General features: G+C 39.6%; 1 protein-coding gene across 1 annotated transcript; it reads left to right on the forward strand.

Annotated features, from left to right (window-relative positions):
* Positions 1-20,523: 20,523 nt before the first annotated feature.
* Positions 20,524-34,625, forward strand: si:ch211-106e7.2 (serine-rich adhesin for platelets). Its single transcript, XM_039761834.1, has 4 exons — positions 20,524-20,631; positions 26,482-32,483; positions 32,607-32,660; positions 34,367-34,625. The coding sequence occupies exons 2-4, from the start codon at positions 26,549-26,551 to the stop codon at positions 34,528-34,530; spliced, it is 6,153 nt and encodes a 2,050-aa protein (XP_039617768.1). The 5' UTR covers positions 20,524-20,631; positions 26,482-26,548; the 3' UTR covers positions 34,531-34,625.
* The last annotated feature ends 37,464 nt before the right edge of the window (positions 34,626-72,089 follow it).

A 72,089-nucleotide genomic window follows, 5' to 3' on the forward strand; every position in this document is an offset into this window, starting at 1 on the left:
GTCACTTGTAGGATCCCTTGAAGCAAGTGCTCTAAATTCCCTTATGTGAAGGTAGAAGTAACCATGCAACAAGAAGTGCTTCAAAGTCAGAATTATTTACTTGTGCAGATGGGAAGCTCTCAAATATAAAACCAAGGCAGCTTCAAAGGATGTGGTTTATGCAGTGGTTTTTATATGTTGGATTTGTTACATGTATCGCATGATTGGCTAATAGTTAGATCATCAGTCACTAAGAAGAACTAACCTAAAAGGTTTACAATGAATCATCCATCACACCTTCTCATTTCTTCCTGTTCAGCTCTAGCAGATTGCTCTGTCTTGTGTTAATGGCTCGTCCATCTAAACCCCCATTTGGAAATCCCCCTCAGGCAGTGAGAGTTTTGTTAGTTATCATGCTAGGTACAGCAACAAATATATCTTTAATTTAAATACGTAAAGTGAAACCTCTGAATTCATGGTTTATTTTGGAGGGATACTCAAACTTGATATTAATTACTGAATGCTTTATCTTGGTTTGACATGGGACCAGCTGCTTTGAGGTTACTGCTATAAAAATTGTCACAAGATCTCAAGTTAGTATATAACATTTAGCTCAACAAACATGCTCTGGACATGGTAGTGAAAATTACACATACCCAAACATAACAAACCATCTTCTTCACATATTCGTACCTCCTCCAGTCTCCTCTGCTACAGTGTTTTATTATAAGGTTAACTAATGTATATACTCCAGTGCATATCCACTATGGTTTAATAAAATGGGGAGGACATCTAACTTTTTTTTTTAAAGCAAGTGTTTTCCACATGTAATTATTTCTCTGGAATTTAATGGGAGTTAGCTCATTCATACATAAAACAGACCAGTTAATCCACCAGAACAAAAGCATTCACAGTGATTGTCACAAGTATGGGGGTGGGTATCTTGGATGGGGGTGTAAAAGGTCTAAATCCATTAAAAAACACTTTTTTGTCCTGCATGTCTATGTATTTAAGAAGTGAATCAAACTGCCACAGTATTAACATTAAATGTCAACAACAGCAGGGCTTCAAAAGAGGTCCTTATTTTTTAGTGTATTCCCTCATAGTACAGACTACTAATTTAACCAGCACCATTGTCCAGCCACCTAACAAAATTATGTCACACAAACAACATTTTAAAATAATGGTTCTTTTCATAGCACATTTCAAAGTAACATTTGTGACATATAATATGTTATAACTGTTGTTTTTGTCTAAAAGTTACTTTTATTCTGTTATTCCTGTTTTCCGCACAATTTATTTAGATTTAGTCATTCACAGCTATGTTTCCTAGACTGATAGTGTTCACACAGTGATGTCTTTTCTAAAGGTAAGGAGATGGCAGTTCTGACAGCTGTGTAAAAACTCTGAAATCAGCCATGCCACAGTTGTTTTGTGAGAAAAAAAAGAAGGTGAAAATACCAGTAATCAAGTGTTGCATTCATTTCACCAACCATTTTTTTGTAATGTGCAATTAACACAGACCGCATTCAAGGCATAAATGGTACTATGAATGGGCAACTCAAAAACAGCAAGGCTATAATGGAGTACTGAAAATCCAAATTTGCATGCTGCTGTATTTTTAATATTACCAGATGCATTATTAAGGAAACAAATATTATTTAATTTTCATTGATATGAAAGTAAAATAAGCCACAATATTAATTAATAAAATGAGGTCTTTAATTACATAAATGGATTCAGAACTCTTACTGAATTTCTGAATGTTATTGTTCACAGCATATAAAGGTGTTGAGATCCACCCAAATCAGTTGAAATCCTCCTGCTCTTAGCGGACTTGTGGCATAAGTCATACATGGCTATAGAACTTTACTAACAGCAAAAATCTCAGTACGTGAAACAATGAACAAAGGTAGGATAGGAAACAGATGGACTATTTATAACTCCACCAATCTTTCTAGTGTTGTTAATCAGAGAAATGAATAATTAGTCCTTATCTGTCATTTTCAATTCCAAACCCAGGAATGTGTGGCCACAGTTGCAAACCAGATGTAAAGTAGCCTGCAGATAATACATCTATTGTATAATAAAACACTTTAAGGTCTCTGTGTGTGTGTGTGTGTGTGTGTGTGTGTGTGTGTGTGTGTGTGTGTTCAGTCCCTCCAAGAAATCTGATTAGTCAATTTGGCTTTGATAATGTAATCAAAAGCGGAGACAAATGAGGAGCAAAAAAGGCGTAGGGGCATGCTGAGAGAGTTGTCTTCAAAGATGAAAGGTATCAAACTGGACCGGAGGCAAGAAAGCCGCCCCAAAAGTAAGAATCTGAGAGTCTGAGAAGCAGGCTTTATGGGAGCACGTTCGACAGGGAGAGTGCCGGGCAAGAAGGTACGTGTATGGCAAAAGGTGGCAGATATTTTTAAATTATTCTATTAGCTGTCTTAGACTAGTTTATCATTGGTTAATATTTTCTATAGAAGGGAGCACATACTGTGGTGGAAACAGTTAATTTAACTGGAACTAAACATGTTCTGTCCCTTATTTGTTAGCTTACCAAGTAAAGTTTTGTTTGACATAGGTAGGATTTAAAGCTGACATGGAAAATATTAAAAGGAGGCATATTCACATATAGGCATATACATCAGGTACTGTATAATAAAATCATAACCTTAGCCTTTACTCGCTCTTGTTTGTGAAGAGCTTTTGACCCATATACTACTGTTAATCCCTTCATAACACTAATGCTGTTAACTGTTACCTGACAATAGTTGAAGAAAAAGCCTTACTTCACTTTTTTTCTTCAAGTCACCCTTTATATTTCCTTAGCTAAACTAATGTATGCTATTGCTTAATTGTTCTTAGTTACAAGTACATCAGTTCGATTTGGTTACTGTATTATTATGGAAGTTTGCCTGTTTTGTTATCTTGGTTCACTTATACCACGTAGTTTTAGCAGTGTGTCCAGTATGTGTGTGTGTGCTTGGTATTGCTACTTTCCGAAATAACGCCCCATGTCTTTTCAGGCTTTAGCCACACCTAGACAGATGTTTGAGACTTAAGTAGTTTTGTTTGAGTACTCTTCAAAATGTTGCTTTCAGACCTGACCATTACTCAACACCTGTTCAGGTGCCAACTTACCACACTGCTTCCCATTAAAGATGTATTTTCTTAGTTGTTAACCCATGTGAGGTGTCAGCAGTCATCCACAAAATGTGCTCTTAGCATATACCTTGACCTAACCACACATATGTACTCGCTTTTGCAAGAAGGCAAAATTAATCACACACGGTATTCAATTCATCCATCCATCCATCCATTGTCTAACCCGCTGAATCCGAATACAGGGTCACGGGGGTCTGCTGGAGCCAATCCCAGCCAACACAGGGCACAAGGCAGGAACCAATCCTGGGCAGGGTGCCAACCCACCGCAGGACACACACAAACACACCAAGCACACACTAGGGCCAATTTAGAATCACCAATCCACCTAAGCTGCATGTCTTTGGATTGTGGGAGGAAACCGGAGCGCCCGGAGGAAACCCACGCAGACACGGGAGAACATGCAAACTCCACGCAGGGAGGACCCGGGAAGCGAACCCGGGTCTCCTAACTGCGAGGCAGCAGCGCTACCACTGCGCCACCGTGCCGCCCCGTATTCAATTCAGTTCAGTTCAATTTTTTGTTTGTATAGCACCCTCTAGCCTTAATAACCCTGGGAGGAACAACAACTTGGAGGTATTCAAGAAAGACTCCCTTACTGACTTTTACGATAGGAAATGTTCAGTCTGTCCAGAACAAAGTGGATAAATTTCAGCATTTGTGCACATTCAATCTAATTACGAAGATGTGTGTGTTACAGTACATACATAAACCCAGTTATAGTACATACATAAACCCAGCTAAATTAAAACGATTTAGGTAACCACTTGATGATTGATAGATTTGCTGTATCAGTTCGTTTGCATAGAGACTCTGTCATCATAAATAATTCAAACAGCCGCGGTGTCTACTGGTATAAATAAGCAATGATGTAAGTTAGTGAGGAAAAGTGCACAATGGATGTGCAACTTCTGTATGTCTTGCTGCACTCTATGTATTTGCAGAAGTGGGTGAAGAATCCCAACAGTATCTCCATTGCGATATACTGTAGAGGCTTAAATAACTGTTTGCTTCCTGACTCTCTAAATTTTATTTTGGTTAATTATAACATAAAATAAAATACAGAAGGAGGTGAAACGTGAAATTACACCGGCAAACCTGAAGTGTAAGAACAGGTTTGAGAATGAACTGAGGACTCCCAGCCTGGGTTCATTGTAGAATGGCATGGAGATGATGCATGGCATTTATGCTTTTTTGGCAGCAGTTAAAACAGACTATCTCTTGGAATTTTATGTAAGATTAGACGCAGGATGGTGCTTCAGAAATTATACCAAAAGACCAGACTCAGGACTGTAACTAGGAGTTGGCCCTTCTTTGATAAAACTGATGTGAGATCTTTCAACAAACTATAACATCAAAAAGAGCTTGGGTCCTGACAGAGTTCACATTAAATTCTCACCAGACATTGGTATTCACTCAAGAAGTCGACAAATAAAGAGTTCATTACTTTAAAGGCCATGTGTAATAAAGTGGAATGACCTAGGGAAAAAGTGTTGAAGACACTAATTTAATGCTTAGTGGAGAAGCCTTTGTTTGTAATGACAGCTTCATGACACTTCATGTATGAAGAAACCAATCGCATACAGTGCTCAGGTGTGATTTTGACCCCTTCTTCTAAAGTGGTTGTCTTTAAATATGAATATGTGAAGAGCCTCAATGGAAATACATTTACTGAAAAAACTGTTGTTGCATTCAATGCTTATTTCTCCTGTTGTATGTAGGGCATGCTGTCAGGACACATTTCCATTTTCAAATGGCACTGTATATCCTTATACACGTTTCTCTCTTTTGTGTAACAGAATATATCTCATTTACATCTGCTGCATTTTGTTGATCTAACAGTAGTAGCTAAATCGGACTTGTATGTTGTAAGCACAACATCTGACAGCTTCAAAGCATCTAGCTCTGTCTGAAGTGGGTGCCATGGCCATGCTCAACCACATTACAGGAGATGTGAACTTTATAGCTTCCGGACAGGGGCCGTCCAGGAATATGAATTCTGCTTGTGCAAGATGACAGCAGTTTTGAGCGAGAATGAAATCAGAAGATGGCCCAGAAATGCCAGAATTCGCGCAGGTCTTTTTTTTACCTGGGACTACTATCATTAAATAAACTAAGCTTGGGACATTTAGCATGAGTTGTAGTCAAAGAAAAGAGTAGTAAATCATAATCAGGAATCACTTTTATTCGTCTGCAGTGGGCTGTTGCCCACTCAGGGATTTATTCCTGCCTTGCGCCCTGTGTTGGCTCCAGCAGACCCCGTGACCCTGTCTTAGGATATAGCGGGTTAGAGAATGACTGAGTGAGTGATCTTTATTCGCCAGTACTTAATATACAAAATTTTGACTTGGTAGATTTGGAGCTGCTTAGAACATAACACATCATATAAAAAGTATATTTAAAAATAATGAAAAAAGAAGAAAAAACTTTATAGAAAGTTGCAGAATACTGCAGTTAAAGAGGAGATGTACAAATAATGATGTACAAGTGAAAGTGTGAACACACAAACACATACATCTATTGTACACATACCTTCATACAGTATATAACAGAACACATGAATATGCAAAGAAGACCAACTAAATTACTGGTTTGAGAGGGCTATGCCTCTGGGAAAGAAGCTGCTTAGGTGTCTGTTAGTTTTAGTTTTAATTCATCTGAAGCATTTACCAGAGGGGAGTACAAGTGATGAGCTGGGTGAGAGGAGTCTGTTGTACATGGTTAGTGACGCGAGATGTATACAGGTTTGCAACGGATGGAAGAGCACAGCCAAATTATTTTTTCAGCAGACCTTACAACACGTTGTAATTTGTTTTTGGAGTGTGCTGTTGCTGAACCAAACCCAACAAAAATGGAGAATGTGATAACATTTTCAGTTATGGCTGTATAAAATAGTGCTAGGATTGGCCGGGAAATATTTATGGCGTAAAAAGTTGAACTGCTGCTGAGCCTTCTTAGTGATGAAAGTGGTGTTAATGACCCAGCTAAGAGTGTTTGTGATAGTTGTGCCCAAAAATGTGAAAGGATTCCTTTCTGCAGAATCATTAATTTCTAGTGGGAGAGGTTCTAACTGCTGTTTGCAAAAGTCAATGACTATTTCCACTGTCTTGGTGGCAGTTAGGACCAGGTTATTTGGTAACACATCAAAACACAAGACAAGACATGTCCTTTATGTAAACTTTCATTACCATTAGTAATTAGTCCTATAATGGTAGTGTCATCAGTGAACTTAAATGAGTTTTACTGAAGGATCAGTGGACCTGCAGTCATTGGTGTACATGGAATAAAGTAGGGGTGCAAAGTACACAGCCGTGAGGGGTACCTGCGCTAATATGGAGACAGTCTGAGTGGTGGGAGCCCACATGAACGCATTGTTTCCAGTTTGTCAGAAATCCATTTACAGATAGAAGGATTCAGTTCAGTCTGTAGAAGTTTAGTTAACAGCAGTTCTTGACAATGGTGTTAAATGCTGAACTAAAGTCTACAAATAGTTTTCTGCGATAAGTTCCTTTACAGTCCAGATGGCCCATGTTAATGGCATCGTCCCCAGATCTATTTGCTCGATATGCAAACTGAAGAGGATCAAGATCAGTAGCAGTAACAGAATGCAGATGGGTTAGAACAAGCTGTTCAGATATTTTCATTAGAAATGATGTAAGAGTAATAGCCCTCTAATCTTTGAGGCAGCTTATTTTATCACTTTTGGGAACAGGAACAACAGAAGATTTAAAGCAATCTGGTACAGTACACTGTGCAAAAGACTGGTTAAAGATGTCTGTGAAGAGAGGAGCAAGCTGCCTAGCACAGTGCTTGATAGTTGCAGATGAGACTGGCTGATGTTTTTCAGTTCTGTGTTGCAAACAGCTTCCAGACATTGTGTTCCTTGAAGTAAAAAGAAGAAGAGGGTGTGGAGGATGGCCAGCCGTTTATCCCGGCCAATACCCCCAAGCCGCCAGGTGGAGCCCTCCTAGCAGCATGGAGGTCCCCAGAAGACCCGCAGGGCATCATGGACAATGGAGTTTTTATGCACAGCCCTGCTGGATGCCATGGGGGCCACAAGAGGGAGCTGCAGGGAGGAACGAAAATTTCTTCATGCCCTATGACCCGGAAGTTCGTCATAGGAAGAGCGATGGGCTTCCGAGTTGAAGAAAAGAACTTTTACCTGACCCGGAAGTGATTAAGAATCACATGGACTGGGGATTAGGAACACTTCCAGGTCAGGAGATATAAAAGGACTGTGGGAGCTCCCAGACGGCGAGCTGAGCTGGGTGGAAGGTGGCAACGCGTCTGGGAGTTGGAGGATTGTATTATTGTGTTTATTGGTGATTGTTTATGAGTATTGTGGAGGAGAGGGTGCTTTGTGCACTGTGGCATTTAAATAAAGTCGATTTGAGGACTTTTACCTGGTGTCTGGAGTCGTGGACAGGGGTTCAAGGGAGCGAGAGCGTCCCCTATCTACCACAAGGGGTAAGGCCTTTGTGAAGAAGTGGGTGGTGTCAAATGGAGGAACAGATGAGACTGTAGAGACCGTGTTTGTTCAAATCTGCCATAAAACTATAAGGTTTCTTCATACAGAGGAGCTATTGTTTGCTGAACACTGAAGCTCCAATTTATTTCTGTGTTTCCATTTAGTATATCTGATTGCATTGTTTAGCCAATTCCTGGCCTGTGTATAGGTGTCCTTATCATCATTTTTATGAGCTCTTCCTGTAAACTTTGAGAACTGTTGAAGAAAATTCTGTAGGTAAACAGAATGACTTACAGTTAATAACAAATAGTTCCAGATTGCCAGAGCAGTGCTTTGATTATATGGAAACATCACTACCCAAATTGTTATTAACATAGAATCAGACTCCACTGCCTTTTGACTTGTTAATAACGATCAGCATCCCTATTTGCTCTGTAAGGCAGAAACCCTGCCAGTTCTAATGTGGAGTTGGGAACTGATGCCTTTACTGTATGTAAATGTCCTTGATCGGTTGAGGATGAATGAAGTCCGATCCCAAAAGATAGAGTTGCGCTCGTGCGTAAGTAATCCTCATTTTGTTACTAAAGGCAGAGTTAACAGACAAAACAACAGACACATAAACAGCAACCAAACAACTGTGGCTGCCATGATTTGCGCCAGAAAGGGTACACGTAACCAGAGACAAGAAACACAAGACATAAATCGTAATCAGAGGGAAGAAAAAATAGTCATAGACCGTAAATTCAAAAATAATACTATAAAATGACACAGTTTATTTTCTTTTCTGAATTAGATCTTGGATGATTAGAAACATGTGGCACCAAATTTTAAAACATCACTGACTTTCAATCACTGGGATCCGTTTCCCAACAGTGGAGCATTACATCCTAAGTGTTATGCCATAGTGAAAGGAGGCAGAATATTAGATTGAAACATTCAGAAGATGAAACGCAGTCACAAAAACGAGCCAAAAGTCAATATTACCCTTTAACAAATACCTAACAGTAACCACAATTGTAGTCAAGAAATTGGAGCAAAAAGGTTCTTTAACAAGAAGAGGAAAGTAAGCAGCACACACTGGCAAGAGATTTTGTTTGTATCTACAAAATTTGCATAAGGAGGAAGTGCACAACACAACTTTTACACCATCACGCTTCATGCACCATTGGCTATCTTTGTATATCAACTTCCAGACAACCATAAACAGAAACCAGAGTAACAGTAGAAAATCATGGGAAATGTCTTGAACAATTCAAAAATGATACCAATTTCTAAACTAGCAACCAGTCTCCAGCATGGCTACCTTAAGATCCCTTAAGCATCCAGAATGAAAACATCACTGTGCTGGAAGAGAACATGAATCATGCTTAACAATGTTAAAAAATAAGGAAAAAATAAACATGAATATAACCAGAGCATTCTATGGTCTCACTTTTCTTTTTTTCACAATGCCCTGGCTATATACCAAACTTAAAATCCTACTGACTTTGCCATTTGTATCATTAGAAAAATAAAGATTTTCACAATCCTGATCTTGGAATTTAGCTTAAAATTTTTGGAGCAGGCTTTATGTGTCAAAAGGGCTTTCCTCTAAGCTAATAACCAACTACACTCCCCTTTCAACCATAACACTTGATAGTTTTTTTTCTTGTTGTATTTAGAAAACCCTTTGATTTATTAGGAAACAAATGCATCTTATTAAGAAGTCCCATTCAAATTATAAAATTTAATACAGATTTGAAGCATGAATAATAAAGAAAGTCATGTACACTATTTTTAATCCCTTCTCATTCTGAACCTTCCTTGTGTATAACATGGTTCTGGAAAGCCTCAACCAAAACTGGGAGTGTCTTTGATTTATAGTTGAAGTGTTCCTGAGTTAACCCTATTTTGAACTTTCAGACTATTTCTGTACTACACCTGAACAGAGTGTCTCAAATCTGTACTTATTCCCCTTGTATGTTTATACTCACTAGCTTATCGTAAATAAGCTGCTGCTCCAATAAATAAATATATGCTCTCATCTCTTATATTGATTACCCGAGGCAGCAAGATAGAGCCCCAAAATAAGCAGGAGAGCAAGCTTAAACATTTATGCATGCATTTGTGTGCAGGGTGAACATGCTGTTCTAGACATTTGGCTCATACTTTGAACCTATTAAGACAGGAGGAACACAGTACAATAAATTAATACTATTTAACTTGCTTTAAGATGCACTACAAATACAGTTGCACTGTACCAATTGCCTTTCACTTTTTCAGTGGATGTTGTTTGACAACTGCAGTTCCATCTTTTGGTGGCAGAGTAGATGGTCTGTGAGGCATCCTGAGAGTTCTGACTGTGTTCAAAATTGTTATGCGCATGTTTTTCCTAAGCAGTCAGTTCTATTAAGGATTTCTTATTTATAGTACAATTATATTATAATATGGGTGTTATTATAAAGCAAAATGTCTGATAATAACATCTGATTTAAATATTTTTAAAAGAACACCAAATACTGTACATTCTCCAAACCATTATGCCAAAATGCAGTTTGAAAACATTTAATAGATCATAACGAACCAAACTCTGTTTGATTTGATACATGAACAGATCATTATTCAGCAAATAAAACACAATGTAAAACAAAAAACAAGTAGTTCCCCCCTTTGCTAGGACTTCTGCAACACTCTCATCTGCTGAACTTGGAGGTCTATGTATGGTTTCTACCTATATTTCATTTGATGATGCCATTATTACCTCCCAGTGCTGTTGCTTTGAGGTATGTTTATTCCCATCCTCGTTGACCTTTCCTTTTAAGGATGTTGTGCAGGTTCTTAATAGGGTTGAGGTCAGAGGATAATGGTGGTCACACCATGACTATTTTTCTCCCTTCGTACCCATAGCAACCAAGGAGTCAGTGGTGTTATGCGCAGCATGCAATGGTTCATGGTCCTGAATGTATCCCAGAAGGCATGATTATTTTTATACCATGACAGGAAATGGTCTGTTAGGAACTTCATGTTTTGTGGAGGTCATTTTGATACCCCCAGGTGCCCTAAAGGGAACTACCATGTCACTTCTCAATATTCCAGCCCAAATCATCACTCTCTGCCACCTCCTTGCTGAATTCCTAGTCTTGTTGAAACAGAGTGGCCAATTACCAACCATCCAGAACTCCATACAGTTTAGCATTGCATTCATCTGTGAATAAAACTGTTTGCAAGTTAGTCTTCATGTATTTCTTAACCCACTCCAAACAGTTCTCTTTGTGAGCTTTGGTTAGGGGTGGCCAAAATACAGCTTTATGAACAACTGTAAGCATCTGGAGGATCCTCCATTGAGTGGTTCTTGGGACTCAAAAGTGTTTTGTTTGTAGCTGTTTCATAGTTTAATGTGGTTGCTGAAGTTTGCAAAATGTCAATTGTTTTCATGCCTTTTGCAAGACTTTGCACTATTTCACACTTTTCATTTTCAGAAAGATCTTCCTCCCCATATTGCATGATAACTGTGACTTGGTTAATAATGTGGGAAAACCTCTTTAAGCCTGTCTTTCTTCAATGAAGATTACCTGGCAAACTAAATAACAAATCTTTTCAGAGCTTGATACCAGTTATCTAAAAAGATATGATAACTCAAAACAAGCAAACACTTTTATTGACAAATTAAAAATTAAATGTGTATTTTACAGAAATCCTATTGATATGTCACTTGCATAATAATTGGTAACACTGTATATGCTTACTTTCCACTAATACTCATTATTAATTACTTCCAATTTAGTGCATTCAGTGAGCTATTTACATGTATGGATTAGGCTCTCTAAGGCCCCAGTATAGCATGATTTTTCATTATCTGCAAACAGTGCATCAGCTTTAATCATAGAAGTTCCCTGTCTAAAAGAACTGTCTTGGCTTCAGCTAGAAAAATGTATGTACATATGTTAAAAATAATTCAGCTCACAAATCATAGTATCAAATAGTTACTTTTCAATTATAGCTGCAGGATTATAAGATTAAAATTCTATAACTTAAGGTTCTTACTGTGCCTAAAGCAGAAGTAAAGCAAAAATAGTATGACAAATTATACCAATACAACCTGAATGGATAGCAACTCTTATTGCTATGGTGTCTAGCCACATTGCCAGGTGGCTTCTTCATCTTGGTTACATTTTGAGCTGATCAGACTCTGATAATAAGTCAGTCATAAATAGGTGAATATGACTGTCGAGCTTTGTTGGGCTGAATGGCCATTCTCATCTAGAGTGTTCTGCTGTTCTAAAGGTGTGATTTCTAAATAAAATGGATGAAATAAGAGAGAGACAGAGACATTTAGCTTCTATATAGCTCTAAATTTATGCCAGTATTGTGCTTCTTTGCTGCACCTCTTGTGCCAGTAGGGCATCGCAGTTCAGTCCTCAGTAGGTACAACTTGCATCCCTGAAATGTCTTTCAATTCGACATTTCACGGCAGTACTGAGCTAAGGCTAACATTTTTTTTTCTTTCTCATTGCAGACCCCTGTCCTTTGAATAATGTGCATGTAGAGGCCACTAGTTCTTGGTTTATACCGTGTTAGGATGTGCTGAGTACAACAGAGATAACATGGTCTAACTTTGTCTCAGGTACATAAAAGGTTGCAATAAAAGTGATTTCTTCTCTCCAGTCAAAGTTTTAACTACTTGCTGTACCACTGCAGAGTTTCTCTTAATAATATATGTAAAATATGAAAGAAAATCACACTAAGCAATTCTTCAAAGTCCATCTTCATATCAAGCAGGATGGGATTCCAGTTGATGAAATGGTCCATCTACACTCACCATCACTTATAGTGTGCTATTTTAGAGTTATCAACATAACCTTGCCTGGATGGAGCATGAGACAGATTTGCAGAAAAAATATGTTTTAAACAGCAGACCAGATAGCAAAAAAAATTCCCTCAAAATTCCTTCTAGGATAGTATTGTGCATTGTGGGTTCAAGACCACAAGTTAAGTCTGACACCATTTGTTTCTGTTCTATTATTAATTGGCATATATTTTGCTTCCCAGCTGCCTGTTGAAGACAAACTGGAGGAGTATAACTCCCCTTATCCTGGTATTTGGCTGCAGATAGTTTCCACATTTGTCATCATAATGACTTTCATTGTAAAACTGATGTTGTGAGACAAGGTATAAACCACCTGCCATCTTGTCCTCCATAAACGGTAACAGTATGTGTTATACTAGTTGCTGTCTGAAGAAACTGCAACTCAGTATAACTTTGAGAAAGTGCCTATAGAAAATGAATGAGATTTTCACAAAGATCTGAAATGTATCTTTATTATCAGTACCAATAGCTAAACAATTGTGTGGAAAACATTCATAGCTACTTCCTTCTGTTTACTGTGTGACCCTGCACAAATCACTTAATCTGCTTGTTTACGGTGTAAAACATCTGTACTGTCTCCGAATGTTCCCAAGGGGAGAGTTCATCATAGAAAGGTACTATTTAAAATTAGGTTTTTATTTAATTAACCTAGTAAACAAGTCTTTGGCATATGGAAAGAAACCAAAGTTCATGTGACCTCCACACATCTTGTTTTCAGGCTGGGAATAAAAGTCTCTGAAGCTAATACATAAAAAGCATTGCCCTATCTCCACCTCAAGAATGGCTTTTATGGGTTACAATCAAAATTTGTTACCAACCTTTTGTTGTAATGCCAGTATTATTAAATTCTGAATCAAAGCAGGTTTGAGAATGTTATAGTAAAAGAGGAATTCTGCAACACTTGCTCCTTGTCAAATAAATGTTTACTGCTTATGCTAACAAAAATTAATTGTGTTAATTGTGGGTTTCAGTACTGTGGGGGCTGCTGCCTCACAACAAGAATCCAAGGTCCTTAATATGTGGAGTTAGCATGTTCTCCCTGTGTCCACAAGACCTTTTTCTGGGTGCTCCAGTTTATTCCAACTGTCCAAAAACATGAAGGGCGATAGCCGATGCTAATTTGACTTGTCTGTGTATATGAGTATTCACCCTGCAATGCCCTGCCTTCCACCCAGTGATTGCTTGGATTGGTTCCAGCTTTCCCATGACAGTAAGATGGTTGGATAGATATAGGTTTCCTCACTCAATGCAAGTGCATGACATGCAGTTGCAATGATTGACATCTCTAAATTGGCCCATGTATGACCCTGGGACTGGCTCCAGCTGGCTTCCTGCCTCGCACTCACTGTGGCTGAAATAGTCCTCGGCACCTAGCAACCATGTTCTGGAAGAGTGGGCTAAAAAAAAATAATTATACTGTATATATATCATATATCAGATCAGATATTGATCTGATCAATTAAATTAGCTTTGTTGATGAGACAAGCTGCCTCACGTCCTTGCCTTTCATTGGATCTAGTATAGGTTCTGGCTGCTGTTGTGGCAAAGGTTTGGCACCCAATCTTCTAAGGAAAGCACATGGAGTCTCAGGAAGGCAGCATTTCACTCAAATCAAGTGAAATGAGCACCCAATGATGGGCAAATCATACTTTTATTATAATTCTTATCTCCCAACACATTTGTCTCTGTCATCTGACTCCCAATATTCCATTCTGAGCCATCCTGCCTCCACACAATATTTCCAAGCTCATAGCATCTTTTTCTGTACATAATATATGCCTAGTACCAGTTAAGTGGTTGCCAGCAGCGGTGAAGTACTGCATTCAAATTTTTATTAAGAAGAAAATTAAACCTTTTTAAACTGTGGGACAATATGCCAATAATTATTTGTTAAGGATCTCTTTGTATACCATGTTGTCAGTTCGGCCCTCCGGTTGTAACATGACCAAGCTGTGCGCTGAGCTTACTCTTGAGCATGTAACTTACAGTTGGCCATGTGAACAGTAATCTTGTCTCAAATCTCACAGCTTGGATTGTTGCTGTCATAATCGGTTTGAGTTTCATGGTTTGTTTCAATTACGACAGTACTTGCATGATTTGTTGTGTTGAAGTGACATTTGGCATCTGTCAAGCGTTGTAAGCACACAACCGGTTTCATCGATAAAATCACATCCAGCTTTTGAGAGTTTAAACATTCATAAACATCAAAGTGTCCACTACTGAAATCGTCACCTGTGAATCTAAGATGTTTAAGAGGCATTGGCGGTTGTCCAAAGGTGTAAAATATTTGGCCATTTCGGTACACTTGAAAGCAACAACCGAACAATTCAGCGGCAGCCATCAACTCACATGCAGAACCATAGGTGAAGGGCTTAAGCATTTCACTCTTCTAGTGCTCCTGTGTAGTTTAATTATCTCCTGTGCCGTCATCAGTCCACACCTTGAACCTGTCCCAGTCATTCAATACATAAGACAGAATGTTCCTCCGGATATCAAGAGTGAGCCTGATATGGCCGTGCAATATGTAACAAAGAGAATGGAAAAGGTAGGTGGTATCTCCGGGCATGGAAACCACTCGGTAAGTGACAGTTCTTTGATCGATAGAATTTCTTGAAGATGGGCCCATAAGTAACAAAGACTGTTGAAAAGTTCAATATGGCGGCCGACAGTGGCATCATACTACCGAAATAAGTACGTACATTGGTTTCAGTTAGTGGAGGGAAGCCACCTACCAAATTTCAAGAAGATGGGGCCATAAATAAAGTTCAACATGGCGGACGTTGTTGACCGTTATGACCATTACGCATAGAATTTCGAAATGAAACCTGCTTAACTTTTGTAAGTAAGCTTTAAGGAATGATCCTTGCAAATTTCAGCCTTCTACCTATACGGGAAGTTGGAGAATTAGTGATGTTGGAAAATTCAATATGGCGGCTGACAGTGGCGTCATACCACCGAAATAAGCATGTACATTGGTTTCGGTTAGCTAAGGGAAGCCACCTACCAAATTTCGTGAAGATGGGGCCGTAAATAAGAAAGTTCAACATGGCGGACGTTGTTGACCGTTATGACCGTTACGCAGACAATTTCGAAATGAAACCTGCTTAATTGTTGTAAGTAAGCTGTAAGGAATGAGCATGCCAAATTTCAGCCTTCTACCTACACGGGAAGTTGGAGAATTAGTGACATTGGAAAGTTCAATATGGCGGCTGACAGTGGCGTCATACCACCGAAATAAGTATGTACATTGGTTTCGGTTAGCGCAGGGAAGCCGCCTACCACATTTCGTGAAGATAGGGCCATGAATAAGAAAGTTCAATATGGCGGAAGTTGTCGACCGTTATGACCGTTACGCGTAGAATTTCAAAATGAAACCTGCTTAACTTTATTAAGTAAGCTGTAAGGAATGGGCCTGCCAAATTTCAGCCTTCTACCTACACGGGCAGTTGGAGAATTAGTGACGTTTGGAAAATTCAATATGGCGGCCGACAATGGCGTCATACCACCGACATAAGTGCGTACATCGGTTTTGGTTAGCGCAGGGAAGCTGCCTACCAAATTTCGTGAAGATAGGGCCATGAATAAGAAAGTTCAATATGGTGGATGTTGTCGACTGTTATGACCGTTACGCGTAGAATTTCTAAATGAAACCTGCTTAACTTTTTTAAGTAAGCTGTAAGGAATGGGCATGCCAAATTTCAGCCTTCTACCTACACGGGAAGTTGGAGAATTAGTGACGTTTGGAAAATTCAATATGGCGGCCGACAATGGCGTCATACCACCGACATAAGTACGTACATCGGTTTTGGTTAGCGCAGGGAAGCTGCCTACCAAATTTCGTGAAGATAGGGCCATGAATAAGAAAGTTCAATATGGCGGATGTTGTCGACTGTTATGACCGTTACGCGTAGAATTTCTAAATGAAACCTGCTTAACTTTTTTAAGTAAGCTGTAAGGAGTGGGCATGCCAAATTTCAGCCTTCTACCTACACGGGCAGTTGGAGAATTAGTGACGTTTGGAAAATTCAATATGGCGGCCGACAATGGCGTCATACCACCGAAATAAATACGTACATCGGTTTTGGTTAGCGCAGGGAAGCCGCCTACCAAATTTCGTGAAGATGGGGCCATGAATAAGAAAGTTCAATATGGCGGACGTTGTTGACCGTTATGACCGTTATGACTGTTACGCGTAGAATTTCGAAATGAAACCTGCTTAACTTTTGTAAGTAAGCTGTAAGGAATGGGCCTGCCAAATTTCAGCCTTCTACCTACACGGGAAGTTGGAGAATTAGTGATGTGTGGAAAATTCAATATGGCGGCCGACAATGGCGTCATACCATCGAAATAAGTACGTACATCGGTTTTGGCTAGCGCCGGGAAGCCACCTACCAAATTTCATGAAGATGGGGTCAGCCTTCTACCTACACGGGAAGTTTGAAAATTGGTGACATTGGAAAATTCAAATTTCGTGAAGATGGGGCCATAAATAAGAAAGTTCAACATGGCGGACGTTGTCAACCGTTATGACCGTTACGTGTAGAATTTCGAAATGAAACCTCCTTAACTTTTGTAAGTAAGCTGTAAGGAATGAGCCTTGCAAATTTCAGCCTTCTACCTACACAGGAACTTGGAGAATTAGTGATAAGTGAGTCAGTGAGTGAGTGAGTCAGTCAGTCAGTGAGTCAGTGAGGGCTTTGCCTTTTATTAGTATAGATATATTGGTGATTTCCAGCTTATTCAGATACATAAAAAATTTACAGGCAAAAGCCTTTTCCAGTTTATCCCTTACAGTGCTTATACTTTTTTCTTTTTAATACATATTAATCAAAAGTAGTGTAAATGTATCCCTCTATACTGCCTATACGTTTGGATCTAGAGGACTCAGGAAGAGGTGGGAGGTGCAGTGGTCTAGCAAATACATCCTCACTGCTCCAAGATTCTGGGGTAAAACCTTAGCCCAGGTACCATCAGTGTGGATTTTGCACATTCTTCTGTGGGTGCGTGGGGTTAATTGACAACTCCCAAGTTGGCCCCATGTGAATGAATATGGAGTGCAGGTGTGATTGTACTTTTAAGATGGATATGCTTTTTCCCCATTTGATGCAGGGTTGGCTCCAGCCTTCCACCCAGTGCTGTAGTAACTGACAAAACTAAGTGTATCATCACATCAGATATACTCAGGAAATTAATAGACCGGTGATGCTCAGCCTCTTTTATATTTTGTTTGATGCTATTTCAATTGGTAAATTTTAGGCACTGTGCTGTTGGCTGTATTTTACCGGAACTGTCTCTCTTTTTTTTACAATTACAATCAACTTATTTAATTGTCATATCATTTGGCTTCTGGCTTGTTGCTATTAATCTTAAATTAATTTTTAAATCGAAGATATGCTGCTTCCTCGTAAACACTTACCCAAACAACGGGCCCTGTATAAACTATCTTTGATGGGAATTTGAAAGTTGTCACAGAATGAGTGAAGAGAATCAGAAAACTCAGGTGGCTACCGATGTCTATCACATCTGAGAATGTACGAGACTTTGAGAATGCAAAGTGAGTTATAATAAATGTTCCTATTCTCAGCTGGCACCACTGCCCAAACTGCAGGAGCTGCCATCCGAAGATTAAAATAAATATAGAGAAAAGATGAAAGGAAAGTAGAAAACACTCAGAACTGGCCTTTCCCCATAAATGTGGAATGTTTGATTGATTTTAAATAGGTTGGATTAATTATTCCATGCTATGGCGAGTTTAGGTACTGTGGCATTTGTTAATTGCAGAGAACGAATGTAAACTTCTTATTTAAGATGCTACTGTAATGCTGATTTAACCTGATTAGATCAGATGGAGTGGAAAAGGCAGGGTGGGGACTAAAAAGGAGTGAATGTGTAATTATAAAAAAGCCAGCACATAACAAATAACTGTTTTTAACTTTGTTAAAAATTGAAATACTGACTGAATTTGTCCATGTTACTGCTTAGGGAGATAAGTTGCCACATCAACCGGGGGACATCAGAACGAACAATCTTCAATTAGCATTCAGTTAGCATGTTTGAATGTCAATGCCTTTAAATGTAAACCTGCAGCACAACAAGCAGGTCTGACCATATATTACGGCCCCCTACAAGTCTATGATTGACAGTAGCAGCAGCTCTCTTATTCAAGCCAGAAGTTCTTATGTGTGGTTGAGGGGGGAGGGGTTGTTTTAGTATTATTTTTTTATATTTTTTGTTAAGTGTAGACTTTTTTTCTTTTTTGTTTGACCATCTGTAAAGTTTAAATTCCCCTTGGGCACAAATAGACAAGATCGTTAGACAGATAAATTGTCTGTCAATCAATCATAACCAGAGGTTTTATTCCCATTCTTTGTGCACTTTACACTTTCTCCCTTTTTCTCTCTTTTTGGAGATTTGCCTTTCTCTAAAATGTCCGATGGGTACAGTAAAACCTCGATTATCCGTCACTCAATTAGCCGTCAGTCTCCATTAACTTCCTCAGCAGCACGTGACATGCCACATCTTGAAATCACAGTGTCAGTGATGTACTTTCAGTTTTAATAGTGTTTTTGCAGCTTTTTTCTCTTTTGTTATAATTAATCTACTGTATATTGTTATGGGGCATGGTGGCACAGTGGGTAGTGCTGCTGCCTTGCAGTTAGGAGACCCGGGTTCGCTTCCCGGGTCCTCCTGCGTGGTTTGCATGTTGTCTGCGTGTGTTTCCTCTGATTTCCTCCCACAGTCCAAAGACATGCAGGTTAGGTGCATTGGTGATCCTAAATTGTCCCTAGTGTGTGATGTGTGTGTGTGCCCTGCGGTGGACTGGTGTCCTGCCCGAGGTTTGTTTCCTGCCTTGTGCCCTGTGTTGGCTGGGATTGGCTCCAGCAGACAGCCGTGACCCAGTAGTTAGGATATAGTGGGTTGGATAATGGATGGATGGATATTGTTATGGCCGATAAATGTAAGCATGTGGTGTTGGAATTGTCACAAAAAATTGAAATTATTAAACACTTATGAAAAGGCAAAATTAATTCAGTTAATCGAGTAGAAAGAACAACAGTCAATGATATAAAGTGTGATACTGACAAAAATGAAAAATTCTGAAAATGGAAACCACTGATAGTAATGTTATTCTGTATTGTAATTTTGTTTTTAAATTCTGTTATGTTTTGTTAATAAATTGTGATGTGCCGGCACCTTGTGATGCACTATGTGTGAGCAGAATGGGTAGAATGAAAGCTGTAAGTTGATGGGACTGCGTGAAGAGAAAAAAGGAGGTATGGCAGAAAGAAATTTTGAGTAGTGAGTCAGGAGTATTTGCGGTATAGATAAAAAAGAACGTGAGTGGCAGGAGATAAACTGATATGAAGGGAAAGCTTTCTTTTATTGTTTTGGAGTTTTGCTCCATAACCCAGATAATGGAGTATAAGACAGGGCACCGTTTGTTATGGAACGTAGAAAACTTAAGTACCTCTGAGTTGTGTTTTCTTATCAATATTATGTGAATTGATTAATTTTATTAATATTATATTTCGGTTAATATAGTTTTGTAAATAAATATGACTACTTAAGAGTTTATATATGTACTGTATATATAATTACATAGGTATATATATACTATATATATATATATATATATATATATATATATATATATATATATATAAAACCTTCAGTAAAAGTTTGAAGAATAAAGTAGGTTTGGTAGGTTTACTTGCATGTATCTAAACGATAATCAAGAATAGTTATACTTTTACACAATTTGGTATACACGCAAATATCATTTATTTTTACCTTTTTAACAAAAGTGGCTTTCCGGGTAAGAGCCCCTCCAGAGTATAAACCATGCAGTATTTTCTTTGTGTTAAATGACACCCCCGTAGTTAACTGAAGCACATGTTTCTTTTCTTGGGAGGAGCTTGGAGGTGCTACCTTTTTAAGTGCTTTTTTTCCTCTGGTAGCCATTCTTTTGGCGTCATTCCAGAAACCCGCCCACTTCCCTGAATTGCGTCATTACCACGCCCCGTTGAAGCACACTTGAAAACTGATTAACAAGATATGAAGAGGCATGGGCTCATTCGAGATTTGTTTATTGCACGAGTTGGGACGGAAATGTGGTGTTCTGGCAGAGCAGAATTTATATCTTTCTGAACTCACTGCTACGCTTATGTGTACTGGAATTATGGTAAGTTGCTAATTATTTAAAAGGAGTGCAGTAAAGTTTTTCGTAGAATTCAAATGCGCAGCGGATAAAAAAAAAAAAGTTTAACCAGCGTGAGATAAGCGTTCCTGCCTTGAAGGTGTTGCGAACGTGATCCAAATCGCTTGCGAGCTTACAAGACGCATGGGTTGCTGTGTACACGTTCGTAAACAAAACTACTGTACTCGTTGAATATTTACTGTCATCAAGACGCGGAAGGACATCGGTGCTTTCTAAAAAGACAGCGTTAGCCGTTACAAAAGCTTTGCAAGTATTTTGCGCATTTACCAGCCTAACAGGAATGCATGGAATTTGCAGTAATTTATTTTAAGATGTAAATCTTTTTGATTTGATTTGATGTGATGTTCTAGAAGCGGAAGTGGATTTGGACATTTTTGAAAGTAAAATTTCGCCGAGGCCGACTTTTGCTTTGTACATCACATGCAGCCGCTTGCACCCTTATGGCGCGCGTAAAGTGTGCTTGTGAATCTTGATTAAATCATTTTGTTTCCTCTGGCTTCGTTGCTTATTCGCCTAGCATTCATAAGTTTTAACTTCTCATAGCGGTCCATCTTGTGTTATGTCCGAGCAAAAATGCCTCATCGGTCTGTTTAAGAAACTGAAACACTATTCATTACAAAAGTAGTAAATTTGTAATACTTTGAACATAGACTGCTATAAAGGTGTCCTCAGTTAAACAAAAGTAGTAAAGTTACGCTTTGATTGAACATAAAAAACGGAATGCTACAAAAAGGATCATCCACGTGTAGGGAAACGATTTTCCCAGTAAATTGGGTGCAGTTTGTTGATAAATACGGCCAGGTAAGGAACGAGCGTGTCCCTTTAACATGGGAGTATACGCGTATTTCACCTCGTCTTTAACAACAGGAACTTGAGTACAGATTCGAAGAATTTTAACCTTTGTTGCCATGCAACATCTATGCTGATTTGGTGTTCCGCTGTAAAATAACCTCAGACCACAGCTTGCGGCAGGCGAAGACCGTAGAGTACGCAGTTAATTGTGTGATCGAGCCGATGTGGGATACAGTATAGGCTGTACATCATCATCTGGATAAATGCCCTATAATGTTAACCTTTTTAAACTGCTTATTGCTAAGACGTTTTTACTCCAATATATACTTTGTATGCTTTGGAGCAGTATTGTAGACAGATATCTATAAATATATCTATGTGTGGATGGAGATTTTTATTTTACATGAATAAAATAAGGTTCTGTATAAAAGCTAAATATTAACACGCCTTAACGAGTATACGAATTAAAACATTAGGAAAAAAGTCTGGTATTGTTCGAGTTTCTTGGACGTAGATTGTTCTATTGACTTTGGCAAGGACTGTTTGAATGGCTCGTTTTGTGCAAATGTAGTAAATAAACACATTTCCTCCCTTTATCAAATTTGTGTCCCATATTTTTGTGCCCATAGTGTATGCATATCCAAGTTTCTCTTGTGTTTTTACACTGGTGGTGAGCATCTAGGGCACTCGATAATTGGCACAATTTGTAACAGATGTAGGAATTGTGTGTGCATTCTTGTTTCCAATAGGTAATACTTGGAAAGCCTTGTCTCATGGCTTTTAATTTAACTTCTTTGAACAGCCTAAAAACCACAATTTTTGACATTAGCTTGTTTAAACTGAGTAAACTGCATCAGACTAGCTTGTAGCTTTTTTTGTCCGTATTGTGCTTATCTAAACTAAGAAAGCCTTAGCTGCTGCTATTAAGTCAATGTTTCCTTCCTAAGATGTATACTTTTTAGCATATACAGTACTGTAAAGTTAATGGGGATAGGTAATATGTTTCAAACACAACTTGGATAAACAAGATAAATTCATATAATTTGATCCCCTGAATTTTTGTCACTTATTGAATATAATTTAGTTTTCATCGTTTCTGACAGTGCAATGCATGTTCAACAAGGAGTCACAGAAATTGGAGATTTTTTTTTTTTTAAATGCAAAGCAAGCACATATTCTAATTTAATAAAGTAGCAAATAAAATAAATACAACAAAGTTGTATTACTCTTAATTTCTTGATTATGAAAACAAATTTATTCAGTTTAGTGCCCATTGATGAACACAGCTTTATACTGTATAAACCTTTTAAGTGTATGTGTTGACAAGTTTGTGTAGCTTATTTTTCAGTTCTTTGAGAATATGCTGACATGCTATGGTTAATGTTTAACACTTCATATTTTAGGCCAGTACACTTGCACAAGGTACTGTTGAGTACAGACTGATTAAAAATTGTCCTTTTTTGTGTACACAATTTCCTTTGTTTATTTGACCATATACTACTATACTAGTTAATCGGAGAAAGAAAATAATCTCCTTGTGATGCACATGGTCTACTAACAGTTCTACACTGACATAATATTGCCCTTTTTTTTTTTTGACAAAAAATATTTTTATCTTGGTGATAGAGGCTGTAGATGGCAAAATGAGAATTTTGTTTATTAGAAATAATTGTTTAACTAGTCCTACCTTCTGATTAAAATTAATATAGTGTTTAATTTTTGAATTTTTTTTTTGGGAAGGAACTATGGAAGCAACAGGTGTCGAACTCCAGGCCTGGAGGGTTGCAGTAACTGCAGGTTTTCATTCTAACCCTTTTCCTAATCAGTTACCAGGTTTCACTGCTAATTAACTTCTTTCCCTTCAGTTTAATAGCCTTGTTTTTTAAGGGTTCAGTCCTCTGAATTGATTCTTTTCATCATTAAAAGGTAGCCACAAAGAAATGAGACATGAAATGAGCTGACAGATGACCATGTAAATTGGGGCTTCAAACTCCAACCAGTTTCTTAATGAGGAGCCAATTCTTATTAAACCCGTTATTGAATTCCATGGCTTGTTGCTGCACTCATTCTGCTACATCAGACATTTCCAGAACTGTTTATTTTAACTTTTCACCTTTCTTTATTTCCACATTGTTTGTTGGGCACAGTTTAGCTGGTCATGTGGCAGCTTGTTTTGTGTCTCATTATTCTTTGGCTGCTAATCAAGGAGAAAGAAGCAATTAAGTGTGGCCCGAGTCATGTTAATTTAAGCTAAGGCAAAAGAAGTTAACAGCAAAAACTGGTCCCTAATTGCGAAGATGGTTAGAATGAAAACCTGCAACCTAACAGCACCACTGCTTTAGGCCATTGGGTTAAAGCAAAACACATTGTACTAGCTAGCTTGAGCAATATAAGAGTTTCAGTTGGTTTACTTAAAGGCTTGTGTTTTTCCCTCTTTTGGGCGAATGCCTATTAGCTCATGGCCGTCTGCTTCCATTCCTAGTAGCTTGGCCTCTGTGCTGGCAAGCAAGATAGGCAATAACATGCAGCCTCACACTCTACTAAATTAACAACCCAACATTACGAATGTGAGAATTGATAGAGAGGTGATGGTCTCTTCCAGGTGGCAATCATATCCTTTGAGCCAAAGTGATTGTTATGGATGAAAAGGTTTACTGGGAAGGAGGCTGTTATGAGAAAGTCTACAGGTTAAGGTAATTGTTATGAGACGGTTTATGAGACCAGGAAATTGTTATGAGAAAAGGTATGGAGTGAAGTGATTATCATTATCCAAGTTGTGATGTTTCATCTTCCTGCTTCAGGTTGTGTTCCCAATTGTTTGTTTTGGAATATTTGGAGAGAAACAAGATCACTGTTAATTTATTATTCTGTCAGGAAAAAAAGCAATTAAACTTTATATTTTTAGTCAAAATAAAGAACAAACTTAAATGTATATCTTGTCACTCCAAATGCAATTTGACCACAAAAATGGCATTTCTGTTCATTTTGTACATTTGACTAAGGTAAAAGTTTAACATTGTGAAACAACCCGGAGAATTATTTTACCTTTTATCTTAATTGTCAGACTTGGAGCTCTGTGTTTGTTGGTTACTCAGGGGGACGTTCTGATTTGGAAACTTACATTTACTGTTTAGTCATCTTGGTCTCTGTAACCACATTTTTGTCATTGGTGTATTTTAAAGTGCATAATTTATTTTAGACTTTGTCATTTAAATATATATATATATATATACTGAACCCATTAATTTTGAGTTTAAGTGGAGAAGTCAATCCAGAACTTACAAGAGCTGAAGTTGAATCCAGAGAAGGTAGGAAGGTGTTGTAGTACATTTTTGAGGCCTTGCTGTCTTCTCGTACTCTGTTTCAGTAGAGACAATATGTTCACTTTTTTCCTCCTCTGTTCGCGTGATTATTATATTTAAAAGTTTAACCTTTTTTTTTTTTTTTTCCTGAAAGCAATGTGATCTACTAATTGGTAGATAAAACTATGCCATGATGGATATTAAAATATTCTAACTTGCCTATGTTTACAACTTTATTAAAATGTACATATGAGAACAATGCCCTGAACTAAAATTAAAATAATTCATTACATTTTTAAGAGACGATTGCATGTTCTCAGACACAAAATATTTGAAATAGCAATTTTTCTTATTTACATAGGTCCATAAAGTGAGAACTCGCCTAAAAAAACTAGACCCCGATTTTGGGTTTGATAAGCATGTTAAACAATATACAGAATGATTTATTTTTAACACCTTTATCTCAAAACTAGAGAGAAGCTTACATGAGGATCACATGTTTCTTAACAGTAGAATTTATTCGAAGCATAAAGAAAGAGGAGCTAACTTGTTTTCTTAACACAAGAGCCCTAATGACAAAAACTTATTTTTAAATGATGAAGCAAATGTCTCTGAGCAAAGTTTAGACAAGTCCACAGTACATTGCAGCATCTTGTCTTGACAGAAGTGCAAGTGTATAGATGTTGACTTGACTGAGTGAAGCCTAGCCTTGCTAATTAACGAAATCTATAGTTTTTTTTGTATGCACCAACACCATTCTTTAGGTCAGACTTGGTGAAAAATGTCTACAGAAAGCTGATTTGGGTGATTTAAGTGTGTTAGTTATTGTTTACATTTTTTACACTTGGATATGTTAGATAATTTAACATGGTCAAGATCACATAATGAATCAGAAGCATGGTTGCTGTCGGTCCATCTTCTTAGATATTGTGCTATCTGCATAAGGTTCGTTTGCTTCAGTGAACTTTTGAAAGTATGTTACAGCATTCACTGTTTTTGGCCACCATATGCTTAGATTTAGATTAGATGGGAAATTTTAGAATGAACATGTCTTGGTACTGCTTGGCAAGCAACTCAGAGATCTGATCCCGGTTAACTCTTCCTTACTGTGATAACAATTTTTCAGAAAATGAATGGTTATTTTTGAATATGCACTTTAGTCCCTTCATAAAATGGAATATCGCGCAGTTAATTCAAAGATGAAATGATTTTCTTCTTAGGGTAGTCCTTATTCGGTCTGCTTCGTATATTTCATCTTTGTAACAGGTACATGATAATGCCAAAGCCTCAGGATTGTGGAAGTTGGGATGTGTAAAATTTTCTTATGCAGGGCATATTTTAAAATACAGTATTTAAGAAGCTTGTATTTCTCACCATTTCCATTCACTTGCTAATGTGAAATCTCTTAAATTGGCAGTAGGTATTTCACCATCCAGCCTTTCAGAACTGTCAGTTGTTAGTAGCTAGGCAATTTTTTAAACCTCAAATCTTTTCCAGGTTGCCATTTTTGCTGTGTTTTCAGGTGACCGTTGCATTTTTATGTATGTGTAGAAGGGTTTAATAAAGGTCAGGTTTGATATTGTTGTTCTATGAAAGAAATAACTTTATATTACAGTGGTATGTTTTATTGTGGATTGTTTGCTGGTATAATCAAGTTGATGGCGCAGGACTGATGAATGTGTCGTTTTTACTATATACTTTTTTTTTTTTATTATTATAGGATTTTCATCTTTGAAAGGCAAAGGGAAGAAGTCATACAAATTTTTATACTGAAAAGTTGAACAGAAATGCAAAATGGGATGGTCTGGTACCAAGCATCTGATTCTGCAGGTGCTGCTCCTCTGCACAGGACAAATAAAGCGTCTACAGTTGGTATAGATCAGCACAATGGTGGACATGTCTCCCAGCATCCTGTGTCATCTGGCCAAATGTCTGGAACTTGGCAAAATAAGGATGATTTTGCACAGGATAGCAGCATGCTGCTCTTCAAGGTTAACTCTTCTTCACCTTTTCAACATTTGATGTATGTCAATAAAAAAGGAAACTCTAACCCTGGAAGACACCAGTTGCCAGTACAGTGCATTAATGTAAACCCTTCTCAATCTGACAATCATATACAGTCCAAACAGTCTTTTCTTAAAGGAGCACTCCAAAAAAAGCCAGTGCTCATAGATGGGAATTCACAGATCCAAAATTCTGCTTTTCTTGAACAATATGCTAGTCATTCAAATCACAATGCTGCATATCTGCCACCTCAATACGATCCAAACAGTGCTCAGTATTCTGCAAATTTAAATTCTAGAATTGACAATCCTACAGTATTTTCATCACCTTTGGAAAGAAATGATTGTTACAGCTCAAATGATAATTCCTCCAGCATAAATACATCTCAGCCTTTTTCAATGGCATCAGGTACTCATGCATCAAACAGACCTGTTTCAGTTTCACACGCATTTTCCCAAAAACATAATTTGCTGCGAAACATGAACAAGATGGTCAACGGTCATTTGCACTCAAATGGACAAATAAGTCATAATGTTCCCATAAGTGCAGTTGAGAGTGAAATGTCTCAGAGTTACAGATCTGATCAAAGTTCTTCATCGTTTATGGATGCAAACCACAGCAGAAAACTGCTGCCAGCCCAGGATGCTAGTAGCTATAACCTTAATGGAATTAATAACCATCAGACTGCACAAAGTCGTGTGTTTTCACAAGACAGCCCCTCTGTTTTACCTGAGTATTTGAGGCACCATTTGGCAAACAACATCCCATTCATGTTGTCAGGTGCAAGTGTTGGGAACCATAATGAGGATGCCCTGCGAAGATGCTTGGGAAATTCTACCTCTGGATTATCCTATGAAGAAGAGCAACAAGGTTACTTTGCAAAGCCAACAAATATATCCAATTTAAAACGCCAAAGTGTTTCAACTCTTTCCAAAACTTCCCAAATGACACAAAATTCTTCTCCAGCATGTCGGAACATTTCTTCTATGCAGCCAGTTTCCCAGATGCTCCAGAATCCTGCTACACATCAGAGCATTTCTTCCATACACCAAAATTCACAAAAGGCTCAGATTTCTTCTGCAGCACTCCAGAACATTTCTTCTCTGCAGCCGATTCAGCAAATGGTCCAAAGTCCTTCTGTAGCAAACCAAAGTAATTTTACGCATCCAAATCTCCAGATGTCCCAAAATTCTACTGCAGCATACCGAAGCATTTCGTCTACTGTTCAGACTACCCAAAAGGCTCAGAGTCCTTCGGCGGCCCTCCAGAACATTTCTTCTATGCAGCTGATCCCCCAAATGTTCCAAAGTCCTTCTGTAGCAAACCAAAGTAATTTTACGCAGCCAAATCTCCAGATGTCCCAAAATTCTACTGCAGCATACCGAAGCATTTCGTCTACTGTTCAGGCTACCCAGAAGGCTCAGATTCCTTCTGCGGCACTCCAGAATGTTTCCTCTATGCAGCCAATCCTCCAAATGCTCCAAAGTTCTTCTGCAGCCAACCAAAACATTTCTATTCAGCCGAATCCCAAGATGTCCCAAAATTCTACTACAGCATACCCAACCATTTCATCTACTGTTCAGACAACTCGGATGCCCCAAAATTCTGTGGCTACAGATCAAGATATCTCTTTTGCTATGCAAGTTTCCAAGATGCCCCCAAGCCTTTCTTCTGCTTTTCAGTCAAAACCAGCTTTTATAAAACAAAGCATAATAGAGCAGCAGACCTCTTATTCACACCAGAAAGCATTATTAAATAGCAATAAGACTGTCTCTAGTGGTGAAAGCAGTCAGAATTCAAGCACTACCTTTGATGAGATATTGTCTTATCTATCTAATGACATTAATCAAATGAATCTGATAAATCAAAACAAAAATAAAGTAACTGAAAATGACTCGACTGTCAACAGTTTAAGACCATCTAAAGGTGTTTCTGTCTCGGTGGCAAAAGGGCAAGTTTCATCTGAAACGTCCCAGCATCTAAATGCTCCCCAGCAAACAATAACTGAAACACCTCTTAAGTCTCCACCACCATATCCTAAAGCTCAAGAGCATGCCTTTCTTGTTACAGTAAAAAAAGATGCCCAGGGAGAGGGATTTTCTGCTCAGAATGTAATTTTAATTGGAAAATCGTCTCCCTTCTCTGAAGTGAATAATGTACTTTTAAGTCCTGCTAAACAAGCAGCTGTTGAAAAAACAATTCAAGATACAAGTAATTCTGCTGCTCCTTTGACTAGATCACAAGATTCGGCGCTTATGACTCGTACACAGCACATTGGCAAAAGTACAGCTTCACTTGTTCAGCAAACAGAATTGCCCAAACAGTTAAAAAGGGCCGTCCCAGAAAGCAGTCAGTCAATCCATTTGGTCCCATCACCATCTCATTCAGCAAAGTCAGTAGCAGAGTCAAATAATGGCGCATCTGTGGAAATAGTGGAAGATAATTTAAAAAAATGCAATATGGAAGCCACTCATGGTCCAAAAAAACTGCACTATTCAGATCATGTAGTTTTGAGGGAAGAGTTAAGAAGAGAAGTGATTAAACATCTCCGGGGCATAATTTCAAATATCCCTGCAACTACACAAAAGCTTCCTGTTTTACAAAATGAGGGCAATCAAAGTCAAGAGACTGTTGAATCTGATAACCTGTCCAGAAAAACCACAAGTTCCGGACAGTCTCTCTCTGCAGATGGTAAGACCTCCAACCGTGGATTACTTGCCAAACTCTTAGGTCCTGGTTTGTCGCGTGCTAATGAACCACAGGTCGCCATCGTTCCTCCAATAACGCAAAAACCAGCTGAAGCTGAAAATGAAGTCTTTTCAAATGTAAATGATGAGGTTCCATTTAAAATTGTAAATGTATGTTCCTTAGTGGAAATGCCTTCAGATTTAAAAGAGAGTCTAGAGCTACAAAAGTTTCTAAACTCGGAGACAAATGAGGTAGAAGCACTGGGACAACATTCTAATTCTGAGTGCATAATAATTGATGAAACTGTTGAGGTGATCACCCCATCTGCTGAACAAGATAGTGATGTTATTTTTGTTCGGTGTACTAATCGGAATGATGACATTGAAAAGGACATTTTGATTGCTGATGTTTCTGAGACCCCTACTGCATTAAATTGTGGAGCAATAAAATCCCCTATTGACAAGGAAATCACAAATTTCACATCTACAGAACTAGAGAGTGAGTCTGTTCCTGTAATCTGCCCCAAAGAACAAGATGATAACCAGTGTAAAGAAACCCAGATCTGCCAAGATGTTTCCTTGGAGAAAAATATTACAATGGTAGCAAACGATGACGATACTTTATGTGTTTCTAGTTCAGTATCAAACCAGACCACACACGAGAACTGCAAAGAGACAACAACCCTTTCAGAAGATGAGATTAAAACTGCTGATTTTGACTTGTCTTCTGTACCATGTGTTACATGGACACTTCCAGAATTAATGGTGTTAATGGATAGTCTTTCAGTCCTTGAAGAAGACATGGAGTCCATGTCCTGTGTTGACCGTTTAATTAATGACTTTTGGAATGGGGATATGGAAGATTTTACTGCAGAATTTCAAAAAGCAAATACGATGATAAAAGTCTTTTGGAGCTTTTGGAATGTTGAGTCATCTACTGAAATTCAGACCATACGTGGTGTGCTTTCTGAGGTGAAACCAGATGAATTTTCCAAAGTAGCCAAGCATTGCAAAGTACTTGGTGATGAAATAATGGCAGCTGAGGACATACATTTTAAATCTTCTTGGTTAAATCTAAATGAACAAGTTGATGATATTGACAAAGAATTTGGATATCCTCCATGTCTAAGTTCACAAATTTACAATTGTGTAACCAAGATGTCAGAGTCTTCTCCAAGCATAAATCAGAGTGATGGTGGTTCACATACGCAACTTGTTGCTATAGAGTCTTCACCATTGGTGACTGAAAAAGATGAGGGATCACCAGCTATTCCTGAAAAAACTGGAGACATTCATGATGATCCCCTGTCTAAAGTCCAGGTCAAGGTTTTGAATCACGAAGATGCAAAGAAATTGCTGGAGGAAATCTGCTCTAAGGAACAACAAAAGGTAGAGTCTGTCACAGAAAATTCAAAAGCTCCTTCAGAAACCACTATTGAAACAGTTTGCTGTGGTCCTTGTTGGGTCCGTGGAATACATAACAATGCAACAAATTTTACTTGTTCTTCACAATGTAGCAAAACAAGCACACAGAGAGAGATGGGGCACTATATCAACACAGAACTTGTTATGGAAGATGAGTCATCTAGAATAGTCATTGAAAGTATTCCTGTTGCAAGTCCAAGTGAAAACATTTCACAGTCTGAACTTGAAAATATATTGAAGCCTGATATTAATTCTGTTGGAAACGGAGATGAGAAAGCACAAGAACCACAATTGTTGCCCAGTGCATCGCTAGTGGTATCTACTATTAAAAGTGATGAAAAAATAAAGCATGTAGACACTAAGAAAAGTGGTAAACAAATTGCTGGTAGTAAATATGAAATGTCTCCTAGCAAAGAGCAGCCTCATCTACAAAAAAGATCACGTCTTTCAGATGTGGATTATCCAGATGAAGGTAAAAGGGCATCCAAAAAAATACGAAAAGGAGATAACCTTAAACAAGAGAACCCCAAAACGGAATATACAAGAGATGCCAAATACAAACAAGACCCTTCCTTGAAAAAAGAACTTTGGCTTGACCCTAAGAAAAATGGAGATGGTCCGTTAAATACAGGAACCTTGCAATGTAAACTTTCACAAGAACATGACACTTCTAAAGGTGTTCCTTCCAAAAGCCCCACGTCCAAGCAAAAGTCTGACTCTAGCAGAGGAATTAAAAACCTTTCCGTGAAGCTTGTGTTATATGGTTCAGATTCTCCCGGAAAACATGTTTGTGGACTTTCTAGCAGGCAATCTTCAAGTGAACATGACCAAAGTCCTAAATTCAAGTATCACAGGCCTTCTAGAATACGAACACTTCCACCTAAAGAAATTAATTTAACATTGAAGGAAAGAAATGATGATGCTTTAGGTTCTGATAAAAACCAGCATGGTGCTGAAGTGCATGAAGTAAGAAAAAAGGGGAGCGGGCAGAATGAAGCCACACACCACCTTAAAAATTCCATTCAAAATTCTGTTAAATCCAGAACTGAAGACTTGAAAAAACCTGTACAAAATAATGCATCGGAGTACCATCCTGTTTCTCTCACAAATGCAAACCACCCTAGAAATTTTTGCAATCAAAACTCTGGGCAGGAGGAGAAAGCAAACCACTTCTCTTCAAGTTCTTCTCATCATAAATTGGCCACAACTAATCCAAACCTGAAACAAGAGAATTTTTCCAAGCATTTTAATGAGAAGAGCAAATCGAAACGAGAATCTAAACATAAAAGTTTGGAACCGAGTGGTCAAAAGTCTAATGACACTGTTGCTGTAAAGAATGACAACAAAAGTAGTATACATGTTAAAAGAAACAAAGGAGAACTACTTCTGCCCATTAAGAAGAGAAAGCTTATTCATCCAGAAATTAAATTCAAACTTGGGTCTAAATTAGATAGCATAAAAACTGCAAATGGACGTCAAAAAATTCCCAAGCTGGCATCTTCTCAGGAGGAGGTGAATCCACTGCAGTTCAAGCTGTGTCCCAACTTGTTCAGCAAGGATTTGAACTTCAAAAAGGAAAAGACAGAAGTAGTAGAGGTGACTAAAAGTAAGTGAATCTGTTGTCTGCTCCAGTGCATTTCTGTTAACCTGTAATAAGTATAATTCACTATATTTAACTCATAAAGTTAAGACTCCTAATGCTTTGTTCTCTCTCTCTCTCTCTCTCTAGAAAAGAAAGCCAGTGTTTCACAGAAGTCCCCAGTACCCCAATGCTCTGTCCAGAGTAAGTTGTTTAAATTATGTATATGTGAATACACATTTGTCTGATTATAATTGAAGTAAAATAAAGTATAATTGAAGTGTAAAAAAAAATTACAATACTTGCAAGTAAAAAGAAACTGATCCAATGTGAATTTAGTTTTAAATTTGAACTGTATCTAAAAATGGACACCAAGAGCATCTTTCATGAGTGCTTGGCACATTTTGGACATTAACCAAAATTAACTATATTGCGCTGCAGAAGCAAATCTAGAATAATAGTGTTCGATTAGGTCATGAAGGAGGTTATGCTTAGTTTCAGTATAAGACGGCAATCTGGGTGTACAGTAACAGGATGAATTGATAAATTTCTAGGTTAGACTACGTTAATATCAAAAGTCAATTTTTTTTTATTCAGTCATTCGCCACGGTACCTGTCAAAAGAGAGAAAATATTTCTTCAGTTATTTTAGTATCTTTTTAACTACGTGTACTTTCAGCGCCTTTTCTCTGTAGTTGCATGTGAGTGAATATCTTTTCACCAGCACGCACTCTCTTGTGCGCATTCCCGTAAAGGTGGTTTTCTCTCCTTCCATCTGGTTTATACTTTCAGTCTAACTCCTTTACTTACTTCTTTGAGTACACAACGGGAGGTGTGAAAATTGAAAGTATACCTTATGAGAAGAATTTAGGAGGCGTCGTGGACTCTGTGCTATCAGCTGCCAGCCAGTGTTAAAAAGCCATTAAGAAGGCTAACAGAATGTTAGGTTATATAGCACTATCTGTGGAGTACAAGTCCAAGGAGGTTATGCTCAACCTTTATAATGCACTGGTGAGGCCTCATCTTGAGTACTGTGTGCAGTTTTGGTCTCCAGGCTACGAAAAAGACATAACAGTACTAGAAAAAGTCCAGAGAAGAGTGACTAGGCTGATTCCAGGGCTAAAGGTGATGAATTATGAAGAAAGATTCACAGCCTCTGTGAATCCAAAAAGAACGAAGCCTGTTAGAATTTTCTTGTGTTGTACACGTGCGTTTTAGTTCATGTCCTGTGAAGTAAACCTCTTTCCACTTTAAACAATCTGATGCTGTTAGCGGATTGCACACAGCGCACACTTTTTCTGCTTGACCGCGTGATTGAACGACGTAAAGGACCAAAAGCAACTTTGCAACACATGAATCCAGGTACTCAACGGTTCCTGAATAAACACTTATTTGATTAACGACCTCGGTCTTCCTCCGAGATTTCTTCCACAATGGCATTTCAGAAGCCAGGTGTCTATGGATAAGCAGGTTATTAAGGTGCATGTAAACACTGAGTGAAAAATCTGTGTCTCGGCTAACTCTTAAAACTTCCATGTTTTGTCTAGCATCTCAAATCAGAGTGTGAAACCCACCATATGATTTGATGTTGGCCACAATCCCACAATTTTATATAGCAATCTTTATTAGTCTCTGAGGTAAAGTCCAAATGACCCCAGCCTGTTCAAGAGACTGAAGCTGGCTTCCCTTTGCATATCTTTGCTTTTTGTAAATCGTTTCCAGACTACTTTTGTTCAAGATCAAATGAAACCAAAGAAATTTTCTATATTAAATAAAAATGCAGCTCTTTCCTTTTTGTAGGACTTATGATTGAGTGTACAAGCTTTGAAGCCATTTCTCCTTGCGGGATATTCTAAGTTTTAGAACTACTGTGTTTTGTTTATAAAGTATTTTTTAATCTTTTCTTTACAGGCAATTGGAAAAATAAAGTTCAGACCAGTAGTATTAAAAGACCGTCTTCATCCAAGCCTGAAGAAAAATCCCAAAGAAATGTTGAGTCAAAATCTACTGATACGTTTCAGGAGTTCAAGAAGAAGTACCTTCTGAAAGAAGGAAAACTGAAAAGTTTAAAGTGATTTTAAAAATTGAAAAATCACTTTACAAAACCACATGCTGACCACTGCAGTTGCATTGTATATATATATATTTTTTTTTTATCCTGTGTGGTTTTTTTTTTACAGATTGTGTGTCTGCCATGAGGTTTAATATTTTGCCAGATATTTCCACTTCTTATTAAAAAATGCTCCTTATCTCGTTAGTGTAGCTAAAAAGTGCAGTTCTTAAACATCGCCCTTTGTGGTCTAGCCCTGGTTGTCTGACTGTGTCATATTTCAATGCTTTATTTGCCATTTCTAGAAATATTGGTAACACAAGACCTTTTTTATAATTTGGCTTATAAATTGGCTTATTATGAACCTAAGGAAATTCTGGCTTTTTTTTCCAGAAAGTAGCTTTGGTGAGTGAACATTTGGAACTGTTGTTGACCCATTTATTGGCAGATAGACTGCTTTTGAGGTGTGTGTATATTGTATATAGTTTCTGAATTTTACCTGTGCCACTGGTTGGCTTTTCTGGGCACTATGCAATAGTATTAAATGGCAGTGTTACCTGAATAGACAGATACACAGTTTGCCGTTTATCTCCAGCTCCCTCCTATGGATTGGTTTCTTGTTACAAATATAAACTTACTACTGTTTATTATAAAATGTGCCTTTTGCTGATAAAGCTTTATCAAAAGCTAATACCTAAACAAATACTAATGTGTTGAATCTTTATGTGCTTTGATATTAAGTTAGTTTATGGAACAACTGTGAATTTGTTTACATGGTTGAACAGTTGGAATTATATGTGATATAGTTATAGTTTGAAGGATGGGAGGGATAAGTGAAGGACACCAGTTTATAATTCCTAAAAGTATTACTTGATGTTTACAATAATTTTGATATATATATATATATATTATTTTGTTTTATTTTTTTTTTTTTTACCAGAGGTATGACTTTGTATTTTTCTACTGTTACTGTTGTAAATATGTTCTGGTTTTGTTCAAAGAACTTTTTTTTTTTTTAATTAAATTCCTTTTTTTCCCCAAATAGTTTTATCTCTTAATGCTTACCAAGTCTTAGACTTGTGTACACGTTATAACACTATGTAATAGTTAGAAACGAGCAATACTGAAACCAAAAGCTTTTTTTATTTCCAACTTTTAACACTTGGACCTCTGCAGGGAAATCTCAGAAAAGGCCATGCAAACCTAAAGGATAGTTTAACAACGTGGAAGGTTTGTCATTTGTAATGAACACCACCATCAGTACCCCAGTCTACCAAGAGCAATTCTGTCAGTGGACGGTGTCAGTCCTGACAAACGAGAGGAAACTATTCAGGCCAGTAAGCTTGTTTCCAGTATTTCATCCAGATACTTCTAAAGTTGTCAGAGTTTCTGCTTCAACTATATGTCTTGGTTATTTGTTGCCGATATGCAGAACCCTTCTGGCCACGGTCCAGAATGCACTTCTGAATTTCCAGTGGTGTCCTCAAGCATGTGATTCAACTTTTTAAGTTGAAAGAATTCTGCTGTGTCTACTTTTATCAATACCTTTTGTGAATTTTGAAGACCTGGATTAGGTCTCCTCACTGGCACCTCTGCTCTAAACTAAATGGGTAACATAATCAATGTATAGACCATTAAAGAAAAGGTACCATTCAGTACTGCAGAACTGACAAAACCATCAGCTTGTAGCCCCATGGAATTCAATGTGAAAATGGTAAATCCTGAGTGGGACGTCGTTTATCAGATATGTGTAAAGTGTTTTACATGATAAAACGTAAAAAATAAATAAAATTAGGGAACACTAATTAACATAGAATAAAAGTAAAGTCCGATGGCCAGGGAGGACAGAAAAAACAAAAAAAATCCAGACGGCTGGAGAAAAATCATAAAATCTGCAGGGTTTCCAGGCCGCGGACCACCCAGCCCCCTCTAGGCATTCTTCCAGTAGTCTTTTGCCGTCTTGTAGATAAAATAACATCAAATAGCAAAAAGTGTGTGTTTTTTTTTTCCATGTATTTTGCTGCTAAAATGATCAATTAATAATTGAGTGGGGTGGAGCCTTTGACAAAAGAAATACAATGGCATAAAAATGTAAAATCATTTTTAGAAGAAACTGATACTGAATCATTAGTTGAATCAAACAATATTTCTTGATATCTGACATTAATATGGACTGAACGCATATGCCAGCCATACAACGGGTGATACCTTGGCACCACACTAGTTCAGATGGAATGAAGCAGTTTTTTTTTTTTTTTTAAATGGTGCCTGGAGTGCCAATTCTGGCACCAACCCCCAAGTTTTTTCACTGCAGGAAGGAGGGCCTGGATGCAGATTAATGTCATATGGTACTGTATGATCGATCTGCCATGATATGTCAGAATTCAGTTGCCTGAAGGGTCGCCATGGTGCATGTAACTTATAAGGCAAAATAACTAATCAAGTTGAAAGATGTTGGGGCCCTATAACTGTTTGTAATGAAGTAGCAATCGATGTTGGGAGAAATATTTTGTGAAAGCTTCAGTCTAAGAGGTAGAAAGGATTAAAAGCTGAGTAAGTGGTGCCAAGGACCTGGTGATTAGTATGTTCCAATAAAGCAATCACTTGAACTATCCTAGCTACCTGTTTATGGATGACACTGGGTTGCCTATCTTGTCACTCTGTGCATTAGGCAGAAGGATATGAGGGACGAGCGACTTTTTGTACAAGCCTTTTGTGATAGTGGGAATGAAAAATTAGGTTTCAGCCATTGTTTTTCACAGAAACCCCTGGTCAATGTGAGGCTAAACCACTGGATACCCTAAACATTGGCTTTAGAGTCACCTGCTGCAGAAAAATGTTAAGTCTGTTGAGTCAAATTCATGCCAACGTTTTAGAAAACAATGTTTTACTTGATAGGGTGGACTTTTAAAGTAAACTTGTTCATCAAACAAAAGGCAGGTTTATTGCAAACAACTATAAATCTAGAAACTCTGCTTAGGCTATATAATACACTAGAGGAGACCCATCTGGAGTACTTTGTGCAGTTCTGGTCACCACACTGCAAGATCAGACATGGCAGCACTTCTCCTGCAGAGGAGAGCAACCAATTACATCACCGTACTTAAGAACAAGTCGTACTGTGACAGACTCCAAAAATCTAAACTGGTTTAGTCTTGAGAAAAGGAGACTGTGTGGGGAGCTAATACAGGTCTTCAAAATCCTGAAAGACATTGCTAAAGTGGATCCAGTAGAATTCTTTAGCTTAATAACGAATTACATACGCAGGGACATTAGTGGAGATTAAGGGGAAGTCCAGTTAAACCTGAAACCAGGAAGCATTTCATTATGCAAAGACTTGTGGGACTCTGGAACAAATTACTGAGACATGTTAATGAAGCAGAAACCTTTCAGAAGAATCTGCATGAGATATTAAGACACCTTAATTACTATATTAGCTAAACAAAATGGCCTCCCTAGTGTTTGGCTTAAACATCGCTCGGGCTGTAAAAACAGTGTTTAAAGCATTAGCCCAGTCCCAAGTGGCACTTGGACAACTGAATAGACATGTCTAGTGTAAGTGACCCGAAGATTACTTCGCCAACATCAATAGTGTCGAGCATTACTCGAGCAACGGCTTAGGCATGTCTTGCATAAGCGTCGACCCCTAGGGTAAAATGGTTAATGGGGTAGACTTTGTGTTTTTCAGTCGCCCAGGTGTTGCATCCTCTTGACAGTGATGTGAGCATGGATGTTGAGGAGCACCTCATCAGCAGTGAGGAGGAAGTGAGCCTGTCTTCAGACAGTCAAACAGAAAGTGATGCTTGATTGCGTTTGGGTTTCTGCTGCCCCTACTTCAAATAAACCAGCACCACCTCATTTTGATTTTGTGGGGCTGCCAGGCATAAAAGTGAACATTGATAACCAAGTTATTTCTTGATGATGACGTGATTGAAAGAGTTGTTGAGATAAACCATTGTGATGAATAGTGTCGAGGAAGTGACTGTACACCTAATCAGTTTTCCGTTCATACCCTACAAAAGACATATTTTGCCAGTATATAAGGTATTTTCATCATTATTATTCAATTGAAATTACTAATTTCATATTATTCATTATTATTTGTATCATACTTTTTATACTTCTAATTTTGTATTTTTAGTGTTTTGCACGTTTTACAGTAAAAAGATTCAATAAAAATGTAATTTTTCACGCCAAAAAATGAAACGCTGTATACATCTTTTTTCGAGGAACATTTAGGAGGTTAACATAATGGACTGATGGTCTTTTTTCATTTGTCACATTTATTATGATCTTGTGTGCTCAAATTTTACATCCTGACAATGGTACTCCCTGCAAAAAGGCCCAGTGAGCTCAACTGTTTGACTCGGTCACGCTGATTCAGCCAACAAAAATCTTCCCATCGATCAAGTTCAAGTGATCATCTTTGCTTCCTGATAGGGAGCCATGTCTGCAACCAAGAAAACCAAAGTCATTGTTCTGGGGTTTGACAGTAGTGATGTATTCACATAAAACTTAGTTTTAAACAAAAAAAAAAAAAACACATCACAGAATCCCAAGAGCTAACAAGTCCCCACCAAATCTGATTTTGGCAATGGGAGTTCTTGAGAATACATTCAGCAGTTAGAGGAAACTGGCAAACGCCTGAAGGATGAACCTTGACCGATAAAGTAAAGAAAAAGTTTGATCTACTTGCCTTTAACAGCACCCTGCTGATAAGACCACTAGAATTGATTCCCTTTCTGAAACCTGAGAATTCAAAACTGATTTCTTGACCTACTAAATTTGGAGAATATGATTATGCAGTGTGTTTTTTGATTAAATCAAAATCTCAGAAGATAATAATAAACAACAGGAAGAGTGAAGCAATACAGTCTATCCCAGCATGAGCCAAGGGATCAATACTTAAGGATAATCAAATCAGAAGAAAGAGGAGTAAAGGGATCGCAAAATGAAAACTACAGAAAAAACAGAAGAGATTCAGACCCCATCACTACCTGTCTACTTTACAGTGTTGTAGTTTTAATGTTGAATGGATGCATTCGCCATTTTTGCCCATCAATCTACACTCAGCAACCCATAAGGACAAAGTGAAAACAAGCTTTCAGAAAGGTCTGCAAATGTATTAAAAATCAAAACCTGAAATCTCATTTCTGTAAGTATTCAAACCCTCAGCTGATGCACTCAAATGTAATCAGGTGCATCCTGTTTGCTCTAATTCTGCTTGAGATATGTCCAGAATATTTCAAATTAAACAGACAACACAGCTTGCACAAAGTAAAGGGTCTGAATCCTTTCAGAATGCACTGTGTATTCAGGTGGATTAAAATGCAGAAGGAGGACCACCAAATGTCCATTTGAATATGCTCCAGTTCTATCCAGCGGGAGGCAAGAAGTAGTTTCACTGACAGAGAACCACGACAGAATAATTTACGTTATAGTCTTTTAAGAAGTAGTATTCCGAGGTCTAAAAGGAGGAGGGTTTCAAGAAAGAAAAGTTTATTTACATATGTGGGTTCAAAAGGAAAAGATGGGGAAGGGCAGCGGCAGAACACACCAACTTTATATACAGGATCCGGTGGTATTCCTGAAATCATCAGGTAACAAGTTTTAAGTAATCGGCTCACTACTGCTGATTTGTCCCATACACTGATGTTCTCACAGTCTTGTTATACAGTGCTTTAGGTACATCACAAACCCTTCCTGGCCATGTTGCACAGAGGTCTGGACAAGTCCCAAAAAGACTTTGCTCTTTTTGTAATGGCAGCGTGAATATGTCCCAAATACCCGTGCACTGCTCCGAGATAAAATTTTAAAGCTGCTAGGAGCAGCAAACACTCCTGGCGCCCTCTGTCATACTTCCATGCAGAAAGTGCCACAGAGATGCCTGTTCCATACTGGTGAAAGCAGACTCCACAAATAAACTTGGTGAATACTGGTTGGTATTTACCTAACAGAAGATGATAAACCTCTCCTCTTCAGTTTTGTGTGGATTTCCACCAGATGCCAACATTTCCCATTGAGTGTTCTGAAGTGTTTGTAGGATAGTGTTGACTCCATAGTGTTCATCCTTGCCCAACTACAAGATGTCCAATTGGATTCCACACACATTAGGTTAGTTGTCAGTCATAAACTGGTAGAAAGTATGTGAGTGAGTTTGTTCTGCAGTTGGCGCTGTCAATTATGGGGTTTGCAGTAGCTGTGGTTCACACACACACACACATATCTATTGTGACGTGTGAGCCACTGTCTCAGTACTTTAGTGAAACCAACTTTATAACAGCATAGTTATTTATTGTAGCGGGATCTACCACTGTACTATATACAGACAGCAGTCAGGCAGGGTCGTGGCCAGGTTAGTGGCCAGGTTAGTGGCCAAGTAATACTGTTCCCTGCAGTTATAATCCTTGCATAACCCTTAGACGACACACTTTTAGCGCGACCACGGTGGGCAAAGGGAGCCTGCGGTTGCCCCAGCAATGGATAAGCTGTCTTCCACAGACGCGGCAATCGCGCTTCGGGACGCTCTTCAGCATGTTGTCCCATTGGGAGAGTCCCAAAAGAGTTTAGAAACCTTGCTATATATATATATATATATATATATATATACTAGCAAAATACCCGCGCTTCGCAGCAGTGAAATACTGTCTGAATATTTTTATTAATAAAAAAGTAAACATTTTTAGACTGAACGAAAATATGTAAAAAATTAATTGTTAAGGATCTCTCTGTATACCACGTTGTCATTTCAGCCCTCTGGTTGTAATATGACTAAGCTGTGTGCTGAGCTCACTCTTGAGCATGCAACATACAGTTGGCCATGTGAAAAGCAATTCGCCTCAAATCAATGCCAACCTTTTGTAGTGTTTGTCCCTGAGACTTATTAATTGTCATTGCGAAGCAGAGCCTTATTGGAAATTGAACGTGTTTGAATTGAAATGGGAGATTAGATGGTATAACGGGGATGCAAGGAATAAAAACTCTGTCACCTGAGGCACTGCCAGTAAATATAGTTGCTTCAATTAGGTTGTTTTGTAGAGATGTGACCTGAAGTCTTGTGCCGTTACAAAGTTTTGGTGGTTGTAAGTTTCTGCTTCCTTGGCGAAGGTCGTAAACGAAAGAAGACACCGCAGTGAACACAGAGAACCCGTGGATTTAATAAAACCTACACAATAACTATAACAATCGTAACAAATGAACAATAAAATAGAAGAGAACCCGTGAATTAAATAAAAAGGCTGCTTCGTTGGCGAAGTAAAGAAAAAGGACTTTCTTATATGTCGTTAGTTTATAAAACAGTGCAGAAGCTCTGAGAAAGCTGCTTCCTTCGCAAAGTAAGGAAACAACTGAAGAGACGGCGGGGACGCGGTAAGTGTTCGGCAAGGCAGCTGAAGTGCTGCATTATGGGATCTGTAGTTTATTTTGTTACCAGTGCTTCATATCCCCGGGCCATTAATAACAATAATACAGTATATAAAATGATCTCGCGGGCCGGATATAATTACACGCCGTGCCGGATATTGCCTGTGGGCCTTGAGTTTGACACATATGGAGTAAATTGGGCTTGAAAAGATATATTTTTTCGTACATCGAGCCCACGTGCTATTGTGGTTTTGCTTGCATGCCTCAATAAGTCATCCTTCCCTCGCTCTTACTTTTTTACCGTTAATCTAATGAATACACTGAGTATGGCTTTACCAAAACAATCATTGATGGCGAATAAAGTATCCATTATTCGAGTATATACATAAATATATATATACCCGCCGTATCGCAGCGGAGACGTAGTGTGTTAAAAAAGCTATGAAAAAGAAAAGGGAACATTTTAAAAATAACGTAACATGACTGTCAATATACAGTAATTGTTTTGTGAGTGTTATGAGTGTTGCTGTCATCAAGGATTTGATTATCATTATTTCTTTCAATCAGGTTCATATTTGTAGGATGTGTTGTGTTCAAGTTACATTCCGTGTTTGTCAATCGTTGTAAAGATGACAGGTTTCATTCATCGATTCATTTCTTACCGCATCAATAAACAGCTCGTCTTCTTCTTTATCTGAGACCTGACACACTGCATGCACGTTTTTTTGTTTTTTTTTTACACTGTCTTCCTTTAGCAGGACATTCACTTTTTCCACCGTGTGCTTTGTTTCCACAGTAGCTGCATTTATGAATATGATTGTATGTATCAGACGCTTCATATTTTTTTGCTGCCTTTTCAATTGTGTAATTCGTTTTTTGTTCAGCGCTCTTTGGAACTGTTCCTTTTGTCTGTGCACTCGCCAGTTCACGTGAGCCGCTCGGTGTACATGCATCGAAGTTTCCCAGCTGTGCTGGTGCCATCTTGTGCTATGTCCATGGCTGTATCTAATGTTACCTTAGTCCTGGCACTTAAAACTTTCTCTCGCAGTTTCACTGAGTTTGTGCCAAACACCACCCTGACCATCTCATCTTCCTCTCCATAAGCACAGTCCTTCACCCGTGAATATTTACCCATGGCAGTTTGCTATTGGATTGCCGCTGACGGACGGCCTTATATGGGCAGGCACTAAATTACAAACGCCAGCGACAGCCTGTCTATGAACTTAATTTAAAGTTTAGGTTTACATCGTGCTTTGTTTCCGAAGTAGCAGAACTCATGAATATGGTTGTATATGTCACTCGCTCGCTTCTTATTGTTTCGCTGCCTTCTCAATTATATAATGCATGTTTTCTTCAGCGCTTTTTGGGCCTCTTCCTGGTTTTCTACGTACTGCTTGATTACGTGGAAGGCGTGATGATGTCACACGAAACTCCACCCCCACGGCTATCGCGCTCAACTCCATCACAGTAAATGGAGAAAAATCGCTTCCAGTTATGACCATTACGCGTAGAATTTCAAAATGAAACCTGCCCAACTTTTGTAAGGAAGCTGTAAGGAATGAACCTGCCAAATTTCAGCCTTCTACCTACACGGGAAGTTGGAGAATTAGTGATGAGTCAGTCAGTCAGTGAGTGAGTCAGTGAGGGCTTTGCCGTTTATTAGTATAGATATACATCTACAATGTGCCTTTGTGTGTATCTGAATATATATCTAAATGTCTGTACACACTGAGGCACACACTGTATATGTATTGTAAGGTTTCTAAACATTTTTGGGACTCGGCTTGTAGTTGTTTCCGAGGCACTATGCTGTGGCGCTGCGAACCTGCGGTTGCCTCTACAATGGATAAGCAGCTCTGCACAGACACGGCAATCACACTTTGGCATGTCGTCCCGCTTTGGTGGGTCCCAAAAGAGTTCAGAATCCTCACAATATATATAATCTATATATATATAATTCACTAAGGGAACACAAGACGCACGCAAGACAGAGCCACGCCCACCAACTGTAAGACCATGGGATACCATGGGATACGCACAACAGAGCCAGGCCCGACCAACTCCTCTGATGGCCAATGAAGAGCATTACAAGAAGTACATACTGCAGTAGGTAGGCCAATGTTATGTTCTTGGACGGGAATGACGGTATCTTCTTGAAAAGCAGCATAAAACTGAATGCGATGACTGTGCATGGGGTTTGCGAGTTGATATTGAAAGGAATTGGAATGAGTTTGTAAGTGCTTCTTGAGAGCACAAGTTGTTTTGAAGCATTGCTGGCAATGTTCACATTGCATAATTTGTTTTAGTGGAGTGTGTTTTTAAATGTGCGTTGAGATATCTCTGCAGTCAGAACATTTTCGAAAGACCTGTGTGGAATGCATTTGTTCAGTGTGTGTTTAAATTTGCTTTGAGATATTTCTGGAGCGTGAAGGTTTTTGAGCAAATGTTGCATTGAAATTCCGGTGTGAAATGCGTTTGTAAATGTTTTTCAGTAAGAGGATAGTGGGAAGGTGACGTCACATCAGCGTGGCTGCAGACAAATGTTTGTGTTGAATGGATTTGCACATGGTTGAGGAGATCCATCTCTGTAATGGCACCAGACTATCTGTTACCAGCATTCACCGCAATGTACTGGAGTGTGAGACTATCACATCTGCTATTTCACAAACTGTCCTTATTCCCCGGATTTCACTGACCCCATCAGCTTCAAATTTGCCTTTTACTTTTACACACAGACAATTTCCTGTTAGATTAACGTTTGAAATGACAATTAATAAGGCACAGGGCCAAACTTTCAAAAAGATATGCCTGTATCTGCCAAAATCAGTATGTTGCTCTCTCCAGAGTTCCATCTTTTCATTCACTCACAGTCGTATCCTTAAACACACCTCATTTGGACAACTGTGTCTTTCAGGAAATGTTCACCCATCAATAAATAATTATGCGATGTATGCTACGCCACGGGTTGGCTAGTTATATATATATTTGTGTGTAGTAAAATGATGAAGCAACACACTGAAGAAGAGTTAAGGCACCATCCGTTGATCCCCATTTATTATGATGAAGATGCACACTGAAAATGTAAAGCAGAAAATTAAAGAATGTGTTTCCAGATGTGAGTCCACAACAAGATTCTTAGTTACATGTCTATGTTCTTTCCCAGAAGGGGAGGGGATTCGGATCTGCTTTAGCTGCAAGCTGCTGCAGCATTGGGAGCCCGCAGTTGTCTCGGCAACCGATAAACCCTTCCTCAGACACTGCGATCGTGCTTCGGGACACTCTTCTTCATGTCATCCCGTCGGGGGGAGTCCCAAAAGAGTTTAGAAACCTTTCACTATATATATGAGAGATTTCAGTTTTTAATTTTTAATGCATTTTTTTAAACCTTTCTGAAAACATATATTCACTTTATCAATATGAGTTATTAAATGTAGATTGATGGGCAACAATGTCAAATGTATCCATTTAAAATTAAACCTACATCACATTAAAGTGTGTGGAAATTGAAGGGGCCTGAATATTTTAGGAATCTGACTTGTATGAAGGTAATCTTCACAAGTAATGAGGACTGTTTGTCTTTTAAAAATCAACAATGAAGAAAGATAAGCAACCAGACAGGATATTTACAGTCACGTGCTGTCTGACTTCTCTGTCTGTCCTCATAATATGCTGACTTTCAACTAGAGATGTAAATACGGTATATTAAAACCAAGCTGCAATCTGAAGTAATAGCTTTTGTTTAATATAACTGCAATGACCTTTGAAGGTAATTTAGCTAACTATATTTGCAGTCTTTCTTTTTTGTGAACAATACTTTATGACTTAAATGCATTTGTACATTAGTAATGTATGACACTCATACTTTAAAATGATCAAACAATTTACAACTTAATAGTAAAAGAATTGGAGATACTAAGAAATTGCACAATAGTTGTACCTTTTAAGCAGAGCCTTCCATCACCAGTACAGCTAGCCAATCATCTCTCTGTTATATAATGTGGTCCAGAAATCCACGTGAAGTTTTGACATAAAAAAGACCAGAGGGCAACATCAGAGTCAGAAATACATCAGAGAAGGAGATACCATTTCATCGGAGAACGCAATTCATGCATCACTCCTTCTGCTAAGTCTAAAAGCCACCCAGGACATTCCTGCTAATTGTCAGTAAGTATTCTAAGACCATATACTTCCAGACTTGACTATTTAAATTTAATATTTTCTTGTGCTGGTGTTATTTTAATAAATGCCACATTGCTTTTACATTTTTATACTTTGTCTTTATATCTAAAGTGATTGAAGTACCAAAGTAAATACAGTGGTGTGAAAAACTATTTGCCCCCTTCCTGATTTCTTATTCTTTTGCATGTTTGTCACACAAAATGTTTCTGATCATCAAACACATTTAACCATTAGTCAAATATAACACAAGTAAACACAAAATGCAGTTTTTAAATGATGGTTTTTATTATTTAGGGAGAAAAAAAAATCCAAACCTACATGGCCCTGTGTGAAAAAGGAATTGCCCCCTGAACCTAATAACTGGTTGGGCCACCCTTAGCAGCAATAACTGCAATCAAGCGTTTGCGATAACTTGCAATGAGTCTTTTACAGCGCTCTGGAGGAATTTGGGCCCACTCATCTTTGCAGAATTGTTGTAATTCAGCTTTATTTGAGGGTTTTCTAGCATGAACCGCCTTTTTAAGGTCATGCCATAGCATCTCAATTGGATTCAGGTCAGGACTTTGACTAGGCCACTCCAAAGTCTTCATTTTGTTTTTCTTCCGCCATTCAGAGGTGGATTTGCTGGTGTGTTTTGGGTCATTGTCCTGTTGCAGCACCCAAGATCGCTTCAGCTTGAGTTGACAAACAGATGGCGGACATTCTCCTTCAGGATTTTTTGGTAGACAGTAGAATTCATGGTTCCATCTATCACAGCAAGCCTTCCAGGTCCTGAAGCAGCAAAACAACCCCAGACCATCATACTACCACCACCATATTTTACTGTTGGTATGATGTTCTTTTTCTGAAATGCTGTGTTCCCTTTACGCCAGATGTAACGGGACATTTGGCTTCCAAAAGTTCAACTTTTGTCTCATCAGTCCACAAGGTATTTTCCCAAAAGTCTTGGCAATCATTGAGATGTTTCTTAGCAAAATTGAGACGAGCCCTAATGTTCTTTTTGCTTAACAGTGGTTTGCGTCTTGGAAATCTGCCATGCAGGCCGTTTCTGCCCAGTCTCTTTCTTATGGTGGAGTCGTGAACACTGACCTTAACTGAGGCAAGTGAGGCCTGCAGTTCTTTAGAAGTTGTCCTGGGGTCTTTTGTGACCTCTCAGATGAGTTGTCTCTGCGCTCTTGGGGTAATTTTGGTTGGCCGGCCACTCCTGGGAAGGTTCACCACTGTTCCATGTTTTTGCCATTTGTGGATAATGGCTCTCACTGTGGTTTGCTGGAGTCCCAAAGCTTTAGAAATGGCTTTATAACCTTTACCAGACTGACAGATCTCAATTACTTCTGTTCTCATTTGTTCCTGAATTTCTTTGGATCTTGGCATGATGTCTAGCTTTTGAGGTGCTTTTGGTCTACTTCTCTGTGTCAGGCAGCTCCTATTTAAGTGATTTCTTGATTGAAACAGATGTGGCAGTAATCAGGCCTGGGAGTGGCTACGGAAATTGAACTCAGGTGTGATACACCACAGTTATTTTTGAACAAGGGGGCAATTACTTTTTCACACAGGGCCATGTAGGTTTGGATTTTTGTTTCTCCCTAAATAATAAAAAACATCATTTAAAAACTGCATTTTGTGTTTACTTGTGTTATATTTGACTAATGGTTAAATGTGTTTGATGATCAGAAACATTTTGTGTGACAAACATGCAAAAAAATAAGAAATCAGGAAGGGGGCAAATAGTTTTTCACACCACTGTACATGGCACCTGGTGCGGGGAGATTGATGCTGTTCTTTTCCTACAGGGGTATCAGACTTGAGGAAAGACATTTCCAATTGTACGGTGGAGTTAAAATGTTGTTGCTTTATAAGTGGCCTATAACCAAGATGTATCAGCCTTCACGTGTCTCCTAATATTCTTGGGGACCAAAGCAGCATTTAGGTCTGAGTTATATCCACATGCACTCATATGTTGTTGAAACAGAAGAAAACGAGTCCTTATGTGGAGTTCTGAGGAATTGTGGGCTTAAGTAATTAGGGTCTGTGTTTGTGTGGCCTTTCTGAGTGTATAAGGTTTAGGGTGTGAGAGTAGACCAATCCAATAATGGACTCGGTAGCATATTAATTCTAGACACTGGACACCTCCTGAAATGCATCATCATACAGTATGTGTGGGTGAAGATGTGAGCAACCTAATCAAAGAATACTTGGTAAGGCTGCACATTCAGCCAAAGCATGTTCATGTTTTTTATGACATGCTTATTTTTAAATATAACTGGTATTACTTGGTATTTTGGGCCTAATTTATGATATCAGTTCTCAACTTTTAATTCTGATACAGAGGAACTCTGCTATGCAAACACACACACACACATCCACCCAGACACTGTGTCCCCCTAACACACTCTCTTTGTACTTGTCTGTCTTCAGGTTGCTGAAAAGGAGGAAACAGAGAGAGAACTGGTGGGGATCGTTTTGTCCTTAACTCAATTTTTTTCTTTTTGTAAAAACTTGATTGATTTGTTTGGATTGCAATAAAATTAATAAAAGTATAATAAAAAAAAAAGAGAGAGAGAACTTAAATACACCACCGCGGCAATCTTCACCCTTCATAAAGATAATTATGTTCTTTGCCAACCAGTGGACGTTGGCACTGTTATTGATGGGGTACAGGTATTACATGAGCTGCCCTTAGACCCATAACACGTATGCAATGATGTTTAGCCTCATTTATGTATTAAACCTGAAATATCCAGACCAGCTGAAGTCCATAGGTGCAACTTTTCAAAAAGTGATCATGGACATAGAAAGTCAGCACAGGACCCAAAGGTGACAAAACTGAAGAAAGAAATGGAGTGAATTCCTCTTCTGAAAACATGAGCTGGATAGCTGGATATTGGACTTTTACTGGATGATTTTTGAGTCCCTGAGCTTTATCAATATGCAGTCCATTTTTGATTGATATCATGTAGTACTAGGGTGTTGTACCGTGTTAGCCATTACGAATGTAGAGAAAAGCCAAGCAAAATGACACCTTTTATCGGCTAATTAAAAAGATTACAATATGCAAGCTTTTAAGGCAACTCAGGCCCCTTCTTCAGGCAAGATGGAATGTAATGTAAGATTAATATCATGAACTGAAACATTTTATAATGCAACCTGTCTTTATGTGTGGCTTATATTTTATTTTTAGTAATTAACTATATTTCAGTTTTTAGTTCACATTTAAGGTAACTGAACTTCTGACAGCTTTGGATAATTTTGTAAATGTGTGCTATAGGCAGTGTTGGACCTCCATTTTTAGGGCCCTGAAGCTTGAACTGTTATGGGGGCCCCTTTGGCAACCAGCAATAAGGCCTGGGTAACCTCTGTTATCTTCTTCTATGGGGTTTATCATGACAGATCACCACACATTTTTAAACAATGTGACCATAACATGTAGAGGTGTTTACAAAACCCTTCTCATACAGTAGACACCCACATTTTAAGCAATGTGGACAAAAGTTGCTTCTGTAGCCCCTCCAGGATTAGAGGCCCTGAAGCTTAAGCTTCATTTATTTCATAGTAGATTCGCATGGTAATGGTCATTGTTAAAGACTCTGCAATTTTAACATAAGTGGTATAGGGTTGTATTATTAATTTTTTTGCTTACAGTAACATGTCTTTATTGACAAGAAGCTATGTGATAGTGTGGGTTAGCTCCACGCTACCGGTTCCTTCCAGGAGCCTCTTGAACCCACCACTGGGTATATCTATAACCTCAGGCATTACATTGACAAGCAGGAGTTAAGTTAAAACATTAAATAATGCATTATTGATAATATTCATAAAATAATAACAATAAGCAAAGTACATATGAATTTTGACAACCATACAACCTGATAAATGCTGATCTGTAGTTTCAGGTGGCACACAGACTTACTTAAACGTCTCTAGTTAAACCATCATTTTTAGTCAGCTTTCTTCAGGACAGGCTGCATGCTGGTCTCAATATGGCCACTGAGCTGCTTTTCATGCCATGGTGTGAGAGAGACAGGAGGGGTAAAAGCAAGCAAATTTGTACATTCCCTGTCTAAACCCTTACGCCATGAGGGCGTCGTGGTACAGAATGGCCTGATTCAAAACCAATCCCAAACAGCCGTACTTCAGGCCAATGGGGTTCCGGTACAACTCGTCCTCAAGTTACTGACTTATTTTCACAACTGCCCCCAAAGCCATTTATTGAGTGAAGCTTGACAGCTACAGTAGGGGTCAGTTAAGAGAGTATGTCCTGCTGAGAATTCATTGCCAAACAGGTTTTAGGCACTTCCCCCAGCCCTGCCATTAAATTCCTCACCCTAAGTCATTCCTAAAGACCCTTGGGGGGAATTAGTTAGTTAAACATCAAAGCATTGCTGTTCACATCAATGATATAACACCCTGAAGCACTAATAGTACATTTGCTTTGTCTAAGTTACAAATAAAGACATACAAAATGTTTATCAATTTTTATACAAAAGTTCACACCACAATAGACTTCCAGTATACTACCAGCTCTTGCCATTGACAGAACTTCTCAGATGACTTTTCCATCATATGTTGTAATTATAATGGGAGGACAAGAGGCTGGTGGAGGACTTTGTCTTGTAGTGCATATTTATATCAAGACTACAGAGATGTAGGTGGACTTCCAGCATGTACCCTAAGAGCAAGGGGAGGAAGTGGAAGTGGTGCAAAGCTACAACTACCTCATGGTCCATATGAACATCAAACTGGACTGGTGTGACAACACTGTGGTGCTGTACAAGAAGTCCAGAGCAGACTGTACTGACTAAGGGGACTCGGGCCTTTTGATGTGTGTAGCAAGCAGCTAGAAATGTTTTTCCAGTCCATTGTAACCAGTAGGTTGTTGTATGTGGTGAACTCCTGGGAAGCAACTTGAGTTCAGGTGATGCAAAACACTTACACAAACTTATCAGTAAAGCCATCTCCATTATAGGACTAGCTCTGCACACTCTGGAGGCTGTTGTGGAAAAGAGGATGGTGGTGAAATTGGATACCGTCATGAACATGCCTATGCACCCCAGGGGGTGCATTCCTGGAGTACCTTTCTCCCAGCTATAATAAGAACAGCCTCTGGGGAGCTGCCTGCTGCCATTAGACAATGCAATGCTTCCTCTCAACAACCCATCCTTCATTCCTTCCAGAAGTCATAGGAAAAGAGTAACTGCAAATTGCCACTGCTGTTTTAGCATAATATTGATTGTATTATATATTTTATTTTATTGTCTTATGTTGTATTTTGAGTCTGAGTATTTTATGTTTAGTTTTTTTCTTTTCTGCAGTATGCATTTGAATTTCCCCATTGAGGAAAAAAGATATCAAATGTAATCTAAATGTAAAGTCCATCCATCATCCAACCCGCTATATCCTAACTACAGGGGTCTGCTGGAGTCAATCCCAGCCAACACAGGAAACAAACCCCGACAGGGTGCCAGCCCACCGCAGGACACACACACACTAGGGCCAATTTAGAATCGCCAATCCACCTAACCTGCATGTCTTTGGACTGTGGGAGGAAACTCACGCAGACACGGGGAGAACATGCAAACTCCACACTGGGAGACGAAACCAGGTCTCCTAACTGCGAGGCAGCAGCGTTACCACTGTGCCACCGTGAATATTTTAATTCCAGGTTTAAAATGTCTCAGTCCTTTTTGCATATAGCTGTTAATATTCATAAGGCAAATAAATGAAATTGGTGCATTTCACTGCCTGCCTTTACGGACATCCTGGACTGAGTTTATGAACTATTAATGTTCGTAGGTATATGGTGCTGTACTTTCATGTTACTGTTATGTTCATCATTATTGATGAATGTCAATGCCCTAAATGTAATGTGGTAAATGTAATTACTTCCAGTTTTATTGTTAGTAAATTGCTTTAGCATTTGTTATTTTTTAGTCATTTTTTTATTGTACTGAATATATCTGAACATTACCGAGAGACGGTCGTGTCCAGGAGATGTTATCTTGAACATGTCCTAATAAAGACCGAGCATTCGACTCTTTTGTGTTTTTTCATATTTTCAAGTGATTATTTTGTTTTACTTGGTGAAAAGTTATTTATGTTACTAAATGTTACCAGGAATCTTGCAGGGTTATTATCAGAAGGGAAGGTTTTTGTTATAACAGTTTGACAAACCTCTTCATAAAAATGTGCATATTAATGAATAACATTGGGGGATTGGCTGCAGATGGTGGGTTTGTGGTGAGAAAGAAGGGAACAAGGAGTGATGATTAAAAGAAAAATCATGTATCTATGCAATGCCAAGTATAAATTATGCTAACATATGTAAGATTCTTGATTGAAACTGCTAAAGAGCTGCAGAGATATTGTTAACACTTTACTGTTATAAAAGAGATGTTTGTGTGCAAAATAAGGAAGTAAGTGCGTGCCTCTGCAAAAGAAAGCTGCTGATCCATACACACCCTGTGATATTCCGAAACTAGCTGTAACTAGTGTTGAAGAGCTAACTAATCTAAGTAGATTGCTAAAGCTGTGGGCGTGCTTTAGGATTCCTCTTAAATTAGATTAACACTAACATTGTATAATGTTAACTGCTTGTGCAAGTTTCCTCTCTGAAAGAAGTAAACAAGTTGGGTATAAAAGAGGGAAACTCCCTATCAGCTTCAGGTTAATGGCCTGGCTGCTCACCAAGAATAAAAAGATTCTCAAACTTTAAATTCACGAGACTCCTGTCGTTCCTGACTTTCAGCGACCATTGTAGCCTCTCTCTCTCTTTGTGTTTCATGGCACCAGTTACATCTTTATGATGGCCGCATGTCCAATTACATAAGTTTTTATCTTGGACCTTAAAGTGTTACGCTTTAGGTGTGCATGGTGTAAAAACAATGACGTGTTAAAATGTAAAATCTGAAGATCTGTAATTCATTTCCTCTATTTTTCCTTTCATATTTAGCATTTTATTTTTTGTTACTGTATATAATTTTGAGTTGTCATTAGTAAACTGTTAATTATGCTATGTTCACATTAAAAGCCTCTTTGCTCAGTTCAGATATTTTGCTCAGATGAGATCTGCCTGCCTTAATGGTTTACATTTATAAGTACAAGTGACCTGCATCTGCAATGTGAACACATCTGTTCTCTAAATCAGCACGCATTTGCACATTAATATGTCTCTTTTGAAAATTAATATTATTGACACACAGTAAGGTTTGGGGCAGCCACCCATATAAAAAGGCAAATATGTTACACAGATGTGTACAGATTTGAGTCCAAAACAGAACTGAACAGAAACAGAGGTTGTCTTGCTTTTAAAGGGGGTCAGTGGAAGTGATGTCATCGGGGGGCCAGAACTAGAAGTGAGTTCTTGGGGCAGGAACTAGAAGTGACATCTTCGGGGCCAGAACTGGAAATGATGTTGCTGGAATCAGGCAGAATTTCCCATTTCTGGTCTGCAGAGATAAACAGAGAAAGATTTACTGCACCCCGCCACCCCCTGGCCTGACATTACTAGCTGCCTCCTAAGTGCATGTGTGTAACACTCTACTGTACATGAGTCATCTGCGTCACCAACAACAAGAAAACATATTTGTAACACAACTCGTAGTATTAAAACCAACAAAATGGACGCACTAGTAGCTGATGTATTGCTACGTTCCATTTAAAGTGGAAAGTCAGAAAAAAAAATGAGCCTTTTATATTAAAAACAATAATTTGTAGTCAGACTGAAGGTTCCCCATCTTATTCTGTTATTGATTAAGAGATGTAAGGGTGTAGTAAATCATCAGATTAGTGGATCCTGACATCTGTTTAAACACACAAACAGCTAAAGCACCAGCTTCACCTTGAAGCAATTAGATAAACTTCACAAAGAGGCACACAGAGTCCTCCTGTTCACAAAAACATGTGCAAAATCCTCCAAGCTTGAAAGAAAAAAACTGACATTTAAATTTTTAAGGTGTGCAGATATTTGTAAACTGCTGTTGAAGGATGTGAAATTGTGTGCATTTCAGCACACAGTCTCTGATTATGTTGCTAAAGGCTAATCTTAAAGCTGTGGGTAACTGATGTCTTATATTATTTGAAATTGGAAAAAATCAAATTCTCACTTAGAGAATCTGTGCAGAAATTTTTCAAAACCTGGCAGGATCTGATCAATAACATTTTAGAATAAGCTCTTAAAGCACCGAGGAAGCAGATCCTCTCCCTATCTTTTTCTTCTCCATTTATCTTTGTCCACTTATTAATTCATTTATTTACTTATTTTTACTAGCCATCCATCCATCCATCCATCCTCTTCCGCTTATCCAAGGTCGGGTCGCGGGGGTAGCAGCTTAAGTATAGAAGCCCAGACTTCCCTCTCCTCGGCCACTTCTCCCAGCTCTTCCGGGAGAATCCCAAGGCGTTCCCAGGCCAGCCGGGAGACATAGTCCCTCCAGCGTGTCCTGGGTCTTCCCTGGGGTCTCCTCCCGGTTGGACGTGCCCGGAACACCTCACCAGGGAGGCGTCCAGGAGGCATCCTGATCAGATGCCCAAGCCACCTCATCTGACTCCTCTCGATGCGGAGGAGCAGCGGCTCTACTCTGAGCCCCTCCCGGATGACTGAGCTCCTCACCCTATCTTTAAGGGAAAGCCCAGACACCCTGCGAAGGAAACTCATTTCAGCCGCTTGTATTCGCGATTTCGTTCTTTCGGTCACTACCCATAGCTCATGACCATAGGTGAGGGTAGGAAGGTAGATCGACTGGTAAATTGAGAGCTTTGCCTTACGGCTCAGCTCTTTTTTCACTACGACAGACCGATGCAGAGCCCGCATCACTGCGGATGCTGCACCGATCCGCCTGTCGATCTCACACTCCATTCTTCCCTCACTCGTGAACAAGACCCCGAGATACTTAAACTCCTCCACTTGGGGCAGGATCTCTCCCCCAACCCTGAGAGGGCACTCCATCCCAGCCGCTTCACACTCAGCTGCAAACCGCTCCAGAGAGAGCTGAAGATCACAGCCTGATGAAGCAAACAGGACAACATCATCTGCAAAAAGCAGTGACCCAATCCTGAGTCCACCAAACCGGACCCCTTCAACACCCTGGCTGCGCTTAGAAATTCTGTCCATAAAAGTTATGAACAGAATCGGTGACAAAGGGCAGCCCTGGCGGAGTCCAACTCTCACTGGAAATGGGCTCGACTTATTGCCGGCAATGCGGACCAAGCTCTGACACCGGTTGTACAGGGACCTAACAGCTCTTATCAGGGGTCCGTACCCCATACTCCCGAGCACCCCCACAGGATTCCCTGAGGGACACGGTCGAATGCCTTTCCAAGTCCACAAAACACATGTAGACCGTTGGGCAAACTCCCATGCACCCTCCAGGATCCTGCTAAGGGTGAAGAGCTGGTCCACTGTTCCGCACCGGACGAAAACCACACTGTTCCTCCTGAATCCGAGGTTCACTATCCGACGGACCCTCCTCTCCAGAACCCCGAATAGACTTTTCCAGGGAGGCTGAGGAGTGTGATCCCTCTATAGTTGGAACACACCCTCCGGTCCCCCTTTTAAAGAGGGGGATCACCACCCCGGTCTGCCAATCCAGAGGCACTGTCCTCGATGTCCATGCGATGTTGCAGAGACGTGTCAACCAAGACAGTCCTACAACATCCAGAGCCTTAAGGAACTCCGGGCGTATCTCATCCACCCCGGGCCCTGCCACCAAGGAGTTTTTGACCACCTCGGTGACTTCAGTCCCAGAGATGGGAGAGCCCACCTCAGAGTCCCCAGGCTCTGCTTCCTCATTGGAAGGCATGTTAGTGGGATTGAGGAGGTCTTCAAGTACTCCCACCACCCACAACGCCCCAAGTCGAGGTCAGCAGCACCATCCCCACCATATACAGTGTTGACACTGCACTGCTTCCCTCCTGAGACGCCGGACGGTGGACCAGAATCTCCTCGGCCGCCCAAAGTCGCTCTCCATGGCATCTCCAAACTCCTCCCATGCCCGAAGTTTTGCCTCAGCAACAACCGAAGCCGCATTCCGTTTGGCCTGCCGGTACCTATCAGCTGCCTCCAGAGACCCACAGGACAAAAAAGTCCTATAGGACTCCTTCTTCAGCTTGACGGCATCCCTCACGCCGTGTCCACCAACGGGTTTGGGATTGCCGCCACAGGCACCACCACCTTGCGCCACAGCTCGGTCAGCTGCCTCAACAATAGAGGCACGGAACATGGCCCATTCGACTCAATGTCCCCACCTCCCTCGGGACGGGTTGAAGTTCTGCCGAGGTGGGAGTTGAAGCTACTTCTGACAGGGGACTCTGCCAGCCGCTCCCAGCAGACCCTCACAACACGCTTGGGCCTACCAGGTCTGACCGCATCTTCCCCACCATCGAAGCCAACTCACCACCAGGTGGTGATCAGTTGACAGCTCCGCCCCTCTCTTCACCCGAAAGTGTCCAAGACATATGGCCGCAAGTCCGACGACACAACCACAAAGTCGATCATCGAACTGAGGCCTAGGGTGTCCTGGTGCCAAGTGCACATATGAACACCCTTATGCTTGAACATGGTGTTCGTTATGGACAATCCATGGCGAGCACAGAAGTCCAATAACAAAACACCGCCGGGTTCAGATCGGGGCCATTCCTCCCAATCACGCCTTCCAGTTCTCACTGTCATTGCCCACGTGAGCATTGAAGTCTCCCAGCAAAACGAGGGAATCCCCAGAAGGTATGCCCTCTAGCACCCCTCCAGAGACTCCAAAAGGGTGGATACTCCAAACTGCTGTTCGGCGCATACGCACAAACAACAGTCAGGACCCTTTCCCCCACCCGAAGGCGGAGGGAAGCCTCCCTCTCGTCCACCGGAATAAACCCCAACGCACAAGCTCCAAGTCAGGGGGCAATAAGTATGCCCACACCTGCTCGGCGCCTCTCACCGGGGGGCAACTCCAGAGTGGTAGAGAGTCCAGCCCCTCTCAAGAAGATTGGTTCCAGAGTCCAAGCTGTGCGCCGAGGTGAGTCCGACTATATCTAGCCGAACCTCTCGACCTCGCGACTAGCTCAGGCTCCTTCCCCTTCAGAGAGGTGACATTCCACTTCCCAAGAGCCAGTTTCTGTAGCCGAGGATCAGACCGCCAAGGTCCCGCCCTCCGGCGACCACCCAACTCACACTGCACCCAACCTCCTTGGCCCCTCCCATAGGTGGTGAGCCCATGGGAGGAGGACCCACGCTACCTCTTCGGCTGTGCCCGCCGAGCCCCATGGGTGCAGGCCCGCCACCAGGCCGCCATCGAGCCCCACCTCCAGGCCTGGCTCCAGAGGGGGCCCGTGACCCGCGTCCGGGCAAGGGAAAACGTCGTCCACAGTTTTTATTCTTCATTGGAGGTTTGGAACCGTTCTTTGTCTCATCCCTCACCTAGGACCAGTTTGCCTTGGGTGGCCCTACCAGGGGCATAAAGCCCTGGACAACATAGCTCCTAGGATCATTGGGACACGCAAACCCCTCCACCACGATAAGGTGAGGGGGGTTTTACTAGCTTTAAATTTTATTCAGCTGCCCATGTTCTCTTTCTCAGGGAAGGGGATTGATTTGTTTTCAATCCTATTTTTGTAAAATTGATCTATTTGTATGGAATGTTCTGTGATTTCAATAAAATCAATAAAATTATTAAAAAAAAGCTCATTAGCTGATGAAAATTTCTTTCCTGTATTGAAGGTTCTGAGGTGATTCGAGGGACAACAGAAACTCAAGGATATCTAGACACACACTAGCCCACTGAGATGTTCTCCCTGTGCACTTGTCTTTTTTTTCCTTTTTCATTTGAAGATACTTCCCTGAGGAGGAGGTACAGGGCTGAGCTGTCTGGAGAAGGTTGACCAAGCACATCAACCCCTCACAGAAGTGGGAAAAGATGAAAAGGAAGAAGAGGAAGAAGAAGAAGAATTTGAAGGTTGCACTTTATTGTGCCATGCTGACGATGGCCTCTGGTAAAGGTTGTCCATCAAGCTTATTTGGTTGCCTAATAGCTAACTTGTGTTGATATGTCTTCCAATCTTCTTGACTCTGCCTCTTCATAATATTAAACAAAACTGAATGCAGTTTTGTTGTCTCTGGTAGTTGTGTGGGTTATGGGGACCATCATAGGGGAGTCCTATCCTGTTACTATGAACAATATTTTAATTCAGTCGGTCATTATCCAACCTGCTATATCCTAACACAGGGTCACGGGGGTCTGCTGGAGCCAATCCCAGCCAGCACAGGGCAGGAACAAATCCCCGGGCAGGGCATCAGCCCACCACAGGGCACACACACCCACAAACCAAGCACACACGTGGAACAATTTAGGATCGCCAATGCACCTAACCTGCATGTCTTCGGACTGTGGGAGGAAACCCGCACAGACACAGGGAGAACATTCAAACTACACACAGGTAGGACCTAGGAAGCGAACCCGGGTCTCCTTCCTGCAAGGCAGCAGCGCTACCACTGTGCCACCGTGAATATTTTAATTCCAGGTTTAAAATGTCTCAGTCCTTTTTGCATATAGCTGTTAATATTCATAAGGCAAATAAATGAAATTGGTGCATTTCACTGCCTGCCTTTACGGACATCCTGGACTGAGTTTATGAACTTGTCTATTAATGTTCGTAGGTATATGGTGCTGTACTTTCATGTTACTGTTATGTTCATCATTATTTATGAATGTCACTATATAAGAATAAAATGGATAAATCATGTTCATATCTCAGAAAAGCTTCTCCCTGGGGACATTGTTGAAATTGTTAAAAGTTCATCAAATGTTTAGAAGCACACCAGCTGTTTCCACCTGATGATGTAGGAAATGAAAATATAAAAAACATAAATTTGATAAATGAGAGGAGACCATTCAGTCCATCAAGCCCATTTTTGTTTAGCTCATAGGTAAGCTGTTCCAATGCCTCATGGTCTTTAATGGGGATTTTAGCATGAGGTGGATCTCTCTAGTTACAGTATGACACACATTAACATCTTTGAACACTTGAGGGCCCATTGTGGCAGGTGTAACAGTGTTATATATATGTGAGGCAGAATGTTAGCTCTGGTCCCTGCGGTCACACCATGTTAAAACATTTGAACTAAACTTATTAAACTTTTACTGGATTTAAAACTTATTGTTCTTGTCACACGATTCCCCTCTACACACATTCTAAATCTCTGGTGCATTAGCGGTCACTAAAGCAAGCATGACACCAAGGAGGTGTCTTCGACCGAGGGAACACACATGTCCAGCAAAACAAGGTTGCCCCTTTTAATAACTAATAAATCCACACAGGCACTAGATGGCATGAATATACGTAACAATTATTTTTAAAATATCTATCTATCTAATCGTTGCTATATCATTTGTAAACCCCTTGTATTTTATCTAAGCCCACTTACAGGGCCAGCTTTTCCCATCTCTGTGAAAATCCTTTCACAGAACAACAACCGACATCCATCTCACAGACAGGCTCTGCGTTTAAAAGCCTTCAACATCGCACACAGAAACGAGATGTCAGGCAGCCCCTGCGCGCGCCCGCGAACTGGCCAGTGCCAAAGCTCTCCGCGGCCCCGAACAGACACGTAGCTGTAAGCTGCAACCTGTATGCCCCTGTAGCGCCGCTAGGCCATATGCTCGGAGTGCTGATGGGGATTGAGTCAGACCCTACTGACGCCGTGAAGCGCGCGATTGTCTTAACACATTATCCCTCCTCCCCTGACAGCTCCGCTGATTCAGTCCAGGCGCGCGCGCATGCTTTTCAACAGCTGAGCGTAAGCTGCCATTCTACTATCCCCATGCGCTTAGCACACAGCTACTTTCCCCCCCAAGATGGATAGATGTTTAAAGGTTTTCATGATGACGTGTAAAACACGAGATAAATAGCTCGATATAAGACCCTCATACACACACACACACAGTTAAATAATATGCAGCAGCTCCCTTTTAAATCACGTTTGAGACGTCTAAATGCTAAATGCTATATTAATTAATATATTTATAATTTGTATTTAAATCGATCTAAAACCATCCCTTGTTCTACCCCTGTTAATCCTCCCATCATGAAGAAATCCGTTTAGTTTTTTCTAAAAGTTAGATTGTCAATGGTAGACGAGGCTTGGTATTTATTTTATAAGCTTTTCAGGGCTATTGTTGATAAACATGCTCCGATGAAAAGACTTAGAGTAAAGGATCGACATAGTCCTTGGTTTACCCTGGAGCTCACTATGCTTTTACAACAAAAAAATACTCTGGCGCGAGGCACGACACTCTAGATCCCCAGCAGATATTTTGGTTTTTAAGCAACTCAGAAATAAATCCTTACAAGCCGTTCGCAAGGCTAAAACAGACTATTTTAAGAAGCAGTTTTCTCTTAGTAGCTCTGGCCCTAACAAATTTGAATGCGGTAAAGGAGATGGAAAATAAACCATCTTGTAAACTACCTCCTTCACTCTACTTAGAGAACATTGTAGTATCAGACAAGAAGTGTATGTTGGAGCTCCTCAATAAGCACTTTATAACTTCTGGTCTAACCCCTGAATTTTCTAATTCTTCTTCATCATCTATAAATTCTACTAATTGTTCTACTGCATCTTCTCCAACTCTCCCTCATCAACAACAACAACAACAACATTTATTTATATAGCACATTTTCATACAAACAGTAGCTCAAAGTGCTTTACATATTAAAGAATAGAAAAATGAAAGACACAATTATAAAACAAAATAAATCAACATTAATTAACATCGAATAAGAGTAAGGTTCAATGGCCAGGGGACAGAAAAACAAAAACTCCAGACGGCTGGAGAAAAATAAAATCTGTAGGGATTCCAGACCATGAGACCACCCAGTCCCTCTGGGCATTCTACCTAACATAAATGAAACAGTCCTCTTTGGATTTAGGGTTCTCACGGAAGGGCTTGATGATGATGGTCACGTAGACTTCTGCCTTTTAATCCGTCCATCATTGTTGGAGCATCATGAAGCTTTGAGTAGGTTGTGGTGGCGCAGGCCACCACCACAAAGAAACCGGAAAAAGAAACAGAAAAGAGAGTAGGGTCAGTACGATTTTAGAGCCACCATGAATAGTTATTATGATGAATTGAACATACAGAGTATCAGGATTAAGTTAAAATAAGATTAAAATGAAGTTATAAAAAGGCCATGTTAAAGTAATGTGTTTTCAGCAGTATTATAAACTGCTCTACTGTATCAGCCTGGCGAATTCCTATTGGCAGGCTATTCCAGATTTTAGGTGCATAACAGCAGAAGGCCGCCTCACCACTTCTTTTAAGTTTTGTTCTTGGAATTCTAAGGAGACACTCATTTGAGGATCTGAGGTTACGATTTGGAATATAAGGTGTCAGACATTCCATATATAAGATGGGGCTAGATTATTTAAGGCTTTATAAACCATAAGCAGAATTTTAAAGTCAATTCTGAATGACACAGGTAACCAGTGTAGTGACATAAAACTGGAGAAATGTGTTCGATTTTCTTTTCCTAGTTAGGATTCTAGCAGCTGCATTCTGCACTAGTTGCAAACGATTTATATCTTTTTGGGTAGTCCTGAGAGGAGTGCATTACAGTAATCTAGTCGACTGAAAACAAACGCTGAACTAATTTCTCAGCATCTTTCAGTGATATAAGAGGTCTAACTTTACTTATGTTTCTTAAGTGAAAAATGCTGTCCTAATGATCTGATTAATATGTGATTTAAAATTCAGATTACAGTCAACAATCACCCCTAAGCTTTTTACCTCCGCCTTGACTTTTAATCCTAATGTATCCAGTTTATTTCTAATAGCCTCATTGTATCCATTATTGCTGATCACTAAAATTTCAGTTTTCTTTATTTAACTTGAGAAAATTACTATTCATCCATTCTGAGATACTAGTCAGACATTGTGTTAGTGAATCAATAGAATCAGGGTCATCAGGTGCTATTGATAAGTACAGCTGTGTGTCATCAGCATAGCTGTGGTAGCTCACGTTGTGCCCTGAGATAATCTGACCTAACGGAAGCATGTAGATTGAGAATAACAGCGACCCAGGATAGAGCCTTGTGGAACACCATATTGATATCATGTGTCTTCGAGTTGTAATTCCCACAACTAACAAAAATTTTCTCCCTGTCAGGTAGGATTCAAACCAATTTAAGACACTGCCAGAGAGGCCCACCCATTGACTAAGGCGATTTCTAAGAATGTTGTGATCAATGGTGTCAAATGCAGCACTCAGATCTAAGAGGATGAGAACAGATAAATGGCCTCTGTCTGCATTTACCCGCAAGTCATTTACTACTTTAACGAGTGCAGTTTCTGTGCTGTGATTTGTTCTAAAACCCGACTGAAATTTATCAAGAATAGCATGTTTATTTAGGTGGTCATTTAACTGCATAATGACTGCCTTCTCCAGAACTTTACTTAAGAAAGGCAGGTTAGAGATGGGTCTAAAATTTTCAAGAGCTGAGGGGTCAAGATTATGTTTCTTAAGTAGGGGTTTAACTACAGCAGTCTTAAGACAGTCTGGGAAGACCCCAGTATCTAGTGACGAATTTACTATGTCAGAACATTATCAATTAGCACGCCTGATACTTCTTTGAAAAACCTTGTTGGTATCGGGTCAAGGACAGGTGGAGGGTTTTAATTGAGAGATTATTTTTGTAAATCAGGTAAATCTATCCTAGTGAAAGAGTTTAATTTGTTTATAACAGGATGCTGGGGTTTAGGAGGATCCTTAGTGTTGGGGAGATATACTATGTTATTTCTAATATCATTAATTTTTGATTGAAAATACAGCATAGCCTCACAGGTTTCACTGGAAGCACTTAGGAGGCATTCCTTTGAGCTACCTGGGTTTAGTAGGCGATCAATTGTAGAAAATAAGACTCTGGGATTACTAGCATTGTTATTTATAATCTTGAGAAATAGCAGCGCTCTCAAGACGGACAGTGTTATTGTATTCTGTTATTTTGACTTTTAATATTTCATGGTGGATAGTAAGTTTAGTCTTCCTCCATTGACGCTCAGCTCTAGGCATGTTCTCTTTAAATCAGACACTCTTTGGGTCTTCCATGGTATAACAATGCTAGAAGATTTTTTCACTGTCTTTTCAGGTGCAACTATGTCAACAGCAGCTCTCACTTTAGTATTAAATCTTTCCACCTTACTATTTACATTATCCTCGCTATTATAGTTGGCACTATAAATGGACTGATTGCTTAAAATGTTTGTAAGTTTTAAAGCTGCTGCCAATCAAAGAAGCGCTTTTAACAATATGCTTCTCATGAGTGTTTTTATCATTATTTCTATATTAAAAGTAGAAGAAAATGGTCTGATAGACCAATATCTATGATCTGTTTTATATCAACTTTCAGTCCTTTAGTAATCACTAAGTCTAATGTATGACCTGCTTTATGTGTAGGCTGATTTATGAGTTGTCTCAAATCAAAAGAATCCAGGAGGTTCATAAATTCTTTTACTTTTAGATCACACTGATTATCTATATGAAAATTAAAGTCGCCAACTATTAGGAGTGTGTCATAGTTAGTAATTAAAATTGACATTAAGTCAGAGAATTCCTCAAAAACGACTCGTTATATTTAGGAGGTCTATACACGGATAGTACTAGAACTTGAGAATCTCCATGATAACAACGGCGTAGATACTCAAAGGACTTGAACTTACCAAAACTGACATCTTTACATTTTAATCGCTCGAGTAAATGTTAGCCAATCCCCCCCTTTTCCCTGGCGGTCTGCACGAGTAAAACTGTAATCCGGAGGCGCAGATTCGATTAAAACTGCCGCGCCATCTGAACTAAGCCACATTTCATTTAGTACAATAAAATCTATTTTTACAATACTTCCTTCCTCCTCTCACAGTTTCACCTTGCGGGCTTTTTCAGAGGAAGAGGTTCTGGATGAATTGCTCAGGCTGGACTCAAATAAATCTGCTGGGTCTGATGAGGTGGATCCTGTCTTTTTTTAATTGGCCACTTCCATTATCGCTGCTCCCATCACAGATATATTCAATTTATCTGTATGTACAGGGCAAATTCCTCGTGCTTGGAAGTCAGCGTTAGTGTTCCCTCTCTTTAAGGGTGGTGACCGGTCAGATCCCAATTGTTACAGGCCTATTTCTGTCTTGCCATGTATTTCCAAGGTTTTGAAAAAACTTGTAAATGGTCAACTCACTGATTATTTGGAAGCACACAACATCTTATCACCTGTTCAATCAGGATTTAGATCTGGGTATGGGTGTATAACAGCTGCTCTTAAAGTCTTAAATGATATCTATTCTGCTTTGGATTCTAAATTGTACTGTGCTGCTATTTTCATTGACTTGGCCAAGGCCTTTGACTCTGTCAATCATAAGCGTCTTATTGATAGGCTTCATGACACAGGTATCTCTGACAAATCCTTGTCTTGGTTTTCCAATTATCTTACTGATAGAGTGCAGTCCGTGAAATCTGAACTACTCCTTTCCCAGCCTCTCCCAGTCACCAACGGTGTCCCGCAGGGATCAATACTTGGACCTACAATTTTTTCTATTTATATTAATACTGTCGCTAATTCGGTTACAGATTCATCTATCCATCTTTACGCTGATGACACAATTCTTTACTCTACAGGTTCTTCCCCTGCTACAGTCTTGCAGCAACTTCAACTTAGTTTTAATAGTTTGCAACTGACTCTTTCTAATTTGCACCTCCAGTTAAATATTTCCAAAACTAAACTTATGTGGTTCGGTAAAAAAGGTCATATTCCATCAAGCTCTCCAGGTATTTGTTCCCTTGACGGGACACCACTGGACCAGATTACTGAATATAAATATCTGGGAATTTGGCTGGATAATACTCTTTCTCCAAACACATTGACAATCTGAAGTCTAGGATCAAATTAAAACTTGGGTTCCTTTATAGAATGCGTTCTGCATTTACATCATCTGCTAGGAAAACTTTGGTTCAAATGACAATCCTTCCCATGTTTGACTATGGTGATGTTATTTACAGATCAGCATCCAAAGGCCTGCTTCAGAAGCTCGAAGTTCTTTATCACTCTGCCATCCGGTTTATAACAAATGCTCCTTTCAAAACCCATCATTGTACCCTGTATTCTTCTCTCAACTGGTCTTCATTGTACACCAGAAAGTCCATTGGCTTATGATTATTTACAAAACTCTCCTCGGTTTTTCCCCTCCTTACTTACAGGAATTGTTACACTTTTCTTCTTCTGTGTATAATACTCGTTCTGCTAATTTGATTCTGCTGACAGTTCCTAAGGCTACTTCTGTACTTGGCCTGTCGTCTTTTCAGAACGCTGCTGCTAGAGACTGGAATGACCTGCAGAAAATGTTAAAACTGAATAATTTCATTCCTAAATCAGTTTTCCAATCACAGATTTCAGCTTATTATAAAGATGTGTGTCGCTGTTACTTAGGCTAGCTGCTCCAATTCACTGCTGCTCTACTCATTGTTGCTCCAATGTTCTTATTGTTTATATAATATTTTTATGACATTTTTTTTTGTAAACATGTAATCTATTTACTGTTTCTTGCTTCATTTCTTTCTTTATTTATCATTACTTTTTTGTTTTTCGTAATTTCGTTGATATTGTATATATGTATCTTTCTTAATATGTTTTTTTTTTTTTTTCTTACCACATTTCCCTCTTAGGGCTTTGCCCTTTACAGGACACAGTTGTAAATAAGAAACATGTTCTTTATCTGTTTTGCCTGGTTAAATAAAGGTTAATAAAAATAAAAAAATAATCAGATCGGATATCTCGGGCTAGAGAAAGGAACTTTAAAATACTCTTTGGCAAAACATCTCTTTCCAAAGCACAACGCACCCCCCAACACCACCTCCGGCAGTCCCTTAACCTCGTGGACAGAGTAGTTAGTCCGGTTCAGGCTGTTTATGACCCTTAACCTCGCGACCGGAGTAAACTGTGGGAAAGGTGAAAAGGTCTTACAGAGATGCGTGCAGCTGTTTAAACAAATCTACGGGTTACAATGGAATCTATTGAACAAATTCTGGACTTTTCAACGCCCATCCAAAGGTGTTGTTTTTAAACACACGGATGTCCGGGCAAAATGATGGGTAAAACACCTGTTATTACAGATCACAGGGCACATTCCAAAACATCCACATTTTAATCACTACAGCTAAATGAAATCTAATTAATCTTGATACAGACAAATCTGCAACAGCAATCATCAAAAATCCCCCAGGTAAGGGTATTCATGATTCTTATATGCGTTAAATGAACATGTTTTAAAAACTGAGATCTGAATTCTTATATTTTTTCCTTAGAGCTGTTCATACCTGTCGATTCGCAAAATGGTAAAAACCTTTTTTAATATATCTTGGTTAATACGCGCATGGCTTGCATATCAGTATTTAGGCTGCGCCTTCGTGTATCGGCGTGCGCTCGGGAGTGCGCGTGCATGTGTAAGCGCTGAAGTATTTCGGTGTTAGCTCGGGAGCGCGCGTGCATGTGTAAGCGCTTACGTGTTTGTCAATATAAAACTGCTTATAACATGTTTCTACTGGGCTGATCCGATCATGAAAGGGGTTGATGAGTCTATAAATGTGTCTTAACTAGCCGCATGAATGACGTGGGTGAGTGAATATTTGAGTATACAGTAATCCCTCCTCGATCGCGGGGGTTGCGTTCCAGAACCCCCCGCGGTAGATGAAAATCCGCGAAGTAGAAACCATATGTTTGTATAGTTATTTTTATATATTTTAAGCCCTTATAAACTCTCCCACACTGTTAACATTATTAGAGCCCTCTAGACATGAAATAACACCCTTTAGTCAAAAGTTTGAACTGTGCTCCATGACAAGACAGAGATGACAGTTCTTTCTCACAATTAAAAGAATGCAAATAGATCTCTCTCTCTTCAGGAGCAGAGTATTTCAGAGAGAGAGAGTGAGAGAGAGAGAGAGAGAGAGAGAGAGCGCGCTCACAAAGAAAAGCAAACAATCAAAAAATCAATACGTTTGCTTTTAAGTTTGCCACGGCATTTTTTAGGGGAGCGTCAGTATCTTCTAAGCAAACAGCCCCTCTGCTCACATCTCCTCCAGGCAGAGAACGTCAGAGAGAGAGAGAGAGAGAGAGAGCGAGATTAAAGCAAACCATCAAAAAATCAATAAGTGGGCTTTTGGAAGCACCACGATGAAGCGGCCGGCATTTCTTAGAGGTGCGTCCTTATCCACTAGGCAAACAGCTTCTGTGTAAACAGCACCTCTGCTCACAGCCCCTCCGTCAGGCGCAGAGAATGTCAGAGAGGGTGAGAGAGAGGCAGAGACAAGCAAACAATCAAGTTCCGCGCGGGATGTATATCTTATATCATTGAGGAGATTTAGTTAAAATGTAATACATGCTCTGATTGGGTAGCTTCCTAGCCATCCGCCAATAGCGTCCCTTTTATGAAATCAACAGGGCAAACAAACTGAGGAAGCGTGTAGCGTAAATTAAAAGACCCATTGTCTGCAGAAATCCGCGAACCAGTGAAAAATCTGTGATATATATTTAGATGTGCTTATATTTAAAATCCGCGATAGAGTGAAGCCGCGAAAGTCGAAGCGCGATATAGCGAGGGATTACTGTAATTACTGGGTTGTAATGGAAAATGTCCAGGAATACAATAAAGTTATTTCAAAACGTACGGCTGATTCCTTTATTTTCTTTTCTTTAGAGTTATATATACAAGTCGATTCGCTGATCAATTTTGATGAACCAGGTGAGAATTTTTATTAAAATGATAAAATGTTTACAACGTTTCTATGTGTGCACCCGTGCATGTGATTACTAGCGTTCGGGCGCACATGAGCTTTGCTACATGAAATGTAATACATACTAGAGTCCCCAAAAGTCTCGGTGATTTTAGACGTATCAAAAGTATTGTTGAATCATCGGGTAAATGAATATTATAACGTGTTTCTGTATTTATGAGATTATATTTTAATACCTTGAGACCCGATTATTTTGAAAATTATTTTATACAACTTAGTTTAGGGGTTGCTTGTGCAGTTTGTTAAAGTGCTTCGGGTAGTTACAAGTAGCCTATTGGGTTGAATAGGGATGATGCGTATTAAAACGTTAGGTGTTAATTAACAGGCTGAGCTCTGTATGTGTGTGTGTGTGTCTGTGTGTGTGTGTGTGTGTGTGTGTGTGTGCGCGCGTAAGCACGTGTAGATCAGCTTGTGTATATGTGTGTGTGTGTCTGATTGGAGCTCGTGCATTTGGTTTGAGCCGCTGCAAGCGCTGGAATGGGGAAATGTTATTTTAAATAGGTATGCATTTTGTTTTGTAGACGAAAATTCTGTACAAAACGAAACAGTTTCTCAAAGGGATTACACTGATTTTTACATTCACAGTAAGTGCCCTTTTCAGTTTATGGATGAAACTTTGGGGAACACACTTATCTGTAGATTTTGTGAAAAGAGTCCTTTAACTGAGAAGGCTATAATTTTATTTTCAGATTCAACTCTCCCGGGTGTTTTAACGCAATTGCTGCAAGGTTCAGACAATCTAGAACTGTACCAAAACTGGCAGAATCCACAAACAACAACCCCGTCGGAGAGCATCAGGGGGCAATCTCCGGCACCCTCTCAGAGCATCAGGGGGGCATTCTCCAGCAGCCTCTCAGAGCAGCCGAGGGCAATCTCCGGCACTCTCTTGGAGCAGTGCAGTGGATGTAATTGGGGATGTGTGTACCAGCATCTTGATGGCACTCAAAATCGTAGAACACGTATTTTTCATGGTTTGATCTTTGCGGTAAGCTTTGAATAAAACACTGATGGTTTTCATCTGACTCTTTCACGACCACTCTACAAACGCGACAGTGTTTGGGTCGACACTTGTGAGGTTTTGAACCGGCTTTCAAGCTGTATCTCTCGTAACAGAGAGCGCAGACTTCAAAGATGTCGCAGATACTTTCAGACCGACGCGTCTTTTCATTCCATTTCGGTGTTTTGTGGAGTTCGAAGCAAACCCTTGATCGACAGAAACGATGGATAAAATACAAGGGGTTTACAAATGATATAGCATCGATTAGATAGATAGATATTTTTAAAATAATTGTTACATAGATACCAGGATTCTTACCTAAAGCAATATTGGCAGGAACGGCGACAAGTTAGATCGGTCCGACCGGAACGTGTGTGTGTGTGTGTATGACCTCGGAAAAATGGCCCAGGAAGTGGAGGGGCCAGACATCATGTGCTGCTGTCTGGGTATGGATAGGAACATGCCTGAACTTGTCCAGGGTCCGGCGGCAACATGCCTGAACATGTCTTAGGAAGAGGGGGGCTGGGAAGTGGTTGGGGGGTGGTGATGGGTTCAAGGTGGGCGGGGGCCTAGGCAACCCTTGGGCATGTCTGGACTTGCCCTAGTGAGATGGGGCAGAGCAAGACGGTCAAGCAGTGGGTGGGGTGGTGGGGGGTTCAAGGAGGGTGGGGGGCATCCATCAAATTGCCCTTGACAGTTTCCTGGGGAAAACAGATTGCCGGGCTAAAAGTCAACAAACAACATGTGGTTGGGGGAGGGGACTTCTGGAAAGGTCATCAAAGGTCAACAAAACAACAGGTGGTTGGGGGAGGGAACTTCCGGTCATCAATTAAAAAGGGGTGGGGCTTAATGTCATCAATCAAATTCAATTAAATTTTGACAGAACATGCCTGACATATTACTACTGGTGCCAAGCAGTCTACTCATCCTGTCAGGAGCATCTTGGTTTTATAGTTGCTGGACCAGAAGGGGCGGAGTCAGTTTCCCTCACTGGGTGCTTTTTGTGGGTCGTGGGTGAAAAAAGAGATAATACCAACAGCAACAGTGCCCACTTGTGTCCTGTAGTGGAAGTACTTAACTTCTGATAAGCAGGAAGCTCCCTCTCTGACGCGCATGTGTGGCACAAGCAATATCTTTGCGAAATAATGAATATAATAAATTTGACAAGAATAAGCTTCCGTACTGTTACTTTTTCAATAAATATATAAAACTGTAGTTTGCATTTGGTGTTAACATTACACCATTAAAACATTTGTGATGAGAACTGGCCATGCAGCCTTACAAGTTCAATCTTCCTATTTATCTACACTGTCAAGATTTGCAGATCCCTAAAGTTCTACTGTCCACCACACTACTTGGAAACTTATGGCTCTCTGTGGAAAGAAAAACATCCTAACAAGTAACTAATCAAGTCCCCATGTTCTTATGGTAGACTTTATTTTATAGTAATAGAGGCAATCCAATGCACTCCGATACCCAATCTGTAAGGTCAGTCAGCATCATCAGGTGGAAACAACTTTAAACATCTATCTCATTCTCTACACCCCACAACTGGTGTGCTTCTAAACATGTCAAGTGTTGTCAACTAATTTTAACCAAATTGAATTATTTATGTTGCCTTAATGATTATAACAAGGCAGTACTAATATGTGGTACTATGACTTTGTTGTAATATTATGATGCAAATATAATGTTACCAAAAGAAGTGTGGTTTTACTTATTTTAGGAGAAAGTGTCATGTAGTGTCAAGTTTTTTGTCTTGTTTGATTCAGTTGTAATCATTAGTAAACATGAAGTATTTTGTTGTAATCCTCTTTGAATTAACAAGAAAAACAGTATGCATTAGTTGTACTATATGGAACTGTAACTGCAACGTAGTAGCTTCCCAGTACAATTGTTATAACAGTCCTGTGCCATTAGGGGGCTAATACTGCACCTTAGACTGCTGTTCTGTGCAGGGTGTGAGGGCACATCAGCGGCCTTTAATGTAAGGCTAGACATTGACTTGTAAAGGTGGGCTGTTGGCCATTGAGGAGCCTGTGAAAACACAGCAGTTCAGTACACTCAGTGGACATTTCTATAAAAAAGAATTCGGTGTGGGTCAGCTGTGTTCAATCTCGTGATGGGTATCACCTCTAGATCATCACAATGAATGAAAGCTTTGGTATTGTTACAACAACAACAAATTATTTCTTTTATAGCCCAAAATCACAAAAGGAATGACTCAATGGGCTTAAACAGGCTCTGAGAGAGACCCCCTTCCAGGTAGGTTGGGCATACAATGGGCATGAAAAAATAAAGTAAATACAACACAGAAAACAGAATGGAGAAACAGTTATGGATACACAGCCCAGCTGGCTCCTGTCTAAAACACTCCTTCAGGCTTCCCTTTTGGTACATGTCATGGATTGCACTGGAGACCCATGCTCGACATCGTTTCTGAGTCTTCCTCGGACAGAATTATATAGAATGGCTGTCACCTGTCAATATGAGCACTGTTCACATTTTTTTTTGTTCCTGTAAACAGAATGTTTAAATATTGCTTGTTTGGCTAAATAAATCTTTACACCATGTGTGATGGAAGTATCTATTGAGCTATAGGAAGGTGAGTTTCAGACAAGTTTTTAAAGTACAAGGAGAGCCAACCTGTCTCTACAGGCACATGAGGTGATTGTCAAGAGCGGCGCTTGGTCAGGGGTTGACCAATGTCCCACTTTGAATGTTAAGTAAGCTGTTAGTAGCTTGATGGCACAACATGTCATCCTATCATGCTCTCTCTCTCTAGTCATGTCTAAGGGCCCAACTTAGGGTGTCCACCCTGATGCTCTTGCACTGACGCCAACTCCTATTAACGAGGTGAGTCAATTTTAGTCCACATCATAGTGTGATATGTTAAAACATAACTGATTGCAAATAGAAAAGGAAAAAGAGACAAAAAAGGAGCACTCCTGGAGATTGCAGTTTCTCAAGGTTAAAACTGATAATAAAAATAAATAAAAAATGACAAAAAAACTACCTCAGCAGTTTAGTGACACAGGACAGGCTACAGTTTCCATAGAGCATGAACCAGCTCAGAAAACCCTGCAGCCACAAGTGACCATTAGTGTCAATTGTGCACACTTATGAAAAGAAAGCTTAATTAATGTAATAATATTAATCAGTCTAATAATGCTGCTTCAGTTGAGTGCACCACCAGTTGGGTTTGTGCAGAAACGTCTGTTAAGATGTGTGTC

Source organism: Polypterus senegalus, chromosome 8, assembly GCF_016835505.1.
Source record: "Polypterus senegalus isolate Bchr_013 chromosome 8, ASM1683550v1, whole genome shotgun sequence".
Taxonomy (NCBI): Eukaryota; Metazoa; Chordata; class Cladistia; order Polypteriformes; family Polypteridae; genus Polypterus; species Polypterus senegalus.

Coding starts and splice junctions, on each gene's coding strand:
- si:ch211-106e7.2 (XM_039761834.1), top strand. CDS start 26,549: ATGCAAAATGGGATGGTCTGGTACCAAGCATCTGATTCTGCAGGTGCT. Junction 32,484..32,606: donor AGTAGTAGAGGTGACTAAAA/GTAAGTGAATCT, acceptor CTCTCTCTCTAG/AAAAGAAAGCCAGTGTTTCA. Junction 32,661..34,366: donor ACCCCAATGCTCTGTCCAGA/GTAAGTTGTTTA, acceptor TTTTCTTTACAG/GCAATTGGAAAAATAAAGTT.